We start from the raw sequence: 72,089 nt of genomic DNA on the forward strand, positions 1-72,089 counted from the left end.
TTAAGACGGTTATAACACATGCGTCCAGATTGCTTCAAACCATACAATGATCTTTGTAATCTAATGGAATACATTTCCCGAGGCTTTGAACTATATGTTTTTGGCATGTTAAATCCTTCGAGAATTTTCATGTATATTTCATTATCAAGTGATCCATATAGATAGGCTATTACCACATCCATCAAATACATTTCAAGTCTCTCATGGACAGTGAAACTAATAAGATAATGCAATGTTATTGCGTCCATAACTAGTGAATATGTCTCATCATAATCGACACCAGGCCGTTGTGAAAATCCTTGTACAACAAGGCGTGCTTTATACCTTTGTATTTCATTTTTCCCATTTCTTTTTCGCACAAAGACCCATTTATAGCCAATAGGCTTAACACCATTAGGTGTTTGAGTTATAGGTCCAAAAACTTCATGTTTGGCAAGTGAATTCAATTCAGATTGAATTGCTTCTTGCCATTTTAGCCACTCATTTCTTTGTCGACATTTTGTGATAGATCGAGGTTCAAGATCCTCACTGTATTGCATGATTTTTGTTGCAACATTATATGCAAAGACATAATCCACTACTATTTTAGACCGATTCAAAATAGTTTCAACATCACTTGAATTTATGGATAGTTTCTCATTTTCTTAAGTCTCAGGTTTATTGATTCCTTTAGCGATATCAACATTGCTTAAATATTGAACTTCCACATATGAATCTTTTGTAGTGTCATCTTGACCATTTACTTTTATTTTTTTAGGATTTCGATCCTTAGAACCTAATGGTCTGTCACGCTTCAAGAGTGTTTTAGATTCATTAGTTATGACACTAGTGGATGGTCCTTTAGGGACATCAATTCAAATTGGGACATTCTCTGCAGGAATATGTGATTTAGTGATCCTTTTTAAATCTATAAATGCATCCGGCATTTGATTTACAATTCTCTGCAGATGAATAATATTTTGTACTTATTGCTCACAAATATAAGCACGTAGATCAAGATGAGATAGTGATGGATTTTTCCACAAAATTTCTCTTTTGATATCACTATCTTCTCCCCCTAATTTGGAGAAAAGTATCTCATCAAACCGATAATCTGTAAATCGAGCAGTGAACATATCTCCCGTTAATGGTTTAAGATAGCAAATAATAGAGTGTGATTCAAACCCAACATAAATTCCTAACCTTCTTTGGGGGCCCATCTTGGTGCAGTTTGGTGGTGCTATAGGCACATATACACCACACCCAAAAGTTCTCAAGTGAGATATATCAGGCTCTTGACCAAAAACCAATTGCAACGGAGAAAATTTATGATAATTTATGGTCTAAGACGAACAAGTGTTGCAGCATCCAAAATTGCATGACCCCAAATAGAAGTGGGAAACTTAGTTTTCATTAGTAATGGTCTTGCTATCAACTGCAGACGTTTAATTAATGACTCAGTAAGGCCATTTTGAGTGTGAACATGGGGTACAGGATGTTCCACTCTTATCCCAATCGATAAGTAATAGTCATTAAATGCTTGGGATAAAAATTCTACAGCATTATCAAGGCGAATATACTTAATTTGATAATCTAGAAATTGAGCCCGTAATCGTATTATTTGTGCCAATAATTTTGTAAATGCCAAGTGGCGAGATGACAAAAGGCATACATGAGATCATCTAGAAGAAGCATCTATTAAGACCATGAAGTATCTAAATGACCCACTTGGTGGGTGAATTGGTCCACAAATATCCCCATGTATGCGTTCCAAGAATGCGGGAGACTCAATCCCAACTTTTGTTGGCGATAGTATCACAATCAGCTTTCCTTGATAACAAGCATTACATGAAAATTCACCATTCAAAAGAACCTTCAAGTTCTTTAATGGATACCCATTTGAAATTTCTATTATTAGTCTCATCATTAATGATCCTGGATGTCCCAGACGATCATGCCAAAGTACTAAAGTATTGGAATCAGTAAATTTTTGGTTTACTATAGAATGTGCCTCAATTGCACAAATCTTTTTCCAATACAGGCCAGAAGATAAAGCAGGAAACTTTTCAACAACACATGTCTGCCCAGAGACATTCTTGGTGATACCAAGATATTCAAGATTCATCTCATCAAATGTCTTGATATGATAACCATTTTCACGGATATCTTTAAGAATCATCAAGTTTCTTCGAGACTTGGGAGAGAACATAGCATTATTTATGATGAGTTTAGTTCCCTTGTGCAAGATTATAATGGCTTTTACGAAGCCTTCAATCAAATTAGCACTACCACAAATTGTAGTAACATTAATCTTGTCCATGTTTAGATGAGAGAAATATTTCTTATCTTTGAATATTGTATGTCTAGTGCCAGAATCAATCAAACAAATATCTTCTTGAAAATTATCCATATCTTTCAAATAAAATGACATACACCAAATAAGAAATATATTAAATTTTTGTACAAAGTGAAAACTTATACTATAAAGAATTATTAGTTACCCTTTACTAAGAAATTAAATAAAGTTGGTGACCATATACGCTTTTGTTAAAGTTGGAGGCTATATTATCGGACAACACATTAATTAAGCAAGTTACCTTGGTCACATTAACTAAACAAGTTAACTACATTATCCAAATTGTATAACAACACAAGGACTAAGACTGCACAAGTATTATACGTATTTTGTTTTATAAAGAAGAGTAAAACTGCACCAGTATTATATTTGTTTTATAAAGAATTTAATAATATTATTATGTGATTGCTTTGCATGCAAAAGGTAAAGGATTCAATTCCTGCATCTCCACACATGCACATATCGTTACGTTCTTTTTTTTATTTTAATAAATAATGATTAAATTGAAATTCAATTCAATTCAATAAATAATATAATTGAACTAATCAATACGAATTAAAAGTCAATACTCATGCAAACAACTACTTTTACTTGATTTTTATTCTCTAACTCTTATCAACAATTTAAAAAAATAAATAAAGACATTCATTCTTTTACGAAACCATCACCAATCAAGTGATCAATCTTTCCTTCAGGGTGCTCGTAAAAGTCTGCTACATCCAAGCATGTGATGTCAACATTATTTTCAAAGAGAAAGTTAGCCTCGAGATTTCTCTCTTTCTTCTTTAATGATCCTTGATAAATATCAATCAAGTGCTCGAGAGCACGACAATCACGTGAATAATGTCTTTTTTCGCCACATCGGAAACAAGTAACTGCTTCACGTTTCTCATCTTTTTTATTTTTGTTTGATGAATGACTAACACCAGAAACAGGGTTTCTTTCTTGGTCATTGTGACCAAGACCCCGTCCACGATCAGGGTCGCGACCTTTTCCACGCCTAGCATGGTGAGCGTGTACATCATTCACTTTAGGGAATGGTGCAGATCCATTTGGTCGGTTCTCATTATTTTTCATCAATAAATCATTATTTTGTTCAGCCACAAGAAGATGAGAACTCGGGTCAGTATACTTCTTGAAACCTTTTTCTTAATATTGTTGCTGTAAGAGCACATTCGAGGCATGAAAAGTGGAAAGCATCTTTTTCATCATATCATTATCATTGATCGTCTCTCCACAAAGTTTAAATTGAGAAGAGATTCTGAACATGGCAGAATTGTATTCATGAACAGACTTGTAGTCTTGAAATCTTAGATGCACCTACTCATATCGTGCTTTCGGGAGGATGACTATCTTTAAGTGGTCAAACATTTCTTTTAGGCTATTCCACAATATGAGTGGATCCTTAGTAGTAAGGTACTCAATTTTTAGAACTTCATCAAGATGATGACGCAAGAAAATCATAACTTTAGAACGATTTTGACTAGATGTTGTATTTTTATTCTTTATGGCGTCTCCAAGACCCATAGAATCTAGGTGGATTTCAGCATCCAACACCCATGAAATATAGTTCTTGCCCGAACTTTGAAGGGCAACGAACTCACACTTCGTAAGATTATTAGTCATATGGAAAAAAGGAAGAAAAATAATAATACCTTAGCCTTAGCCTTAAAATTTGAGATGGTAGAGTCTCGTGTTGATAATCTGTTATTGATTTGAAGAACAAGTTAATGACTATTCTTGGAAAAAGAATTTTGCAAACTAATAAATCCTCTACCGTCTACGATTATATTGTATAATATTTTAAAGTTTGTTTCATATATGATTTTTAAAAATATGGTCATATATGAAATTTCCATATATCAAAATTTCTTAAGTATTGATTTAGAACAATATTCTCTAACGTTTTAGAGAGACTAACAATAAATAACATCTATTTGTTACTGATATGTACTTATAGTTTCACACTACAAGTCTGTTCATGAATACAATTCTGTCATGTTCAGAATTTTTTCTCAATTAAAACTTTGTGGAGAGACGATCAATGATAATGATATGATGGAAAAGACACTCTCCACTTTTTATGCCTCGAATATACTATTACAATCGCAATATCGAGAAAAAGTTTTCAAGAAGTATACTGAACTGAGTTCTCGTCTTCTCGTGGATGAACAAAATAATGATTTGTTGATGAAAAATCATGAGAACCGACCAACTAGATCTACACCATTCCCTGAGGTAAATGATGTGCACACCCACCATGCTAGGTGTGAAAAAGGTCACGGCCCTGGTCGTGGATGTGGTCTTGGTCGTAATGACCAAGAAAGAAACCATGTTCTGGGTGTTAATCATTCATCGAATAAAAAGAGAAAAAATGAGAAATGTGAAGCAATTACTTGTTTTCGATGTGGTGGAAAAGGGCATTATTCACGTGATTGTCATGCTCTCAAGCACTTGGTTTATCTTTATCAAGCATCACTAAAGAAGAAAGAGAGAAATCCTGAGGCTAACTTTCTCATGAAGAAAACCCTTCTATTTATAGGGAGAATTTTCCCCTAGTTTCACACTAAAAGACAAATACATCAAATCCTGATAGACATCAAATAGATCTTGATAGACATTCACTATAATTGATATATATCATAACACTCCCCCTTGAATGTCTAACAATACGCATATAGGCTGCCTCATTAAAAATCTTACAAGGAAAACCAAGTGGGACAAAACCTTGTAAGGGAAAAAGAGTACAATGCATATTAATTTCCCTTAATAAGAACATCCTTGAATCTCTGCATTCTGATCTTGTGCACCATGTTCTTGAAAGTTGCAGTTGGAAGAGACTTGGTGAATAAATCAGCCACATTTTCACTTGAACAAATCTGTTGTACGTCAATATCACCATTCTTTTGGAGCTCATGTGTATAGAAGAGCTTTGGCAAAATATGCTTTGTTCTATCTCCTTTTATGAATTCACCTTTTAGTTGTGCTATGCATGCTGCATTATCTTCATATAAAATTGTGGGTACTTTGTCACATTTCAAACCATATTTTTCTCGAATGAGATGTATTATGGACCTCAACCACACACACTCTCGGCTTGCTTCATGAATAGCTATTATCTCAGCATGATTTGATGAAGTGGCTACGATAGACTATTTTATATATCTCCAAGATATGACAGTACCACCACATATGAACACATAGCCTATTTGAGACTGAACTTTATGCGAGACAGATAAGTACCCAACATCAGCATGACCAATAAGATCGGGACTGCAATCTTTAGAATAAAATAAACTCATGTGTTTTATCCCATTTTGATGTCTCATAGTAGGAGCAGAAATATACCTTGCTAACAAATTGACTCAAAAGGCTATAGGCCTTGTAGTATTTGCAAGGTACATGAGTGCATCAATTGCACTAAGATATGGTACTTCGTAACCAATCCAATTCGATATATTTTGAATTTCAACAAATAATCTAATGCTTTGAAAACACTCTAAGAGTTCCAATGATGTTCAAGCAATAATCTTATACAATTAAGGATTACAAATAAGTTTCCCAAAAACTCTTATATGCTTCGGGCATTTTGAATCCTCAAAAGTTTTTCACATAAGTTTTGTCAAGTGATAATATTCATCATTTCATGAGTGACATCTTCAAATATCTGGACTGCAAATCAAATAAGTTTTATACTTACCAAGATGCATCCTTTATCGATAGGGATAAGATTGGAATACATCAACAAGATCGATTTGCATATGGAGATGATCTTTGATATTGCAGTAAGAACTTTTAAGATTCTTTGTTAATGCACCTCTAGTAATAGTCATATACGAATATATTACTATTCATATTAATTAAGCATTTGTATACATTAGATCAATAATTTGAAATGAATTATTTTTTATAAAACAAGAAAAAATAAAGAAGAAGAGTAGAGAGAGTAGAGAGAGTAATTCTTGTTTCTTCTCTTAAGGGGATAAAAGATCATCTTGATTGTGAATACAATGAATAAAAACCCTTTTATTTATAGGGAAAAACACTCCTAATATCTGACTAAAAGTTAGATACTTCAAATCCTGATAGATATTAACTAGATCTTATTAGATCTTAATAGACATTCACTATAATGTAAATACATTTATAACACTCCCCCTTGAATGTCTAGATAGATAATGTGCCTCGTTAAAACCTTACTGTAAAAAATCCAGTAGGAAAAAAAATCTAGTGAATGAAAAAAAGTACACATCTCTAACAATACGCATATCAACTGCCTCATTAAAAACCTTACAAGGAAAACCCAGTGGGACAAAACTTCATAAGGAAAAAAGAGTACAGCGCATATTAACTTCCCCTAATGAGAACATCTTTGAACCTTTCCATCCCGATCTTGTGCACCATCTTCTTGAAAGTTGTAATTGGAGGAGACTTGGTGAATAAATCAGTCACATTGTCACTTGAACAAATTTGTTGCACGTTAATATCACCATTCTTTTGTAGCTCATATGTATTGAAAAACTTTGATAAAGTATACTTCGTTCCATCTTCTTTTATGAATCCTCCTTAAGATGTGTATGCATGCTGCATTGTCTCTGTATAAAATTATGAGTACATTGTCACATTTCAAATGATATTTTTCTCGAATGAGATGTATCATGGACCTCAACCATACACATTCTCGGCTTGCTTCATGAATAACTATTATCTCAATATGATTCGATGAAGTGGCTATGATAGACTATTTTTTATATCTCCAAGATATTGCAGTATCCCATATGTGAACACATTGCATGTTTGAGTCCGAAATTTATGCAGGTTAGATGAGTACCCAACATCAGCATGACCAGTAAGATCGGGACTGCAATCTTTAGGATAAAATCATATGTTTGATCTCATTTCGATGTCTCCTAATCTTTTACTCGGACTAGGAGTAAATTTCTCCTATATTATGCAAAATCCTAATAGTATGTATAAATATTAGAAATTTGAACAATATCTTAATAGATATCAAAGTAGATCTTGATAGATTTTGATAGACATTCACTATAATGTAAATACATTTATAACACTCCGCCTTGAATTTCTAATTGGTAGATAATGTGCATCGTTAAAACCTTACTAGAAAAAATCCAGTGGGAAAAAATCTAGTGAAGAAAAAAGAGTACACATCTCTAACCATACGCATATAGGTTGTCTCATTAAAAACCTTACAAGAAAAACCCAATGGGACAAAACCTCGTAAGGAAAAAAGAGTACAATGCGTAATAACCCCCCCTAATAAGAACATCCTTGAGTCTTTGCATCTCGATCTTGTGCAGTATTTTCTTGAAAGTTACAATTGGAGAAGATTTGGTGAATAAATAAGTCACATTGTCAGTTGAACGAATCTGTTGCATGTTAATATTATCATTCTTTTGTAGCTCATGTATGTAGAAAAGCTTTGGCAAAATGTGCATCATTCTATCTCCATTTATGAATCCTCCCTTAAGATGTGCTATGTATGCTGAATTATCTCTATATTAAATTGTGGGTAGATTGTCATATTTTACATCACATTTTTCTCGAATGAGATGTATCATGGACCTCAACCATACACATTCTCTGCTTGCTTCATGAATAGCTATTATCTTAACATGGTTCGATGAAGTGGCTATGATAGACTTCTTTGTATATCTCTAAGATATGGCAGTACCACCACATATGAACACATAGCCCATTTGAGACCAAACTTTATGCGGGTCAGATAAGTACCCAACATCAGCATGACCAATAAGATCGGGAATGCAATCTTTAGAATAGAACAAGCTCATGTATTTTATCCCATTTTAATGTCCCATTGTAGGAGCAGAAATATACCTTGCTAACAAATTGACTGAAAAGGCTATAGGCCTTATTCTATTTGCAAGGTACATGAGTGCATCAATTGCACTAAGATATGGTACTTCATAACCAATCCAATTTGATATATTTCAAATTTCAGCAAATAATCTATTACTTTGAAAACTCTCCAAGAGTTCTAATGATGTCCAAGCAATAAGCTTATACAAAATAAGAATTATAAATAAGTTTCCCAGAAACTTTTATATGCTTCAAGCATTTTGAATCCTTAAAAGTTTTTCACATAAGTTTTGTAAAGTGACAATATTCAACATTTCATGAGTGACATCTTCAAATATCTGGACTACAAATCAAATAAGTTTTATACTTACCAAGATGCATCCTTTCATATCACTTGATAAATGTTTCTACATCAGCATGCTTAAATTAACATAGAATTAAAATCTTCATAATTTTTCACAATATTGCACCAATATTATGTCTAAGATATTGATGATATATCATTTAGTATCGGTTCACAATGTGACATAACATTTTGAGATCTCATCACTTCATTATTTTCAAGTACATGAACCTCTCATAAGGTTTCATGAAATGTTATGTCATAGCTCTTCAAGAGCTTATTGCCTTCTCATTATGATTATTTGATTCTTATCCTTTTCAAGGATTATTTTATTTGGAACCTATTGTCTATCAAGCTTCACGCATGCATAGACTTTATCCTTTAAGGACACAAAATAGGAGCACTTGCAGCTAAATATGAGATGTTTTCAGCATTTGTCTTGAATTATCTTTTGAATGAAGATCTGATGATAATTTCTAATATATTTCATAGATGCTTATAATCTCCCCCTTTATGTTAGGAAAACTAACATACATCCTCTACTTCTTTGAAGAATCCATCTTTGTGAAACATGGTATATTCATTAATCGTATACCGCACATCAAAACTATTAGATGGAATAGTTGGTTCATGACCTTGAACCAATTGAGGGGGAAGAAATAATCATAATTTATTGGTCTAATACATACAAGTGTTATTGTATGCAACATATCATATTTCAGACCAACACATGAAGCTTTGTTCTCATTAGCGATGGTTTAGCCATTTATCGAAGGCATTCAATGCCAAACCATCATCATCAAGATAACTTTCTTGATTGCACAATCTGAAAATTATATTCTTAACTCAATTTTATTGAGCTAGCAGCATTATGAATGTCAAACTGCAGGTTGACAATGAATGTATATATGATCATCTTATTGATGCATTTTTTCTATATATCATATGATAGGTGAACGGGCCCTTATTCACCTTTTATAATTTTCAGATTTGAAGGGATACAATCCCAATATTAGTTGGTCTAACCAACTTGTCATGAGAACAAATAAGATATTTCTTATTTGTCACTATCTTGAGTTAAATAATTAAATATAGAAGAGTAATTCCAATAAACCTTTATTGAAATTATTTAAACTAATTTATACACACTATTTACCATATGTGTTAAATACACATGTTTTATTCATATGTCATCTCTATTTCTCTTGTTCTAATATAACACATTTTAAAGACGCACTAATTCGCAAAAAGGGATGCAAAGGTCAAGAAATTCATTCTTTGTAAAAGAATAAAGAAGAAGAGTAGAGAGAATAGAGAGAGTGATTATTATTTCTTTCTATTGAGGGATGATCTACAATAAAGAAAACCCTTCTATTTATATGTGGAATTTGCCCCTAGTTTCATACTAAAAGACAAATACATCAAATCCTGATAGACATCAAATAGATCTTGATAGACATTCACTATAATTGATATATATCATAACACTCCCCCTTGAATGTCAAACAATACGTATATAAGTTGCCTCATTAAAAATCTTACAAGGAAAATCCAGTGGGACAAACCTCGTAAAGGAAAAAGAGTACAATGCATATTAACTCCCCTTAATAAGAACATCCTTGAATCTCTGCATTCCGATCTTGTGCACCATCTTCTTGAAAGTTTTAGTTGAAAGAGACTTGGTGAATAAATCAGCAATACTTGAACGAATCTGTTGTACGTGAATATCACCATTCTTTTGGAGCTCATGTGTATAGAAGAGTTTTGGCAAAATGTGCTTCGTTCTATCTCTTTTTATGAATCCACCTTTTAGTTGTGCTATGCATGCTGATTATCTTCATATAAAATTGTGGGTACTTTGACATATTTCAAGCCACATTTTTCTCGAATGAGATGTATTATGGACCTCAACAACACACACTCTTGGCTTGCTTCATGAATAGCTATAATCTCAACATGATTCGATGAAGTGGCTACGATAGACAGCTTTGTTGATCTCTAAGATGTGGCAGTACCCCCATATATGAATACATAGCCTGTTTGAGACTGAGATTTATGTGGGTCGGATAAGTACCCAGCATCAGCATAACCAACAAGATCGGAACTGCAATCTTTAGAATAAAATAAGCCCATATCGGTAGTTTTCTTTAGATACCGTAATATGTGTTTGATCCCATTCTAATGTCTCCTAGTAGAAGCAGAACTATACATTACTAGAAAATTTACTGAAAAGGCAATATCAAGCCTTGTAGTATTTGCAAGATACATTAGTGCACCAATTGCACTAAGATATGGCAATTCAGGACTAAGGAGTTCCTCATTCTTTTCTTGAGGTCAGAATGGATCCTTATTCACATCAAGTGATCGAACAACCATCGGAGTACTTAATGGATGTGCTACATTCATATAGAATCGTTTCAACACCTTTTCTGTGTAGGCAGATTGATGAACAAAGATGTTGTTTGTCAAATGCTCTATATCCAAACCAAGGCATAACTTTGTCTTTCCGAGATCTTTCATCTCAAATTCTTTTTTTAGGTAATCAATTGCCTTTTGAATCTCTATTGGTATTCCAATAAGGTTTATGTCATCGACATAGATAGCAAGTATAATAAATTCCGATGTTTTTTTCTTTATGAAAACACATAGGCAAATTTCATCATTCGTATAACCTTCTTTAGATAAATATTCACTAAGACGGTTATACCACATGCGTTCAGATTGCTTCAAATCATACAATGATCTTTTCAATCTAATGGAATACATTTCTCGAGGCTTTGAACTATATGCTTTCGGCATTTTAAATTCTTCGAGAATTTTCATGTATATCTCATTATCAAGTGATCCATATAGATAGGCTATTACCACATCCATTAAATACATTTCAAGTCTCTTATGGACAGCGAAACTAATAAGATAACGCAATGTTATTGTATCCATAACTGGTGAATATGTCTAATCATAATCGATACCAGGCCATTGTGAAAATCCTTGTGCAACAAAGCGTGCTTTATACCTTTGTATTTCATTTTTCTCATTTATCGCTAACAGGCTTATCACCATTACGTGTTTGAGTTATAGATCCAAAAACTTCACGTTTGGCAAGTAAATTCAATTTAGATTGAATTGTTTCTTGCCATTTTGGCCAGTCATTTCTTTGTCGACATTCTGTGACAGATCGAGGTTTAAGATCCTCACTGTATTGTATGATTTTAGTTGCAACATTATATGCAAAGACATAATCCACTACTATTTCAGATCGATTCAAATTAGTTTCAACATCACTTGAATTTATGGATAGTTCCTCATTTTCTTGAGTCTCAGGCTTATTGATTCCTTTAGGGATATCAACATTGCTCAAATCTTGAACTTTCATATGTGGATCTTTCGTAGTGTCATCTTTACCATTTGATTTTTTTCTAGGATTTCGATTCTTAGAACCTAATGGTCTGCCACGCTTCAAGCGTGCTTTAGATTCATTAGCTATGACACTATTGGATGGTTCTTTAGGGACATCAATTCAAACTGGGACATTCTCTGCAGGAATATGTGATTTAGTGATCCTTTTCAAATCAGTAAATGTGTCCGGCATTTGATTTACAATTCTCTACAGATGAATAATCTTTTGTACTTCTTGCTTACAAATAGAAGCACGTAGATCGAGATGAGATAGTGATGAATTTTTCACAAAATTTCTCTTTTGATATCACTATCTTCTCCCCCTAATTTTGAAAAGCATCTCATCAAACTGATAATCTATAAATCGAGTATTGAACATATCGCCCGTTAATGAAGGAATCTTTTAAAAGAGATGATCCAAATGTTAATAGCCCTTCCGCCGAAGAGTTGGTCAAAACCTTCAGCATTGATCGTTATCCTGTGAGAATACTGTGTGATGGTGCCACAGATTTAACGGGTGATCTCGTGGTTAAGTCAGTCATGGGAAAATCTTTCAACGCCTTCTAAAAAATACTTTGAGAACAAAAATTGGATTCTTATTTCAAGGAAAGCTGCTTTGGGCAATATCTTGATTTGCCGGAGGACAACAATGCTCGTTTCCAGATGAAAATGGTATATGATCTTCTCAAGCGTAGGTTTATGTATGAAAATAAAGATAAGATGGATGAGGTGTGAATAAATTACTATGGCATACCTGTTTATTTTGGTTGGAAAGAGTTTGCCATAGTTACCAGACTAAAATGTTATCCTCCTTCTCCTTCTCAAGTTATACCTACTCTGACCCAAAAAAAAGCACCCCGCACACCCAAAAAAGGAAAAGGCAAGTCGAGTGATCGTGATGACCTGGTGTCCATTGTAGGTCCAAGCTTCAAAAACAAAAATCTGATAGAAGTGTTGAAAAGTAGAGGACTTTCAAAGAAGCACAAATAATCATTGTTCTTGGTTTGTCTTATACATAATGTTCTTTGGGTAAGAGACGTAAACAACGACATAAGCCTCGATTTAATAAATCTTTCCGAGGATCTTGAGGTATTTAACAACTATCCTTGGGGTTATGAAAGCTTCAAAATGGCTGTCAAATATTTGTTGACTCCGTTAACGCCAAAAATAGTCAACTTATATGGCTTTCCATGGGCCTTCATGATAAATATTTCTTTTATCATTATATTATTTATCATTTTTTTATTCAATAATGCTTTTGATTTATTGGTGTTATGTTATAGGAAGTCATTCCCTATTTGAGACAACAAGTGAACTACCAGAAAGAAGTTTCATGTCCAAGAATTTTGAGATGGTTGTCGGCCATCTAACGAATGTTCTTCATGCAAATGTGAAGACTGTAAGGTGAAACACGTTGGAGTGATTAATGCACTAACTGCTTCTGCAAAGGAAATGACATCTAAGAGGGGTGTCATTTCATCAAAGAGGATTTCATATCCAGACACTTCACTAGAGATCAAGGCAGCTAAGAGGAGAAGGAAAACACTTCCAAGGCATTATCAATCATAAAGAAGGCAAGATTGCAATGCATCTGTCTTTGTCTTGCACTGATGTTCAGTATGCAAGGGCCACGGGAGAGCAGCATGAGCTGAAGAAGGTGAATGTACAACATCTATTAAAAAAAAAACAAATAGGCACATATCTGTTTCAACAGATGATACATCTGCTAAAAATTATCAAATAGATATATACATTTATTGCAACTGTTATCTAACTTGTTGCATCAGATTCGTTATCTATTTTAACAGATGAGTCTTATGTTGCAACAGATGGATCATCTGTTCAAAATTATCGTACTGCTCTGATTTACCTATTCGATTTTGTCCCAAAAGATAATCCATCTGATGCAACATAAGACTCATTTGTTGCAACAGATGGAAAATTTGTTGGATATCTCTACTTAACATTGATAATTCTAGCTTTTCAGGTAGATGTCACTGCTACTGCCGAAGAGCATAATATCACAGTTGATAATCCATCAACTGCTTCCAAATATAAAGAAAAAATGGGGCCTCTCAGTTTGGGAGAACGAAATAATTACCCATTTGAAGGGTTCAATATCTCAGACGAGGCTCCAAAAAAACTAACACAATTGATCAACGACTATTCAGAATGGATTACCGATGAGCTGTTAAAGCATTATGCCGGTAGGTACATAAATCAATTTTATAGATATTGGTTTATAAAATTCTTGTTGTAAGAACCTGAAATAAACACATATAAATCATCATGTAGAAAATAAAATGACGAGCGCTACAAAGTGAACGAATCGAGTCTTGATTTTGATATGTTCGACTTTGTTGTTGCATATTTCGAAATAAAAAATTAGTTCTATTTGATGTCACAGCCCCAAACTTGCTGGAATGATGAGGTTTAAATGTCATACATATTAATATTAATTAATACTATATTTAACTACATCTGCGTATTGATTTTTTTGTCTCATAATTCAAAATGTTTGATAACAGGTGCAGCATATCAATGTCATTTTTTACTACCTCCGAAAGAAGGCCAAGTTGCAAATACAAGAATAATACAGATACACAACAGGAAATTATTTGTACAAAGTTTACATCAATAATGCCTACGATAGGTATTGTTAACAGCAGGCGGAAGTTTCCCAAAATGAGGAATTCTTAATCAACATCATCAAAGGTTTTAGCATTTCGGTTGGCTTACCTTGGCATTTGGCTGATGAAGTGTACATCTCAATCAATTATGGTGATGAATTCCATTGGGTGTTGGCTGTCGACATTCTAAACTAGAGGCACATTCGAGTTTATGACTCGATGTCGCGAAGGAGATGTTTCAGGCCGTCATCTGAGATACAAAAGCTGGCCAAAATATTGCCTACTTATCTTGATATGAGTGTCTTTTTGGACTAAAAGGTTCGCACTGATTGATCGATAATTGAAGCATACCGGGATAAAATGGCTAATCCATTTGATGTACAATATGTTGATGGAATGGCTCAATAAGTCATTGGTAGCCTGTAAGTTTAAGTGTCATGATTTATTTTTATTTCACAAATTTCTCAACGCTTGCATGAACTGCAAGATATGGATTATCTATTTTTTTATAATGCATGGATTGTGGTCCTTTTATTGACACCTATGCCGAGTATTTGAGCGATGGATTACAAGTACCAAATGATGGACTTGATGCCGGATTACTCCGCAAAAGATATGCTGATCTTTTATGAAAATACGGAGAAGAGAAAGCTCAGAAGCCGTACACAACCGACGTTAAAATCCACGACGACCAAAGCCGAATTCCGTAGCACCGGATGAAGAACAACTTGTCCATATTGATTATATATTTATAACTTGAGTCCGTCTATGTAATAACTTATCCTCCTTGGTTTAACTTGTTGAGTTATTTGTAGAGTAGATCGTTTGTACCCATAATGATTTTTTTTACATTTCATTTATTTGTTGAGTTATTTCATGTAATTTTCAAAGGCTTCGATTTATTTTGTTCTATCTATGAATATAATTAATCCTTAGTTTTGAACATGTTAATTGAAATGAAGTACTAGATTCAAAGATCGCAACAAATAATACATCCGTTGCAACAGACGACATATCTTATCAGACAGATTTAGACATATATTGCAACATGAGATACAACACATAGGTCATCTGTTGGAAATTATATAACAGGTCTTCCAACTTTTTTGATTTGCTCCAATAGATTACCGATCAATTGCAACAGATAGATTATATGTTGCAATAGATCGTATATCTGTTGCGACAGACAGACTGGGAACATCTGAATAACTCAACAGATGACCAACCTATTCCAATATATAATCAATCTGTCATAATAGGTACTATATTTGTTATGAAAGATATAAAATCTGTTGCATTATAAAAATTTAACTTGGCTAGACATAAAAATTATTGCCACTACATATAAAGTGAATTGGCTTGAAATGAAAATTTGTTATCATGTTTATCTCTGTCTTTGTACATGTTCTTTTTTATACACGGGATCCAACCATTTAGTTAGTACCCCATATGCCCAAACCCATTGCATCATTCCCACAATGGTGTCGTATACACCAGTCATTTGTGTGCCGGCCAGCAAACACTCGATGTATGCAAGCGAGTACGGCCCGCAGCTGCACCGGTTGTATTTCTTGGGAGCTGGATATTCTTATTTAGACCTTCAAAATCCCATGATTCCTTCATCAAGACTTCAGCCGACAAATGATCCTTCATCTTACTCTGCGTCAACAACTTGGGCAACAACTTCAAGAGTGGCTGCATATTTGTTCAAAACTTCTTCTAGCTGAAGAGAGGTAAGTTACAGTCATAACCTTAATATTTCCCTCATATAGTAGTATCTCAATAGTGAGAAAATATGTGAGATCAACGTTCATGACTACAAGGATTCTCTTTGCCTTGGTCCAGCTCTTGCCGTATGGATATGGCCTCTTCTCTCTAACATATTTAATCATTTTTTCATCCCATTGGAACGTAGAACTAATTGATCAAATATAGGACCACCGGAATCATCTATCTTACAGAGTTTAGCGTACCTATTCTTGAAATTATTGTAGAAGTTGAGGTCCATTATCCTATCGGCAGCATCATAAGCATCCGGGTACGCTAAATGCCTGCCCTTCATGAGGCAGAGGATTTCATCAACATACTATGGTATAAGAAGATAATTTTTAAATAGGTTAGTAATTGTAAAGAATAAAAACATAGTGGAAAGAATCTGATGCAGAGTATTCTTTGAATCAGTTCACAGATTACCCAGCCAACGCAACTTATGCAACAGATGTGTATTATATTGCAATAGAATACCAACTTTTTGCAAAAGATTACACATCTGTTGTGCAGATTCTTCTTCATGGAGTAGATTGGAAGGCTAGGTTAGCAAAAGTAAACTTACCTTGTCCTTGTACCACACACATATATTTGTCATATTCGAGAAGTCTTTGGCGGCAAATGAATGCATGGTGTATTCTTTTTGAACCTTCATCTTGATGAATTCTTCCAGTTCTTTCATCTTATCTTTGCCAAGCACCACAATATGTCCACCTTTTTCAGTGCCCCCTGAACTTCAACAACTATTAGAGCGGGGGAAGTTGCAATTTTGCTGATTTCAGAACGCAGAGAATTTATCTAATTTTTCTTCACTTCCTCCTAACCTCTACTGCAGGAGTGCATGTCTCCCTCACCTCGTTGGATGGTATGACACCCCTCCTGGATTTCAAATCTTCAGCATCTTCAGCAATAGCCTCTAGTTTTTTAAGGTGCTTATCCTCTCTATCCTTGCATACTTTGTATTTGCAATGAGAACATGAGGGTAGGGAGGGGTGAGAGGGACCACTGTAAGAGTGGGAGGGACCGGTGTAGGGGTGAGAGGGAGGACTTGTGCAAAGGGTGTTTTCAAACATATTTATTTTTTCCTGAGCACCAACATGCTCATAATCACGACTGGAAGCAGAAGCAACAGTAGGATGGCTGCCACCATCACAAACAACTCCACCAGCAACACCCCTAGAAGAAGCACCCAGATCTGTTGCAGTTTAAGGTTAGTTGTGAAGAGCTTCAACATTAGGCTGACCTTGCCTAACTGCTCTTCTTATGTATGTTGCTCCATCCAATTTCTTATTTATTAAATCCACCGTTTGGTCTTCTTTTGTATCAACAAGACCCAGAGTAAGAAAAGAAGTCATCCCCAACTCATCAATGGTAGGCACGATCCAAGGATGCACAACCTATAAGAAAAGGCATGAGAAATTTAAATCGTATAATAATAATCTGCAGTCAGTTAGAGTACATGGGGATCGGGTTACATGGATGTTAACACTGCCAGCTTATGCAACAGATGATCTAGCTACCACAACAACTGATCTGTATGTTGAAATGGATTGATAATATATTACATCAGATTACCCATCTGTTGCATAATTTATAGTAGATGGGTAATCTGTTGAGTAGAGTTCAGAGAACCAAAGCAACATATGGTTAATCAGTTGTGAAATATGGATCATCTGTCACAACAGATTACCCATCTATTGCACCAGGTGCAGTTGACGAGTAATTTGTTACAACAGATGACCCATCTGTTGCAACAGATAGAATATCTGTTTCAATATCTTTCTTTGAGGCAAATTATTTTAGTTGAAAAAAGACGTACTGCATCATCCATAGGGTTAAAGAGATCAGCCTCATTAATATTTTTTTTGCTGCTCTCTGCTGCAGCCAATCACCTAAGGATCTTTGGATGAGAAACCTTATCCGGGTAATCCTTGAAATGCTTTCGGAGGGGAGGAATGGCTTCACATGCCCAAGCCTAAAAATTATAAATAGGAAGCAAGCAAAAAAAAAGTCATAAGTATATTTAATATAAATTAATTAATGAGTAAAAATAGTGATCAATTTTACCATGAAAGCCCAAGGAAAGCCATATAATGTGGTCGTCTTAGGCTTTAGCTTTTTCAGTAAATATTTGATAGGCAAGTAGTAGCTGTCGTATCCCCAGGTATAATCATTGGATTTCTCAAAATCATCAAGAAACGCCAACAAATCATGTTCTATAACTTTCCTGACATCTCTTGCCAATAAAATGGAATGGACAAACCAAATTAAGCATAATTTCTCCCTGTAGTGCTTTGGTATGTCTTTATTCTTGAAATCCGCCATCAAATCCTCCACTCTGTAGCTAGGTCCAACAATGCCCAACAACCCATCTTTTTTTACCTTGCATTTGTTGGACCCTTTGTGGGGTGTTTTCTTGATGGGAGGTTCTTCTGGATAATCGCATCTCAAGCCCATCACTATGGCAAACTCTTTCAATCCAAAACAAACTGGTATGCCACAGTAGTTGATCCATACTTCATCCATCTTTTTTTCGTCCTCCTTCGAACCTCCATCATCCCCCGTATACTTGATCCTGCGCTTGAGAAGGCCATATACCATGATTATTAGAAAACAGAGAGAGTGGCCCCCAGATATCTCAAGAAAGTATGCAAAGCAGCTCTTCTTGAAAATTCCATCTATGTTTTCCTTCTTCATAATAATCTTAAGTTCATCAAAAGGTTTCCCCAGCTAACATTTAATTACAAGATCACCAAATACTACTTTAGGTCTATTCATCGGCATCGCAACTCGAAACTTGTCAATACTAATGGTTTTGACAGAATCATGCTGGAATTTCGATATTATTTCATGCCCCATTGGTGAGGAGGAGTTATCACTTTCCTCGGCTTCATTTTGCCCTGACTGAGATTGTTCTGGAAGTTTTTTCGAATCTATCTGTACTCTAGCCTTTTTTGTTTGATGATCAAAAGTTGATCCACTTTCTCCACTTTCAGTTTCTTTTCTTTTGGGAGACATACAAAAAATACATTCCATTTGATGTTTGCATAATTTTTTAAAAAAAGGTGAGACAAATTTCAATAAATTATTCTACGCCACATAACCAAAAAAAATAATCCAACAGACAACCCATCAGTTGGAACAGATGGGAAACCCGAATCTGTTTGAAAACCTATTTAATATCTCCCAACAGATATTCCACCTGTTACAACAGATGGATAAATTTCAATAAATTATTCTACGCCACATTACAAGAAAATACTCCAACGGATAACCCATCAGTTGGAACAGATGGGGAATCTGTTTGAAGACCTATTTAATATCTTCCAACAGATCTTCCACCCATTGCAACAGATGGAACACCACCACCACAACCAATGTCACCACCAATGCCACCAAGACACCACCAATACCAACACCACCGCCAAAAAATACAAATAACAACACCACAACAGCCACCAACAACACCACAAATACCATCTAATAATACCACGACATTCAACAAAATACTGAGAGAAAAACTAGGGTTTTCTCAGGTGCTTCCTACTTTTTCAGCATCAAAACTCAAAATTGTTAGCCCATTCTCGAAGATAATACATCCAAAAGTCTTTTTTTTATCATTAACTAAAAAGCCCTATTTTTTAGAATAAAGAACAAATGTAGAACTCTTCTCGAACTCTGTTACCTGCGAAGACAGAGAAAATGACGGATACAAGCGGGAATGAAGTCAAAAAAATAACTATATATAGTCGTAAATAGGAAGAAAATTAACTTGTTTTGAAGGGTTGAGCAATATGTTAAGTAGTTGTTGTTTGTATTGTTGAGAGGGAGAAGAGACCTCGAGAGAGAGAGAGTGAGAGAGAGAGAGAGAGAAGAGCGAGAACTTAAGATTTGAAATAAAAAGTTTTTTGTGCAAATGGATGATTTGTATGGGTTGATTGTAATTTTGAAAAAGAATGACAAGTTTTGAAATTGCTAATTTGGTCTGAATTGTTCTAAATTAATTTTAAAAATTTTAAAAGATATAGTTTTTAAAACATTGCGTTGATGAGAACTCATTTCAACTCAGAGTGATCAATCGACGACTTAGGTCGGGATGAACGTAATACCAACGCCATGCAATTGTAAAGACTCATTGGATTTGTAGTTGACCCTGCGAGTTCATTCATTCATCCCTAGTTCTACCTAAACTAACTTAGGTACTATCACTATCCTAACATTTAGTTGATGAGAAATCATTCCAATTTAGAGTGATCGATCAACGACTCAGGTCGGGAGGAACGTAATACCAATGCCATGCAATTTTAAAGACTCGATTAGATTTGTAATTGACCCTGCGAGCTCATTCATTCATCCCTAGTTCCACCTAAATCAACTTAGGTACTATCAATATCATAACATTGAGTTGATGAGAACTGATTTTAACTCAGAGTGATTGATCAATGACTCAGGTCCAGATAAACGCAATACCAACGCCATGCAATTGCAAAGACTCGATTAGATTTGTAGTTGACCCTGCGAGCTCATTCATTGATCCCTCATTCCACCTAAATCAACTTAGGTACTATCACTATCCTAACATTGATTTGATAAGAACTCATTTCAAATCAGAGTGATCGATCGACGACTTGTGTCAAGATGAACGCAATACCAATGCCATGCAATTACAAAGACTCGATTGGATTTGTAGTTGAACCTGCGAGCTCATTCATTCATCCCTAGTTCCACCTAAATCAACTTAGGTACTATCACTATCCTAACATTGAGTTGATAAGAACTCATTTCAGCTCAGAGTGATCGATCAACCACTCAGGTCAGGATGAACGCAATCCCAATGCCATCTAATTGTAAAGACTCAATTGGATTTGTAGTTTACCCTGCGAGCTCATTCATTGATCCCTAGTTCCACCTAAATCAACTTAGATACTATCAATATCATAACATTGAGTTGATGAGAACTTATTTCAACTCAGAGTGATCGATCGATGACTCGAGTCGAGATGAACACAATACCAATGCCATGCAATTACAAAGACTCGATTAGGTATATAGTTGACCCTACAAGCTCATTCATTCATCCCTAGTTCTACCTAAATTAATTGTAATGAAATCTATTGCAACAAATGACTGAGCTGTTGAAAATTTTCAAACAGATATTTATATTTGTTGCAACAGATGACATATCTGATTTAATTATCAAATAGACATTTGCATATGTTGTGACAGATGACTGAGCTGTTGAAAATTTTCAAACAGATATTTATATCTGTTGTAACAGATGACATATCTAATTTAATTAATCATCAAAGGGACATTTTCATCTGTTGTCACAGATGACTGAGCTGTTGGGATTTTTAAATAGATATTGATATCTGTTGTAATAGATAACTGAGCTATTCGGATTTCTAAACAGATATTTATATATGTTGCAATAGATGACATATCTGTTTGAAAATCTTTTTTTCTCTTTTAATTTTAAAGCAAGCTTCTGGTCCGAGTAGATAATATCAAGTAGTAGTACTTACTACTAAAGGCGGTAAAAAATATTTCTTGGATATCTCAAAAGTGAGTTCATTGAGCAATCTTGTCTTGTCTTTTCAATATCACTAGTCTTAGTCTTCCTCGTGCCCCTCAAATTATTAATGAAATTAATGAATATTAATTAATGAATATTGAAAACCCCCATGTCTACGTACACAATACATCTATAGAAATTATCTCATCTCTTCCTTCAGCTGCAGTTTATTTTATTCAACTCTCATCTTTTTTTTCTCTCCTCTTTAGGGTCACGGCCTTTTTTCTCTTCTCTTCTCATAAAGATCCTTTCGTATCTAAACCGATCCATATCTTTCCTCGACTAAAATTGTTGTTTTGATCCCCTTTTTGATATTAAGATATGATTCATTATTTCTCTTTCATTCTTATCTTCTTCTTTGCAAGTTATTTACATCTGTTTTTTTATTTAATTACTATTTACCCATATTATATTTATTAAAATTTTTTTATAGAAACTCTTAAGTGTTGAATAAACAAACCGAGAATTTTTATTACAATATGCGAAAAAAGTTATCTGTTGGGAGAAATTTAAAAACCTTGTTGGCAGTATTTTTTTTTTTGTATGTATTTTGTTTGTTTCTTTATTGTTGATGAAGTTATTGATGTTGTTGGTGGGGCTGGCATTGTTGGAACTTGTGGTGTGGTGTTCTTGATGGTTCTGGAACAAAGGGTGTTGTTGATGATATTGTTGGAACAAATGTTGATGTTTCTTTGTTGTTGATGTTTATGTTGTTGTTGATGTTGCAATAAATGGAGAAACTGTTGGAATAAATCAAACCACCAGAAAGGCTAGTTTGATGTATTCCATCAGACTCCACATCTGTTGCAACAGACTCCACATCTGATGCAATAGATGGATAATGTTCTTTTTGTGACATCAATTTTTTTCCTCTTCTTTGTAGATATAAGGAACTGACAGTTGATCAAATTTTTTCGGACCATCACAAGAGGCTGCAGTAAAGATGGGTTCGGAGGAATAAGCTGCTTGCAGATAGAACCACTTCATATATGGGAGGTATGTATTACTAATAATGTTATCATGGAAACACACATAGAGTGCACTGATTTTGTGAATGTTGTTTTTACTGATTAGTCATAGATCGTTCAAACAAGATGTCTGCAATTTTATAGTTAAGTTTGGTAGGTCCGAACTGATAAGGCTGAGGGACCATGAATATGGTTCTGATACTCTGTTAAGATTTAGTATTGGTTGTTGCTCATATTTATTTGTCAAGCATTGTGAAGGGATTTAGTTTTGGTTCCATTATAAAGAGATTCAATAGAGATTGGACTAACTTTTAGGGTGCATTGGACCTTTAGAGGGCCTTCGAAGCTTAACACTGTATCTAACAAGAACGGAAAACCAATATAGTTATTGCCCTAGCCTAAATTTATATGGTTGGGTTGCTCGCTCGGGGTGATAATTATACGCTAGAAGGTGCGGTAGGAGAATGACTTCGAGGGAAAATGGGTGGTTGATGGAAGACTATATTATCTGAGAGCTAATTAAAGAAGAGACATAGGGTAGAAAGTAACTTCTAGTGAATCTGGCCGATGGAATTATATTAACAGATGTGAAATCTGAATCAAGTGCAAATTTGAAAGTGTATCCGGTAATGTAATTTCATCTGTTGTCTATCTGAAAGAAAAATAATGTAGATGGACACTTTGCTAGGGAGCTGCGTGATCGGGATTATCACCTAGATAGAAACTGGGAGAAGACCAACAAAGCAGCCTTACGAGCATCGAGGGTTAAAATGATGTATAATAAGTCTAGAAAACTTACGCCAATAGCAACTGCAATTAAAATAAGGAATCTAAGCGAAGGTGGCAAGTTCTGAATTTTAAACTTCATCCCATGCCTTCTTGTTTATGTTTTCGACCAAGTCCACTGACGTTGACCTGATCGGAACCACAAACGAGACTAAAAGGCAAATTGAGTATCATTGCTTCCTTAGCAATATGGTTATAATTGATTGTGTTTTCTTGCCTTAGCATGCTTTCAACATTCCTTGGAGAAGATCAGATACTTGTTGTAGTATGTGAATCCCGATAATTTTCAAGCTTGCCTCCAGCTTGCTGATTCTGTATTCAAGCTGGTCGTTGCCATCTTTGAAGTTGGTAAGGAGTTTCTCATCTCTTGTGAGCTTGATCAGGAATACTACCTTCAAAGTTGTGGCATTCTAGAAGCCCTTCAGAACACTTTCTTTAGAAGCCTTAAAGGATACATGGAGGGTCGTTGTGTTTGTTTTAGGTCAAAATGTATTGATGCACGTTGAAGATGTGGTCCCAATAGTTCAACAACACACTTTTATCGGATATGGTCCCAGATAAAATATCGCCAGATAAAAGTGTATTGCTCAACTGTTGGGACCACATCTTAAACGTGCATCACATATTTTAACCTAAAACAAACACATCGACCCTCCATGTATCCTTTAAGGCTTCTAAAGAAAATGTTCGGAAAGGCTTCTAGAATGCCATAACTTTGAAGGTAGTGTTCCTGATCGAGCTCACAAGAGATGAGAAACTCCTTACCAACTTCAAAGATGGCAACGACCAGCTTGAATACAGAATCAGCAAGCTGGAGGCAAGCTTAAAAATTATCAGGATTCACATACTACAGCAAGCATCTGATCTTCTCCAAGAAATATTGAAAGCATGTTGAGGCAATAAAATACAATCAATTAATCCATATTGCTAAGAAGTTAATGATACTCTATTTGTCTTTCAATCTCGTTTGTGGTTTTGATCAGGTCAACGGCAATGGACCTGATCGAAAACACAAACAAGAAGGCATGGGATGAAATTTAAATTTCAGAAATTGCCGCCTTCGCTTAGTTCCCTTATTTTAACTGTAGTTGTTATTGGCATAAGCTTTCTAGACTTGTTGAACATCATTTCAACCCTCAATGTCCATGAGGCTGCTTTGTTGGTCTTCTCTTATTTTTTACCTAGGTGATAATCCCGATCATGCAGCTCCCTAGCAAAGTGTCCATCTGTATTACTTTTCTTTCAGAGAGACAACAGACGAAATTATATTACCGGATACACTTTCATATTTGTACTTGATTCAGATTTCACATCTGTCAAGATAATTCCATCAGCCAGATTCGTTAGAAGTTACTTTCTATCCTATGTCTCTTCTTCAATTATCTCTCAGCTGATATAGTCTTCCATCAACACCTAATTTCCCTTGAAGACATTCTCCCACCGCACCTTCTGGCATATAATTATTACCCCAAGCGAGCAACCCAACCATATAAATTTTGGCCAAGGGAATTTCTATTGGTTTTCCATTCTTGTTTGATGCAGTGCGAGGCTTCGAGGGCCCTCTAAGGGTCCGATTCACACTTAAATTTAAGTCCAATCGCTATTGGTTCTCTGCAGTGATGACAAATATTGATCCCTTCTGAAAACTTGACACGCATAAACACGAGCAACAACCGTCAGTAATTTGTAACAGGGTATCTGCACCATCTTCATGAGGTTCTCAGCCTTATCAATTTCGAACCCATCAAACTTAACGGTATAATGTAGGATCTTGTTTGAATGATCAACGCCTAATCGGTTAAAAACCGCATTCACAAAAACATTATACTTTGTGTGTGTTATATCGGTGACCTTATCAGTAATACATATTTAATTTCCACACATATGATAGTGGATCCATCTGCACGCACCTTATTCTTCCTAGCCCATCTATGGCGTAAATTGAATAAACAGATGACTAGCTAGTTGCAACAGATGACACATCTATTTATATTGTCAAACAATTGGAGACATCTGTTACGACAGTTGATCAACCTATTGCAGAAATCAAACAGATATATACATCTGTTGCAAAAGATTGTCAGTATGTTGTAAGTTATCTAACAGAAAGAATATATTTTGCAACAGATTATCCATCTGTTAGATTTATTTTAAATCAATTTTCGTTTATTTTCGAGATACAATAATTTATAAATAGGTACCTCCTTACAAATATGGATGATTCAGATTCGTACAAGAATATTCATATCGAGTCCTTGCATGAACTTCAAAGGCAGTTTGATGAACTACAGAGAGATTTGGCTGACTTCGGAGCAAGGCTGCCGGATTAAAAATATCCGATTGACAATAATAATAATAGTAGTAATAATAATTAGGTAATATTTTTTATTTTAGCGCATGTATTTTCCTCCTTTTGTATATCGGATCTACCCAAGGGATGGAAAAATCTATAAACTTTTTATTTCATTTTGTTGTCGACTTTGAATTTTTAATTCTTATTTAGTATTTAATAATCATTCTATTTATTCCTTGTTCTCAACATATCGACGGTTGGTGGTAGGGATTGAGCAATTTGTGTCAACAGAGGTTAATCTTCTATGACAGATCGATCATATGTTGCACCTGACGGTTATTAATAAAAAAAAGATTATTGTTGTTATTGAAAAGGTGAAAAGACATGACTTTTCGATTATTCAATATGAAAAATATTTCATAAATAAATAATAAGAAAATAAATGATAAACACAATTTATAACCATAAAAGAACGATTATTTCAATTTTAATAATTGATCATGACTTTTCATCATTTTTATTTTTGAATTTATTTTTTAAAATTATTTATTATATAATAAAATGGTTATTATTTTATTAAGGAATTTGAAAAGGTGTTTTTTTTATTTATAAAATAAAAAAGTAAGCAAATTTGGATTAATGATATGATGATATTTTTTTTAAAAAAAAGTAGATTATATGTTGCAACAAATATATTATCTGATGCAACAGATGATATATCTGTTGTCGCAGATGATTTATCTGATGCAACCGATATTGAATTTATTGTCACAACTCAATAAAAATGATTCTTGCAAAGAACTAATTAATAATAATAATCTGAAAAGTCATGACTTATCACAATATTTCTTAATTTAATTAAGTCATTACTTTTCATGTTAATCAAAAATGTAATTAATAAATGAAGATGAACAGTTACATTATATGTTGCAACAGATAGGTTATCTGATGCAACATATTTTATATTTGTCACCGATGTGTTATCTGATGCAACAGATATAGAATGTGTTGCCGCAACTCAATAAAAATGGTTCTTCAAAAGAACTAGTTAATAATAATCTGAAAAGTCATGACTTATATCACAATATTTATTTTCTTAATTTAATCAAAAATATAATTAATGAATGGAGGTGAATAGTCACGCCTTTTTGCCTCTCGTTCAAATTCAATCCTCTATAAATAGGTCCCTCTTTACTCAATCGTTCATTCAACTACACTCTATTTATTTATTGCATCTCGTCTTTCATATTACACTCTAGAAGATTATGGCTGACCCAGTGTGGGACGTTGTTTTTCTGCAAAACGTTGTGAATAAACTTCGAAATCAAGTTCGTGACCTGCAATGGGAACTGGGAGGAGTTAGAGAAAGAATGCTCCGCGAGATACGCAGACTGAGGAGGGGCTTGCTACTTTCGGTTAAAGATTGGCCGGCTGGTAGTGATGATGATGATAATAATAATAATAATAATTATTATTATATTTTTTTTTCTTCTAGTCTATTATATGTATTTTTATTTTTTTTTTTGTTTAATAAAAAAATTATGTTTAATCTTTGACATTTTAATCCATATTTAATTTTCATTCTGTCTATTATCTTCTCAACAAACATGTCGACGATTCGACGTAAAAAAGGAATAATTAGAATCCAGTAGCAATAGTAAGATTTATCTGTTGGGTTTGTGGCAGGGGCTGATGTGTTGTTCAAAACAGATTACTCATGTTGCAACAGATAAGAAGTCTGATGCAACAGATAAATAGTTTGTTTCGCAACAGATAAATAGTCTGTTTCAATAGATAACTAGTTTGTTGCTTGGCTCTGACATTTTAATTCGTACTCCCTCTGTCTCAAATTACCCGTCCCAAATTGAGATGCCACATTGATTAAGAAAAATAATTAATAACATGTCTAGTTTATCATAACATATTGATCAGTTAGTGGGATAGTAGACGTGTTTGAAATAACCATTGTTTGCTATTCGATCGAAATTTCATAAGAGAAGAAAGTTTTTAACGTCGGTTGGCGTATAGTCCCCTATTAAATGATGTTTCCATTTTAATTTGAAGAAAAAGTGATTAAAGCAAAGGCTAAAACATGGATTTTTTTTCAAGTTTTTTTTTTGATTAATGAAAAAGACAAGTAAAATGAGAAATCGAATTAGAAAATTTGGGACGGGTAATTGGACGTAAGGAATAATTTTGAATCCAGTAGCTATAGCAAGAGTTGAAATATATTGGTTATCTATTGGGTTTGTGGCAGGGGTTGATTTGTGTTGTTCTAAACATATTAATCATTTGTTGCAACAGATAATTAGTCTGGTGCAACAAATAAACATCCTGATACAACAGATAATACGTCTGATACAACAAATAAATATTCTGATGCAACAGATAAACAGTCTGATGCAACAAATAAATCTTCTGATGCAACACATTACTCATCTAATGCACCAGATGATTGATCTGTTTAAATTATGGGCACTTATGCTGGATTCATGATCGGAGTTCTATCCATTGTTGGAAAAACAAAAGTGTACCCAAGTGACAAATACGAATAAAAGTCATAATTTTACTTACCAAAGTCATCTATGAAGTAATGCCAAAGTGGAAAATAATGTAGTAAACAAAATTTGACCTAAGAAATTGGTCAGATCGTAGCAGTAGCATTGTACCAACAATAACAACAACAACAAATGATCGACAAGAAGAAGATGAAGATGATAATGAAGTAGAAGATGATGATAATGAAGAAGATGATGATGAATAAAGCAGCAGAAATAATGAACAACAAAAATTGCTAAGAGAGAGAAAACAACAATGGATGAGAAGAGAGAGAAAAATGCTTTTTTCCCTCTGTTTCCCGTTATTTTAGGTAAACATTGGGATCAAAGTGTAAATTTAAAAACTTGTGAGTTATTTTCAAACTTTTCCAACTTTCTTCATCCATGATAAAGTAATTGTCACCTCCAACTAATAATTAAAACTTGTGTCACCTACACCTCATTTTAAAACTCTTTTGTCACCTGTGGCCCAAACCCCCTACTTTCTCTAACAAAAAGCTTAAAACAAAAGAAGAGGCAATTTTACTTTATTATTTTGGCACTCATTTTTGAAGCATTAATCTCAATATTTCGATGACAATTCGCTTCCAAATTCCATACTTCTTGATTTTCTTTATTATTATTGGTTATCGTCAACTGGTAAGTCACTAATCGATGCATTTTTTTCGTATTTGTGATAGCAAAACATAGAAATCATGTCTATAGGAACTAATTTGAAATAATGCTTGCTTAAATATGCCTTTTTTTTCTTTGTTCCCTTATTTGAGATGGTGTGTTGTTCAAGATTATGTGCTCTTTTGTGCTTGCCTTGCTCTTTTGGTTCGTATCTAACAGGTATCCTTAAGTGGTGTTTTGGGGATCCCGAGAGTCTTCGAGGTGTTTACAATGGATTATATTAGTTCTTCCTATTTTAGCTTTATCTTTTTCTTCATCTTTGTCATTTGATTTGTAAGATTATTGTAGAAACATTATTATTGTAATAATAAAATTTTGGGGGACTGCTTCGGGGTTGGGGGTTTACGTGCTCTATGACTAATATAGGTAGGCACAACTTAGGTTTATGTGTGGTATATGTTATGTGGATCATCTAGGCACACAAATTTAGGATCTATTAACACATGAATCATTTAGACACTTTTAATTCGCTTAGAAATCTTTCTTTAATATTTAATTAGTACCCGGAGCATTAATTTAAGTCCAAACATGTTAATGCCTTTTTAACGTATTCATTGATTTAAGCATGTAATATTTTAGTGGGTTAGCCTATTACATTAATTTTCTGCATGTTAAAATATCATTGCATGTTTTGATGTGTTCACGCAACTTAGGCATATGTAAACAATATTTAAGCATGTTAATATCTTGAGCATGTCAATAATTAATTTTAGCATATTAATATTTTTTTTTATCATGTTAAACACTTGAATTAACCATGTCAATATTTTCGAGTCTGTTAACACAATTCCTGCTCATACAATTTTTAGCATATTAAGATTTGGTAAATATTTTAACCTGTTGAACAGTAGACCATTGAATACCTGAGCATGTTAAATTTTTTGAACACATTAACATCAGATTTTTGTATATTATTATACTTTTTTGCGTGTTAATATAAAATCCCTGCACTATTGACCTAATATCCAGCATGTTTTAAAATACTAATTCTCTTATTTTCAGCATATTAAAATATTAGACTTTAGATATTCTGGGCATGTTTCAGCATATTAACATGAAATTACTATGCATCAACATTATTTTCAGTATGCTTAATGAAAATTCCTGCATGTTTTTGGCATGTTTAATATAGTTTTCAGCATGTTTAATAATATTATCAGCATGTTTAAATATAATTTTCAGCATGTTAAAGTGTTAGATTTTAGGCATCTTTAGCATGCTATTGCATTTTCCAACATATTAATATGAATTTCTGCGCTAATAACATAATTTTTAGCATGATTAAAATACCAAATTGCAAGCATTTCAGCATGTTAATTTGTAGATCAAGAATGTCATTTTTTTAACATATTAAGGCAATTTCAGCTTGTTAGCATGAAATTTCTGCACTGTTTGCATAATTTGCAGCACGTTAACATAAAATTTTTACATGTCAATTCATTCTCCCGCATTTAAATGCATCCTTGGCATGTTAATGTATTTTTAATATTTTTGTTAATTCCTTATATTCTCATTAGTTTATTACACTTAATTCGTGAGCACAATTCCTTGACATATTTACCACATTTTTGACACCCTCTTGTAAACACTTGACAACACATTGTTACACACACGAGTCACAATTGTCTTTTGTCACCAATTGTTGAATACCTAGATACCATGCCTATAGGTCAATGACACAAAATAAATAATTATTTGTCTTTGCATGTTAATCACATTAAACAACTCTTTAATAACCAAGAGGTTAACGTGAGACATTACTTGCTATTTGACGTTCTTCGTGTTTTACGCGCTTCGAGTCCTAGGCAACATAGCTTTATTTCGTCTAAACTACCAAATCAAAATAGCAAAGTCTGATGCCTCTTGGACGATAGGTGGGACGATAAGTATTACTAAAGACGGTAGTTTTATCCTTATCGTAGAACACCTTTAGACTTAACAACCAGCCTAGGTAGGGTGGGACGGGGTAGTCATCCGGAAGTGATGATCCCAACAGATATTGACGTTAAGACTAATGACATTGTCACTTGTCTAAAAGTTCGGCCAGTGGGTCGGATGATGATTAAACAAGTTGAGGTTTTGATCCAAATGATACCAAAAATATTTCTTTGTATTCTTTTTATTCTTTATTTACTTTACATGCTTATTTGGGGTAGTTAAGTTTATTATATAAGCAGTCCTCTTTGTTATATATTATTTCATTTCTTTCTCCTCACTTGTCTTGTTTACATGTTTTTACTGATTTTTATCACTTAGATAATCAACAATTAGAAATAACAAAATAACATGTATTTGCTTATTAATTACTTTATCACTTAGTTAACATTTAAGTTAATAAAACATGAGACCTTTATTTGATCACATAGAATCCCCATGTAAAATACGAATTCGATCGAAAACCACCTTTGTGGACCTCGAAAGGTGCCTAACACCTTCCTTTCGAGATAATTTGAATCCTTACCCGAATTTCTGGTGAACTAAGACTAAACAACATAATAGGTTCATAATAGTCTAGACCGGTGATCTAACGCGCCTTAATTCGTTAGGTGGCGACTCTTCACACCCTTCCTTCAAACAATTTCAAAAAGAGTAGTCACGTTGGATCCCGCTTTCCGCGAGGAAAATGGGGCGCGGCAATTATTATTCTTATTCTTATTCTTATTATTATTATTATTATTATTATTATTATTATTATACAAAATACTACTACTACCGCAACATTTTTTTTTTCTAAATTAAAGAATTACTACTATGTGTCTTCTACTATTATTATTACAATTATAATTGTTTATTATTATTATTATTATTATCTTTTGTTTAATATTTTTTTTTTGTTAAATATATCATCCTAAACGTAATATTATGAGCTACTATTTTTTTTTTATTAATATTATTAAATAGTTAGAGTTTATTTAGGACTCTTCAACTATAGTTGCTAGGTTTAAGCTAATAAAAATCTTTTGCTATTTTTTAAGTATTATTATTTTTAAATTCAAATATATAATAAAGATTTTATTATATTTTCAAATTCAACTAATTATAAAGATTTTATTACAATACTTTTATACTTGTCCTAAAATCTGTCACGTGACTTTTCAGCATTTTCCCACGTGGCTTCTTCTGATGCTTCGTCCTCTGCTTTATAATATATATAGATGTCTATTTATGAAAATTTACAAACCCAAGTTAGTTTTCTCCGATAAATAAAGAGGTTTTCATTCGTAATTCATCACTCAAGAAAAATAAGAATTACTCTTTATTCTCTCTATTCTTTTCTTTATTCTTTATTAGTTTATAACAAAATCGAATATTTTAGATGTATTTTTAACCATTAGATCTTTCAATCAACAAGCAACAACAATTGACACACAGTATATACTCCGAAGATTCAGTTTGCTTTATTTTGCTTTCTTTTTTTAAGTCCATTATTACTCGGTAAGTTCACGACTCAACAATAATTTAATATATTTAGTAAAATTTCATGATAGAGCATATGAAGACATTATCACTATCTCTATGAAATAAAATAATTGTCTTCGAAAGGTCCTGGGATCGATAATTTCAAGACTCAAAAGTAAAAAAGCACATAGAAGAACCGCAAAATTAATTTGGTGACTTTAGTGTATCAATGTGGTTGAAATTATTTGTCCATCGCCATTAACTAACAAATCTTGCTTTTTTGCCGTTCATCTTTACTCTCCCAACCAATACACCTCCTCAACACCACACGAAAAATCTCCTCAAAAATACCAATCTTATGAGCAATATTAATACAAACATGTACTAAAACTCACTCATACAATAATGATCTCCCATTCCACACCCAATCGTCAAAGAGGGAATCGGCTGTTAGATGTTTGAGTTTCATACTTTAATTTTCAGATTAAAAAAGTGGATAATTAATAATAGTTGAATTGTGTTTTAATAAATACTAGTAGGATAATAATTTAAATAGAAAAGTCACACGTATACTTTTAGGCGTGTTTTTGGCCGTCAGCTCTTTAAACCAACAAATAATAATTGACACACAATATATATTCTTGCACTTTTAATTTATTTGTCATACTTTTTATTTTAATCTCGATAAGTTCAACTCAATAACAACATATTCAATGAAACACTAAGTTACTCAACAGCTGCATACCCAATTGAAATCTCGAAAGAATAAAGTATACGCGTATCTTATCATGTCCTTCGGTAGGACTCAAATAGTTTGGATGGTGGTTATCCACAGGAACAACCCCAATTTGATCCCCTTCAATACCTTCTGAATCAGTGCACACAAAGTACTCACTTGAAGAGCAGAAATTGTGACAGAGATTATAGTAGTTGCAGGTTTTCGAAACACGTGTTGGTAATTTCAAGACTCAAAAGCACATGGAAGAACCACAAAATTTGGCGAAATAGTGTGTCAATGTTGTTGAAATTATTTGTCCATCGCCATTACACCACCTCTGCAACTTTCCTCACAAAAGACTCACAAATCATCCATCTTTGCCGTACATCTTTACTCTCCCAAGCTATAAATCTCCTCAACACCACACAAAAAATCTCAAAAAAACCAATCATATACGCCACATTGATACAAACTAGTACTAGAACTCACTCATTCAATAATGGCCTCCAATTCCATGCCCATGTCATCAAGACCGGGCTCGAAACGGACCGTTTTGTCGGTAACAGTTTACTTGCTTTGTATTTCAAATTGGGTTCGAATTTTCTTGATACTCGGAGGTTCTTTGATGAGATGATTTACAAGGATGTTGTTGCTTGGACTTCGATGATAACGGGTTATGTACGTGTTGGGGATGCGGAGATGTCTTTGAGAATGTACTTAGACATGGTTGAGTTGGGTTTTGAGCCAAATGGTTATACTTTGTCTGCGGTGATTAAAGCGTGTTCGGAAATTGGGAAGTTGAAATTGGGTTGTGGGTTTCATGGTGTTGTGGTTACGCGTGGATATGAAGGGAATAATGTGATTGTTAGTGCGTTGGTTGATATGTATGGTAAGAATTGTGATTTAGGTAGTGCAGTTAAGGTGTTTGATGAATTGCCTGAACCGGATGCTGTTTGTTGGACTTCTGTTATTTCTGCATTGACGAGGAATGAATTGCATGACGAGGCGTTGGGGTTGTTTTATACGATGCATAGGAGGTATGGGTTGGCCCCGGATTTGTTTACGTTTGGAAGTGTGGTGAATGCGTTGGGTAATTCGGGTAGGTTGAGGCAAGGTAGAGAGGTTCATGCGAAGATTGTGACGTCTGGTCTATGTGGGAATGTGGTTGTTGACAGTAGTTTAGTGGATATGTATGCGAAATGTGGGGTGGTTGATGAGTCTCGGAGTGTTTTTGATCGAATGGATAAGAGAAATTCTGTTTCGTGGTGTGCATTAATGGGTGGTTATTGTCAAACGGGTGAGTTTCATACTGTTATTGAGTTGTTTAGGATGATGGGGGAGGTTGATCTTTATAGCTTTGGGACTGTTCTTCGTGCCTGTGCAGGGTTGGCAGCGTTGCAGTCGGGGAAGGAAGTTCATTGTCAGTATTTGAGGAAAGGTGGCTGGAGCGATGTTATAGTGGACTCAGCTCTGGTTGATCTCTATGCAAAATGTGGTTTTGATAATTACGCATACGTGGTTTTTTGCCAAATGAAGGTTAGGAACTCGGTTACGTGGAACTCAATGATATCTGGATTTGCTCAGAATGGGAAAGGTGCAGAAGCTATTGTAGTATTCGAGGAGATGATTAGTGAAGGGGTTAAGCCTGACTATATCAGCTTTATCGCGGTTCTTTTTGCTTGTAGTCATTGCGGTATGGTTGATGAAGGGCGAAAGTATTTTCTCTCAATGATTAATCAGTATAGTATAAAAGCTCATATCGAGCATTATAGCTGCATGGTTGATCTTCTAGGTCGGGTTGGAGAGGTAGAAGAAGCTGAGAGCTTGATTCTAGGTGCGGAATTCAGAAACGATGCTTCCCTTTGGGCTGCCCTACTTGGTGCTTGTACTAGCAGTACAAATCCCAGTGTTGCAGAGCGTATTGCAAAGAAAATGATGGAACTAAATCCTGATTATCATTTGAGTTATGTTCTTCTAGCAAATGTGTACAGAGCAGTAGGCAGGTGGGCTGATGCTCTTGAAATTCGGCGACAGATGCAAGAAAAAAGAGTGAACAAGATAACTGGGAAGAGCTGGATTTAAACGAATACTAACAGCAGCTTATATCCGTTTCATTGAAGAACTCTATTGAGATGCCCCTACAAGGAAGCATTATTGAAATCGTTCAAGATGATAATACTGATACACAACAAATTTATCAGTTTTGTTACTGTCAGGGTGACCCTCATTTCAAGACACAACTCGTATTCCCTGTTTATATGTATCCTTTCACTGGGTAAGCTTGCATTGTGATAACATATTACGGAGTATCCAGCATTATAAACGCCTACAGAGGGTAGAGTTACTAGTGACTCAAGCCTTTCAACAACATGAGTGACTCAAATCACGAGTATGTTTTCTTAGAAGTAGAATTAACGTAGTGTTTGAGATTATTCTTAGCTCCAGTCTTAAGAGTCCCTTGCGCATATGTAGCCATAATGGCAGCATATGTTAACGATGTGGATTGCCTTCATTTATGTGCATTAACACAATAACTGGAATTAGATGATGTTCATCTATATACTTGCCCCAAGATTTCAATTTCACAATCTTATCTTCATTCTTCTGAAGTCTGAACTGTATATTTGCTTGTCAATACAGAAATCATGGGGTTAATCCACTTTCCTCCATATTGTTAAAGCAAAGCTTTGGGCCTCTTCCAAAATAACCGTATGATTTCCAGAAATTTGGAGTATGATGTTGAAGATGAACTAGCTATGTAGGTACTTATCATTTATGCAGATGATTCAATTCCTATTTACAATAATATGGTGCCAGAAAATATGATCCGAAAGAACGTCATCAAATAAGAGAGTAAAACTGCATGAATGTTTATCAAATTTTAAGATGTATGTTTTCATATATAAGAAGGTTTGCAACTTACAGTATTTTCTGTACAGTTTTTGCAAAATTTAAAATGTTGAATTAATCTAACTTAATATAGCTCCAAAAATTAGTCAAACTGACTCTCATGAAGCGAAACGTGACAAGTGAATATCAGTAGGTAGTATTGATTATTGAAAAATGAGAATGGAGAATAGACATTTGAATCAACAGTCACACTGCTTATGAACAAACTAACTTTGCAGAATCAACTTACCTAAAAAAGCTTGCCATATTCTATGCTATGGCCAAATGATTTACATTTTCGTCCTGAACTTATAATCCATCTTGTTTCCTGCTTTTCCCTACCTATCTTGTTAAGCCACCTATCTTGCCATGACATTTGAACTTGATTAGGTGGGGTGCTTCAAGCCTTGGCTGTAGTGGCGAAGGCCCAACTAGCAAGTTACTCTAATGGATCTCCCCCTTAAAAAGTTGAGCTAATATCGTGTGAGCCGATGACCCACATATCAGATATTAAACTGATAAGAACAGATATTACACTTAATCTAAGCCAAAGGCCGAGAAAGGTATGCTTTACTTTGGTCACAGACAATCTTCATTCTTCGCAATTTGGTCTCTTATCGTGATTAAGAAGCTCATTATGCCTAGGTATTTTGCTGGTATAAGTAGAAAGGTATAGTAGATACATTAAAAGAGAATCCTATAGGAAAAAGATAGTATTTTTAATTCGCAATGTTATGAATACAATTAAATTGTTGGGATACATGTCCGATCCCTAACACGGATAAAAGAGGAGACAAAAAGGGTTGTACGTGGCAGAGGACAAGTTGAAAACAATCAGCCCAAATGAATCCCTTGAACATTAGATTCACGTTAGATTCAGATATGTATAGAGGTGAGTTGATATAGAGGATTCATATAGCTGAGTCATTTCCTTGCTCTTCTTCGAGAAGAAGCATAAAAAAAGGGCGTAAGCCCACAAAACATGGTTTTATCTCTAGTTCATTTGTATCGACTTACCAGGGTCAATGAGCTTTTACCGTGTGGGGAGAAGGAGACTCTGAGGCTTAGGCAGGATTTGAAGTTTGTGGGTTCGGAATTCTTGTCCTTCTAAGTTTTTGGGTTTTAAATTTATAATTTGTACTTCTCCAATGAATATTTTAAGACTGATGTAAGATTTGGATCAAAGCTATTGGGGGTTTGTTCGAACCCGTAACCAAAACTCTAGTTCCGCCCCTCAAAGGAGTTTCCATTAGTACTTATATCCCAGAAGAGCTCAAATATTTTGTGGACATTTTGGACATAAAAATGTGAAATTTGGAAAAAAGTTGAGAAGTGGTAATTGGAACTGGAGTTGTGTTTGGATATGAATACAACATGGAAAAATGTTGAATATCTGTGAGTGATTTGGAGTGAATATGTGAAACATGTACATTGTAACGATTATATGTCCAAACATGATTCCAAAGTAGAATTCATGAAAAAAGTAAATATTATTCATGATCATAAAGGCCCTTAAAGATTTGAATGGGTCAATGTTTGAAAGAATAGTTAAAGGGGAAGCTACAAGTTACAACCTCTTAATTATGTTAAAAACTACAGAGATAATGGAAAAGGATGAACTGAAGGAAGAGAAAATTTTATTCTCATTACTGAAAAATTGTCTACTCAATGCTAAGAGCTAAGATATATACACATGTGGAAAATGTGTAACTAACTACCCTATTGTGCCAACTGCACTATTATTACTTTAAGTTAGTTACGACTAACTATTAGTTTGTTGGCAGCTGCTAGCTCACCTAGCTAATTCCTTTCTCTCAACACTCCCCCTCAAGTTGAGGTTTGAAAAACATCTAACAACCTCAACTTGCTCATCAGATAACTGTGTTGTTGTCCTCCCAATGCCTTGGTCAGTATATCAACTTCTTGTTCAGTTCCTGCAATATGCACTGCATTGATCAATCCCTTCTGTATTTTCTCCCTCACAAAGTGGCAATCTATTTCTATGTGTTTGGTTCTCTCATGAAATATGGGATTCTAAATAAGTCCACTGGCATCTTCACTTTCACATTCATTTCTTCCAAAAGTCCTACCAGCCATACAATCTCTGCCACAACAGAAGCCATACTCCTGTATTCTGCTTCTGCTGTGATTCTGGTTTCATGTTTTTTCGATTCCCATGAAATCAAGGATTGTCCCAGCTTTATGCAATATCCTGTTACTGACTTCTTACAAGATGCCGAATCAGAGTCACAAAATGCCTTCAATGTGTCATCCATATTGCTGCTTAATAGAATACCTAAACCAGGACTTCCTTTGAGATATCTTACTACATGAAGTGCAGCATACAAGTGAGACTGTTTAGGATCATGCATGAACTGGCTTAAAGTCTGCACAACATAAGAAATGTCTGGCCTAGTCATTGCTAAGTAGAGTAACTTCCCTACCTGCGTTTGATAAGCACCTTTGTCCACTCTCTTCTTTCCTTAAATGTTTATCAAACTCCACAGTTGTGAATTTCATATGCTGTTCTAGAGGTGTTATTGCAGGTTTAGCACCTGCTAACCCCCATTTTGAGATCAGTTCCAGAGTATATTTCCTTTGTGTCATAAGAATGCCTATATCAGATTTTAGAAATTCTATTCCAAGAAAATATCTCAACTCTCCTAGGTCCTTGATCTTAAAGTTTTGTTGCAAATGAAGTTGTGATTCCTTGATAAAAATCAGATCATTCCCAGTGATAAAAAAATCATCCACATAAATGTGTATCATAACTATTTTCTTGCCATCCTTCTTTGTAAAGAGGGAATAGTCATGTTTACTTTGTTGGAAACCATATGTAAGTAAAACATTTGTAAGTTTTATGTTCCACTGCCTAGAAGCTTGTTTGAGACCATATAGGGATTTCATCAACTTACACACTTTGGTAGTATTTTGTAATGACCCCCCTTGCTGCAAAAACCAGGAGGCAGCTCCATGTACACTTCCTCATGCAAATCACCTTGAAGAAAGGCATTAAAAACATCCATTTGAAACACAGGCCAAGAGTGCATAGCAACAATAGCAAGAGTACACCTAACAGTGACCATCTTTGCAATCGGAGAAAAGGTGTCATGGAAATCCACACCTTTCTGTTGTGTGTAACCCTTAGCCACAAGCCTAGCTTTGTATCTTTCAATAGTAACATCAGCATTATACTTAATTTTGTATACCCATTTGCAGCCTATAGGTACTTTTCCAACTGGTAGATCAACTATCTCCCAGGTTTTGTTGTCTACAAGAGCATAAATTTCTTAGTTCATGGCATGTATCCACTTGTCATCTTGAATGGCTTGATTGTAAGTTTGAGGTTCAGTGGTAGAAGAAAAATTAGATAGGAAAACTTGATAACTCGAGCTAAGATAAGAGTATTGGATCACATTTGCAAGAGAATGTGGGGAAGCCCGAGATGGAGGCTTGGAATGTACATAGTCAGTCAACCAGATAGGTGGTTTGGTAGCCCTGGTAAGTCTTCTAGGGGGTGAACAATGATGAGAAGGAGTGGGTTCTAGAGATGGAGAAGATAAAGAAGGAGAAGCATGAGAAGGAAAGAAACTTGTAGGTTCATGAAAAGGAAAAGAACTTGCAGGTTCTGATGGTGCAGTGTCATGCAACTGTTGATCATGGGCTCGATTTACATCATGAGAGGGTGTAGTAGTATGATGAATTGGAATAGAACAGATTACGTCATCTATCTCCGTAAAATAAGTATGAGGAAAGGAAGTGGAAGTAGAATGACTAGGATGATGTTTAACGGGAAAACTATGTTCTCTGAAGTGAACATCTCTACTAATGAAGAAAGTGTGATATTGCAGATTGTACAGCCTGTAACCTTTCTGGGTTAGAGAGTATCCCATGGAAACTGCAGGAATAGCTCTAAAAGAGAACTTATCGTGTGGTGTGAGAGCAGTAGCATAACATAAGCATCCTAAGGTTCTCATGTGACTTAAAGGAGGGGGTGCATTATGAACCTTCTCATAAGGAGAAAGCCCATTTAGGACTGTAGTGGGGAGCCTATTGATGATGTAAGTGGCTGCAAGTATGCATTCCCCCCAAAATTTGATAGGGATGTGACCTTGAAATCTCAATGCTCTAGCCACATCTAGAAGATGTCTGTGTTTTCTCTTAGCCACCCCATTTTGTTGTGGGGTGTAGACACAGGTTCTCTGATGTATGATGCCAAGGGATTGAAACAAAAATGTACACTATGAATTGAGAAATTCAAGCCCATTATCTGATCTAACAGTTTTGATTGTAATATTTAATTGATTATGAATGAGTTGAATAAAGGTTCTTAAATGCAACAAACATTTATTTTTGAATTTGAGAAAAAAAATCCATGTCATTCTACTAAAATCATCCACAAGAGTAAGAAAGTATCTATTGCCATTATAAGTGTTGTGCTTATAGGGGGCCCACACATCCATGTGCACTAATTAAAAAGCATGAGTAGACATAGTCTTATGAACAGGAAATGGTATTCTGGTTTGTTTAGCAACAGGGCAAATAGGACAATTACAAATCAAGGAACTATCTAGAGTATGCTTGATGGGAGGAATCTGATTGAGAACATGAACTGGTGCATGTCCCAGTCTTTGATGCCACACAGAACTCTTGGAGTTGAGTTGGGAAGATAAGCAAATAGTTGACGATTGTGATCCAGTAGGTGATGGTGATTTGGTATAGAGAAGATAGAGGCTATCATTTTCCTTACCAATCCCCTTCACCTTGCCAGTGAAAAAGAAGAAAATCAGGATAAAATGAGACAAAACAATGCAAGTCTTTTGTGAGTGTGGAGATAGATAGTATATTGAATTTGAAGAATGGGATGTAGAGAACATCTTGAAGGAGTTGATCTTTGCCAAGAAGTCAGGTTCCTTTATAAGTGATTCTAGCTGAATCACCATTCGGTAAATGAACTTGATGTTTATCAGAAGGTGAGAGTTGGAACTTAGATGACAACAGATCCATGGATGAAACCATGTGATTTGATGCTCCTGTATCAACAACCTAGAGATTAGTCTTAAAACCAACTGAAACAGTTAATTGTACCTACCATATTAGCAACATTCTCAGGAGATTTCTCTTTATCAATCAGATTAAGAATCTTCTGAAATTGGTCTGCTGTGAATGACGGATGGCTAGACTGATTTGCAGGAGCTTGGTACCCATATTCATCATTATAATTCGCATTAGCACTATGAGCACTATAGCCACCATTTCTTTGATTTGGTGCACTTCTAAAACCTGAACTATTATAGTTACTTCCCCTGATGAATCCATGTTGTTCTCTCTCCCTATTCCTGGTGAATTTGAAGTCAAATGGATATCTAATGAGCTTGTAACACTGATCCTTAGTTTGTCCTCTGAGATGACAAAAATCACATTGAACACTGGAATTTCTCTTCATTCGCAAGTTGTGAGTAGCGTTGCCTTTTGTAAAGTTTGCTACAACAGCCGGTGTGCCTAATGAGTCCCCCTCCTCAAAGTGAGAGGGCAGTGTGTTTTTCTATTTCAAGCTAGCCATGCCTCGTGAACTGGTAGACACATTCAAGGCTGAGGATTCACCTTCTTCATAGTGTGAAACTGATGAGTTTGTGTTTAAGTGTGCACGTTGACCTTCTTTATGAATAATCAGAGAATAAGCTTGATTTATAGAAGGAGTGGGTGTCATCATTAAGATTTGGCCTCTAGACTGATTATAATGTTCATTCAACCCTCCTAAAAATTGCATAAGTTTCTGCTGCTCCAAATTACTATTGAATTCACGAGATGTATCACATGTACACGTGGGGGAGGTACCAGGGATTCATATTCTTCCCAAAGCTCACTCAATTTCGAGAAATAGGCAGAAACTATAGATGTACCTTGAACAAGTGTAGCAATTCCTCTGTGCACATGATAGATTTTGGTAGCATTCACCTTATCAAAACGCTCCTTGAGGTCCATCCACACGTTATGAGCATTGGAAGAATACACAATTCCATTCACTAAATCCTTCGAAACAGAGCTCATAATCCAGGAAAGCACAATCGCATTCACACGCTCCCACTGGTATGCCATTTGACCTTCATACATCTCCTTTTTGCATGTACCATCCACAAAACCAATTTTGTTCTTTCCAAGCAAAGCAATGCACATCAATTTGCTCCAGAGGATATAGTTCTCCATACTAGTGAGAATACAATGAGCTAGATTAACAACAGGAACATCGGATGATTGTAAAAACAGAGGATCAAACGAATCGAAAACTGCAGGTGATCGAGAATTTGTTGCTTGCAGTGATCCACTAGCATTAACACCATCAACAGACGAGGAATTTTCATCAATTGCCATGAATAAACACCAATTAGATCGAGAAAAATAAATGAACACCAAGTTGATTGAGAAAAAACTGGAGAAACAACGAATATAACCAAAAAAATGGAGAACTTGAGAACAACTTGGGCAAGCAGAGAAACGGAGGCTGGAGAAAGAGGAATTTAATCGAAAGAGATGAAATCAACTTGAATCGCCATTGTTGGCTCTGATACCATGTTAAACACTATAGAGATAATGGAAAAGGATGAACTGAAGGAAGAGAAAATTTTATTCTCATTACTGAAAAACTGTCTACAGCTAAGAGCTAAGATATATACAAATGTGGAAAATGTATAACTAACTACCCTATTGTGCCAACTACACTATCATTACTTTAAGTTAGTTACAACTAACTATTAGTTAGCTAGCAGCCGCCAGCTCACCTAGCTAATTCCTTTCTCTCAACAAATTAGTTTAGAGGCCAACATTGCCTTTACTTTTTTGACGAATATCTCTCTTCCTGCCACTGCTTCTACCATAAGGGTGTGTTTGGTATGATGTAAAATGTTTTCCATTGAAGTATTAAATTATATAAATCTCTTCCTGATAAAAAGAATTGAGTGCAATAAAGGGTGGGATTGTGGAATACCAAAATGCCCACGGGACTGTGTAATACAAAAACCCAAAGCTCAACCTTTTGCTTTTTCTCCCTTTCTCCTCCTTCTTTTCTTGTTCTTTTACTCTTTACTCTTTCCATTTCCCTAACCATCACCACTTGTAGAACAAACAACTCAGCATTCTCTGGCTTTTTTCTCAACTGCTTTCTACTTTGTTTCTCCATAAAGCCACAAACTTTTTCTATTTTAAGGGTGAGTTACTAGTTCCGTGCTTAGCTTGTTTTTCTTGAATTCTAGGTTCTTTTTTGGTTGCTTGTTTCCTTTTCCAACCTAAGCTATTTATTATAAGTGTGATCACTTCATGTCTGCATCTGCTCAATGCTGGTTCAATGTTGTATGTTTTTGTTCTTGTTCGTGGCTAATCTTTGAAAATCAGGAAACCCCATTTCGTTTTTCACATTGATTTGGGTTTCATTGTTACTTTTCATTCTGATTTTGGTCCTTGGTTGCTAATCTTGGGAAAAAAGAATCTATTCTTTGTAGCTGAGTTGTAGTGAGAGTATTCTTGCATCAAGGTTAGTTTATGTTTGGATTAAGCAAAATTCTTTCTGTGTTTCATTTGGGCTTGTGGTTTGATGCTGTTTTTTCATTGTTTATATGGTCATTATGAGCTAATAGTTAGAAAAATTTGTTCTTTGCGTCTGAAGTTTCTAGTTACAATTGTTTCTGTTTATTTGACCGGGTCATATGTTTGTAACAGAACTCAGGAGGATTAGTTTGCTCAAGACTCTTGCTGTCCGTTCATATTAGTATTTGTACTATTGCCATTGTAGTTTCTTGTCCTTTGATTTCTTACTATTTGTTGTTCCTTGTGCTTCGCTTATTCTGTTATTCTATTACTATCTGTTGTTTCTTGTATTTCCGTTACTTCTTGTTCGGGAATGCTTTGGATTGTTTTTCCAAAATGATTGTTTATGTTTCTTGATGGGGGTGTTAAGAACTAGGTAGTTTTCAATTAATCCGAACTGTTTCTCTATGACATCAGGATGGATACAGATAATCATGTATTTGTATCGTGGGACGAACATGCTGTTCGCAAGGGATGGCCCGTCGTGTTGTGCACTACTACTTTAAGGATTCATTAGGGGATCCAAATAATCCTTTGTGACAACATATATCGTGTGCATATACTATGTGCCTTTGCACATGGTATATGTTGTCACAGAGGATTATTTGGATGCCTTTGGGCGTACAACTGCTATAAATTCTGAAACTAAGTGGCGTTCAAGACGAGATGTAGTGGAATGACTCACATTTTTTATTTCAAGGCATCACCGATCACCTATTTCAAGTATGTATAATCATGTAGCTGTCTAAGATTTCAGTTACATGAGATTTGCAGTATTTATTGGTGTACATGTACATCAAATGCATTCATTTCTAGAATTTACCATTTCCTGAAGAAGTTGATCATAGATAATTGGCTGCTGGTTACGCACGATCATTTCATTTGTTAGTCTTTTTCAGGCTATACTTATTATCCAACTAAGACAGGCGGATTGCAATTCAATCTTTGTTTTTCGAAAATCGTGTTGTCTGGGCTAAACTTTCGTGCACCTCGACTAATTTCAAGGGATACCTGTCACCTCCGACCAATGTGTATCAGGTACTACAACTAAACTTTTAAATTTGTATCTATTCCTTATTACATAAAAGGAGCTCTCGTCTATTGGTTTGCTCGATTTTGCTATCAAGAATAAATAAATGCATCACCTTTTGTCAAGCGAAAACGGAATCTTCTTTGATTCTAAACCTCATCATCCTCTCGGCCAAGTTGAAGATTACTTTTTATAGTATGCATCTCTAGTTTATCAGTTAAGAGTGTGTTTGGTATGACGGAAAACATTTTTTGAAAAATATTTTTTTATTTTCTCATGTTTGGTTGGCTTAAATGTTTTGGAAAATATTTTCTAAATTAACTTATTTTCCTCAAATTTAAAGAAAATGACTTCCTTTTTAAAAAAAATAAGAAAAGCATTTTTCAAAACTCTCTTTCAACCTCATTCTCAAGTTGAAATGTTCATACAACTCTCAAAATCACTCACCCCTACCCCGACACCCATTCCCTACCACTCCCACCCCCCACCCCATCTAAAATACATATTTATTTTTTTAAAAAAATATTTCAATCTTTTTTCTTACCCCGACCACCCACCCCTTACTAGGCCCCCTAAAAAAATCAAACTTTTTTCTTACCTCCCCCACCCCTCCTTACCCGACCCCCTATCCCCCCCCCCCCCCCTTAACAAGATTAATTTATTTTTTTTTAAAAAAATCATTTTTCTTAACCCACCCTTACACCCTACCTTGACCCCCACCCCCTACTAGCCGTGCCCCCTCCAAAAAAATATTATTATTTTAATTTTTTAAAAAAAGATAACTCAAACTTTTTTAATACTTTTTCATTCAACAACGAAACACTAGAAAATATTTTTTATTCTCCAACCAAACATAAGAAAATAAGTAAGAAACTAACTTCTTTTCCATAAAAACATTTTCTTTTCCTTCATACCAAACACACCCAAAATCAAACTCTTGGTTGATTTCAAAAAAATATGCATCTCTAAGTTAGCCCAACAGTTAAGAGCAATCTTTTGGCACCCTGGTTTGATCTACTAGCATAACTCTTGGATTTTCATCTTCATGCAATTTCTTCTTTGAGCTTGTTTAACCACTTGAAAATTTATATGCAGATGTGGTAATGTGGATAATCTGATTATGTACTACTCTCTTATAAGCCTTAACATCCAGGCCTCATTGAAGATCACTAGGTACTATTTCCATCTTGAAGTTGGCCTTACTGGTGTCTAGGAGGCATCATTTTTTTTTATAACCGTGGTGTCTAGACAAGCTTGTGCGTACCTCGACCAATTCCACGGGATACCTGTCACCTCCTACCAGCAATAGGTACCAGGCATGGACGGATCTACATGTAATCCAGGGGGTCATCTGAATCCCCTTCGTTAAAAAATTACAGTGTATATATAGGATCAAAATTTGGATTTACGATATATATGTTAAGTACTAAACCCCCTTGACATAAGGCTAAAGCTTGGTTAAGTGGTGAAAGGGGGCAAAATTTCTCAATCCGTGTGGTTTCAAGTTTGAATAACATCGTTTTTTTCAATCTTTTAAATTAGCTTTTGGATTAAATCCCAATTTACTTTCTTGCTCTCTTACGTTCTGCCCCTTTGTTTCTCTTCTCTCTCACTTGTTCTATCTCCATTTGTTTTCTCTTCTGTCACTTTCATGGTTACTAATTTGAGGATTGACTTCTTTTTCTATTTTTTCACAAAATTATACTACTTACTTTTGTTCGTTGTTTGTCTATTTTGACTTACATAAAATAGTTTACATCTTTTCTCCTTAAAAGTAAGGAAAAATTAGTATTAGTTTTAACATGTTAATGTATAAACAATTTAAACGTGAAGTACAATTCTGATAACTTATGGTACTTTTTATGTAGTTTCTAGGGGCTTTGAGCTGTAGGTAACAAAAAAGTTTTAAAATGAGGTGTAGGTGACATAAGTCTTAATTATTGAGTGGAGGTGACAATTATTTTATTATGGATTAAAAGAGTTGAGGAAGTTTGAAAATAACCCATAATTTTTTTAATTTACACTTTGATCTAAATGTTAGTTAATATAACAGGAAATGGAGGGAAAAAAAGGTGTGTTTCTCTTTGTTCTCATCCATTGTTCTCTCTTCACGATTATTGTTGTTCATTGTTGCTGCTGCGTTATTCATTATCTTCTGCTTCATTATCATCATCTTCTACTTCATTATCATTATCTTCTTCTTGTCGACCATTGTTGTTGTTGTTGCTGTTGTTACTGCTACTGCTGCTATCTGACCAATTTCTTAGGTCAAATTTTGTTTTCTACATCACTTTCTACTTTGGCATTACTTCATAGGTGATTTTGGTAAGTAAAATTATGATGTTTATTCGAATTGGTCATTTGGGTACACAATTACTGCTATTTTTCAACAATGGATAGAACTCGATCATGAATTCAACATAAGTGCCCACAATTTAAACAGATCACTCATCTAGTGCATCAGATGAGCAATCTGTTGCAACTGAAGATTTATCTGTTGCAGCAGACTAGTTATCTGTTGCATCAGACTGATTATTTGTTACAATAGATGATTAATCTGTTTGGAACAATACAAATCAGCCCCTGCCACAAATCCAATAGATAACCAATATGTTTCAACTTTTCCTATGCAAACTGGCTTCAAAATTATTCCTTACGTCCAATCAACATGTTTGTTGAGAATATAATAGACAGAATGAAAATTAAATACTCCTTCCGTCTCAAATTACCCGTTCCAAATTTTTTAATTTGATTTCTCATTTTACTTGTCTTTTTTCATTAATTAAGAAGAGATAAACAAAATTCCACGTTTTACCTTTTGCATTAATCATTTTTCTTCAAATTAAAATGCAAACATCATTTAATACGGGTATTATGGTAAACTAGGCATGTTATTAATTACTTTTCTTAATCAATGTGTCATCTTAATTTGGGACGGGTAATTTAAGACGGAGGGAGTACGAATTAAAACGTCAAAGCCGTGCAACAGGCTAGTTATCTGTTGAAACATACTAGCTATCTGTTGCATCAGACTACTTATCTGTTGCAACAGATGATTAATCTATTTGGAACAACACAAATCAGTCCCTACTACAAATCCAACAGATAAATTTTGCTATTGCTACTGGATTCAAAATTATTCCTTGTGTTTAATTGTCGACATGTTTGTTGAGAAGATAATAGACATAATGAAAATTAAATATGAATTAAAACATCAAAGTTGATCAAACATAGTTTTTTTATTAAACTTAAACAAATAAAAATACATATACATAGACGAAACTAAAAGAAAAAAAATAATCTAATTATTATTGTTGTTGTTGTTGTTGTTGCCAGTCAACCAATCTTCCACAGGTAGCAGCACGGCCCTCCTCAGCCGTCGGATCTCACGGAGCATCCTTGTTCTAACTGCTCCCAGTTCCCATTGCAGGTCATGAATCTGTATTCGAAGTTCTTTCACGGTGTCTTGTAGAATAGCCATGTCCCACATTGGATCAGTCATATCTAGAACACATGTAAAAGGGCAGTCCGGTGCACTAAAGCTACCGCTATGCACAGTGTACGGGGAAGGGTCCCACCGCAAGGGTGTCTCGTATGCAGCCTTACCTTGCATTTCTGCCAAAGGCTGTTTCCAAGGCTTGAACTCGTGACCTCCTGGTCACATGGCAGCAACTTTACCAGTTACTCCAAGGCTCCCCTTCATCTAGAACATATATGAATTGGCAAAAAACGTAAAATTAAAAGTAAAGAAAAAAATATTCGAATGTAATACAAAGTATACTACAAATTGACAAGAAAAAAAGCTTACCTGAGTCAGGGAAGAGAAAGTGATGGAAGGTGTAATGTGAAAGACAAGATGCAATAAATAAATAGAGTGTAGTTGAATGAACGAATGAGTAAGGAGGGATCTATTTATACAGGATTGAATTTAAATGAGTGGCAAAAAGGCGCGACTGTGCACCTCCATTTATTAGTTACATTTTTTATTACTGCGAAAAGTTATGACTTTAATTAAATTAAAAAAATATTGTGATAAGTCATGACTTTTCAGATTATTATTATTAATTAGTTCTTTTCAAGAACCGTTTTTATTGAGTTGTGACAACAGATTCTATATCGGTTGCATCAGATAATTCATCTGTGACAACATATATACCATCTGTTGCAACAAATAGAGAACCTGTTGCATCAGATAATCTATCTGTTGCAACATTTAATCTAATTGTTCACCTCCATTTATTAATTATATTTTTTATTACTGTAAAATGTTATGACTTTAATTAAATTAAGAAATATTGTGATAAGTCATGACTTTTCAGATTATTATTATTAATTAGTTCTTTACAAGAACCATTTTTATTGAGTTGTGACAACAAATTCTATATCTGTTGCATCAGATAACTCATCTGTGACAACAGATATACCATCTATTGCAACAAATGGAGAACCTATTGCATTAGATAATCTATCTGTTACAACATATAATCTATCTTTTAAAAAAAATTATCATCATATCATTAATTCAAATTTGTTGACTTTTTATTATATAAATTAAAAAAACATATTTCAATAACTGTTACTTTAATAAATTAATAATCATTTTTATTGAGTTCTAGCAACAAATTGTATATCTATTGAATCAGATAAACCATCAGCTGCAACAGATATACCATCTGTTGCAACAAATGGACGATTTGTTTTAATAGTTTTTTTTATTTCTTCTAACAGCTGATTCATTAGTCGCAACAGATGGGGAATTTGATGCATCAACAACATTGTTGAATGTGTTTTAGACAAAAAGTCACTTTGATTTTAATAATTGATCGTGATTTTTCACCATTTTTGTTTTTAAATTTATTTTTTAAAATTATTTATTTATTATATAATAAAAAATTAAAATATTGAATTAATTAATTAACTTATATGATGATTGTTAAGAAAAGGTGAACAGTCGTGACTTTTTTCTTAACAATCATACAATCATCATATAAGTTAATTAATTAATCCAATATTGTGGTCTTTTTTTTTTATTATTATATAATAAATAAATAATTTTAGAAAACAAATTTAAAAACAAAAATGGTAAAAAGTCACTATCAGTTATTAAAATCAAATAACCATTCTTTTACGATTATAAATTGTGTTTATCATTTATTTCCTTATTATTTATTTACAAACCATTCTTTATATTAAATAATCGGAAAGTTATGTCTTTTCACTTCATCCCCCTCTCAATAACAATAACCTCTTTTTATTAATAACCGCCTGTTGCAACATATGATCAATCAGTCGAATCAGATTAACTCTGTTGCCACAAATGCTCAATTCCTACCACCAACCGTTGACATGTTGAGGTAAGGAACAAAAAGAATGATAATTAAATACTAAATAAGAAATAAAAATTCAAAGTCAACCACCAAAACATAGATTTTTGAATTCCATAGGTAGATCCGATATACAAAAGGAGAAAAATAATACATATGCTAAAAGAAAAAATATAACCTAATTATTATTACTACTATTATTATTATCATTACTATTATTATTGTCAACCGGATAATTTTATCTGGCAACAACAGGTCCCTCATCAGCAGCTTTGCTCCGAAGTCGGTCAAATCCCTTTGGAGTTCATCAAATTGCCTTTGAAGTTCCCGCAAGGGCTCGATATGAATCTTCTTGTATGAATTTGGATCAACCATATTTGTATTGTAAGTGTAGTAGAATGAACGAGTGAGAGTGGGTAAGGAGGCCGGAGGGACCTATTTAGAAATGATTAAATTAGAAGGGGTTAGTCAAACAAAAAGCCACGACTGTTCATATCCCTTAATTAAATAAAACTGGTGACTTTTCGAATACGTAAATTAAAAAACGGATCTAAATACAACATTTTATCTTTTATTGTATTTCGAAAAGAAAAAAAATTTCTTTAAAATAAATCTAACTGTTGTAAAATATATTCCATCTGTCAGATAACTTACAGCATATTGAAAATCTGTTGCAACAGATGGATATATCTGTTTGCTTTTCCAACAGATATGTCATATGTTGCAACAGATTGATCATCTGTCATAATAGATATCTGCAACTGTTTCACAACTTAAACAGATGTAGCATCTGTTGCAACTTGCTAGCCATATGTTTATTCAATTTATGCCATAGATGGGCTAGGAAGAATAAGGTGCGTGCAGATGGATGGATCCACTGTCATGTGTTAGAGTTAAGTATTACTGATAAGGTCATCGGGATAACACACACAAAGTACAATATTTTTGTGAATGCAGTTTTTAATCGATTAGGCACTGATCATTCAAACAAGATCCTGCATTGTACAATTAAGTTTGATGGGTTCGAATTGATAAGGTTGAGGGCCCCATGAAGATGGTGCAGATACCTTGTTACGAATTACTGATAGTTGTTGCTTATGTTTATGCATGTCAAGTTTTGAGAAAGGATCGATATTAGGTGTCGTTGCAGAGATCCAATAGCGAATGGACTTAACTTTAAGTGTGCATTAGACTCTGAGAAGGCCTTTGAAGTCTCGCACCACATCAAACAAGAACGAAAAAACAATAGAAATTTCCTTGGACCAAATTTATATAGAAGGGTTGATCGAGAAGATGATTATACACCAGAAGAAGCCAAATAAGAATGCCTGTAAGGGAAAGGGGATTTGATGAAAGACTATATCATTTGAGATCTAATTGAAGAAGAGACATAGGGTAGAAAGTAAATTCTAGCGAATCTGGCTGATGAAATTATCTTAAAACATAAGAAATATGAATCAAGGGCAAATATGAAAGTGTATCCGTTAATGTAAATCTGTCTGTTGTCTCTCTGAAAGAAAAATAATGCAGATGGACACTTTGCTAGGAAGCTGCGACTAGGTAGCGTGGTCGGGATTATCACCTAGATAGAAAATAGCAGAAGACCAAGAAAGCAGCCTTATGAGAATCGAGGGTTGAAACGATGTACAGTAAGTCTAGAAAACTTGCGCCAACAACAACTGCAGTTAAAGTGAGGAATCTAAGCGAAGGCAACAATTTCTAAATTTTAAATTGCATCTAATGCCTGTTTGTTTATGGTTCCGATTTGGTCCACTATTGTTGACTTGATCGGAACCACAAACGAGATTGAAAGACAGATTGATTGTCATTACTTCCTTAGCAATATGGATTAATTGATTGTGTTTTCTTTCCTTAGCATGCTTTCGACATTCCTTGGAGAAGATCAGAGGCTTGCTTAGTATGTGAATCTTGATAATTTTTAAGCTTGCCTCTAGCTTGTCGATTCAGTATTCAAGTTTGTCGTTACCGTATTTGAAGTTGGTAAAGAGTTCCTGGTCTCTTGTGAGCTCGATCAAGAACAGTTTCTCCCTCAAAATTGTGGCATTGAAGAAGGCCTTCTGAACACTTTCTTCAGAAACCTTAAAGGATACAGTCGCTGTGTTTGTTTTAGGTCAAAATGTATTGATGCACACTCAAGATGTGGTCCCAACTGTTGAATATCTCACTTTTATCGAGCGTTGCTCAATGCAGCTTGCTAAACCAACATTCAAAGGACTTGATAAATTAATAAGCAAGGAGTTACATAACGTTTGATCTAACTCGACTCTACCAAGCCTATCAAATGTTACATAACTCCAGGCTCATTACCCTATCAAAAAACTTTGCTCGAGTTAGTGGACAAATCAAACGAGCTCAATCTCTTTGTCTTTCTGCTGATCGCTCTTCTCCAATATAGATGACAAGATATCTGTCATGCAAAAGTCTACATTGTCACCATAAATGCTTGCCAGGGCACAAGTCTTCAAAAGGCATCAACAATAATCTCTTAAAATCAAGTGATATTAAGAGATTCCTAGTCATGCCTTCCCAAGACTTTCGCTACGGCATAAATTTCTGCTGATGACAAGATATCTGCCATACAAAAGTTTACACCGTCAGCAGAAATCTTGATAGAGCGAAAGTCTTCAGAAGGCATTATTAGTAATCTCTCAATATCAAGGAAGTCTTATACGAAAGTCTTCAGAAGACATTCAAAAATAAGAAAGTTTTCAGCCATGACTACACATAATTACCATCAACAACCTCACTAGATTCACTCCTCGTTCAAAAGAAAAGGCAGAAATATTTTCATTTGCATTCACACTTGATTTGTTTAACAACCAAACAAAGTTAAACTAAATCTAGCATTCAAAGATGAACTAATGCTAGATTTAGTTCATCTTTGTTTGGTTTGTTAAATAAATAACATACGAATGCAAATAAAAATATTTTTGCCTTTTTTTTTAACGAGGAGAGAATCTAGTGAGGTTGTTTATGGTATTTATGTGTAGTCATTGCTGAAAACTTCCTTATTTTCGAATGTATTCTGAATACTTTTGTATAAGACTTCCTTGATATTGAGATATTATTAATAATGGCTTTTGAAGTCTTTTGCTCTACCAAGAATTTCTGCTGACGGTGTAGACTTTTGCATGGCAGATATCTTGTCATCAATAGAAATTCTTGCCGTAGCGAAAGTCTTGGGAAGGCATCACTAGGAATCTCTCAATATCACTTGATACTGAGAGATTACTATTGATGCCTTTTGAAAACTTTTGTTCTCACAAAAATTTTTGGCGATGATATAGACTTTTGCCTGATGGATATCTTGTCCTCTATATGGGAGAAAAGAATGATCAACAGAAAGGTTGAGAGATTGAGCTCATTTGAATTGTGCACTAAATCGAGCAAAGTTTTTTGATAGGGTAATGAGCCTGAAGTTATGTAACTTTTGATAGGCTTGGTAGAGTCGGTTTAGACCAAATGTTATATAACTCTTTGCTTATTAATTTATCGAATTCCTTGAAGGTTGGTTGAGAAAGATGCATTGAGCAACGCTCGATAAAAGTGATCTATTCAACGATTGGGACCACATCTTGAGTGTGCATCAACATATTTTGACCTAAAAACATACTCAGTGACCCTACATGCATCCTTTAAGTCTTCTGAAGAAAATGTTTTAAAGGTCTTCTAGAATGCCACAACTTTGAAGATGGTGTTCCTGATCGAGCTCACAAAAGATCAGGAACTCTATACCAAATTCAAAGACGAAAACGACAAGTTTGAATACCAAATCAGCAAGCTGGAGGAAAACTTAAAAATTATTGAAATTCACTTACTACAGCAAGCCTCTGATCTTCTCCAAGATATGTTGAAAGCATGCTAAGGCTAAAAAATATAATCAATTATAACCATATTGCTAAGGAAGTAATGACACTCAAACTGTCTTTTAATCTCGTTTGTGGTTCCGATCAGGTCAACAGTAGTGGACCTAATCAAAACCACAAACAAGAAGGCATGTGATGCAATTTAAAATTCAGAAATTTCCGCCTTCGCTTAGATTCCTTACTTTAACTGCAGTTGCTGTTGGCGCAAGTTTTCTACACTTACTGTACATCATTTTAACCCTCGATGCCCATAAGGCTGCTTTCTTGGTCTTCTACTATTTTCTATCTAGGTGTAATCCCGACCATGCTACCTAGTCGCAGCTCTCTAGCAAAGTGACATCTGCACTATTTTTCTCTTAAGAGAAACAACAGATGGATTTTTAATTACCGGATACAATTTCATATTTGCACTTGTTACAAATTTCTCATGTTTTAAGATAATTTCATCGACCAGATTCGCTAGAAGTTACTTTCTATCCTACGTATACTCTTTAATTAACTCTCAGATGATATAGTCTTTCATCAACCACCCATTTTCCCTCGAAGGCATTCTCCTACTGCACCTTCTGGCATATAATCAACACCCCGAGCAACCCAACCATATAAATTTGGGCAAGGGCAGTAACTATATTGATTTTCCATTCTTGTTAGATGCAGTGCTAGGCTTCGAAGTCCTTCTCAGAGTCCAATACACCCTAAAAGTTAGTCCAATCACTATTGAATCTCTTTACAATGACACCAAAATTATATCCCTTCACAATGCTTGACACATAAACATGAGCAACAACCGACATTAAATCTTAACAAGGTATCAGAACCATATTCATGGTCCCTCAGCCTTATCATTTCGGACCTACCAAACTTAACTGTAAAATTGTAGATATCTTGTTTGAATGATCAATGACTAATCTGTTAAAACAACATTCACAAAATCAATGTACTCTATATGTGTTTTCATGATAACATTATCAGTAATACATACCTCCACATATGAAGTGGTTCCATCTGCATGTAGCTTATTCCTCCGGACCCATCTTCACTGCAGTCTCTTGTGATGGTCGGGCAAAAGTTTATCAACTTTTAGTTCCTTATATCTACAAAGAAGAGGAAAAAAAATTGATGTCACAGAAAGAATATTATCCATCTGTTGCAATAGATGTAGAGTCTGTTGCATCAGATGTTGAGTCTGTTGCATCAGATATGGAGTCTATTGCAACAGATATAGAGTCTGATGTAACAGATGTAGAGTCTGTTGTAATAGATGTGGAGTTTGTTAGAATACATCAAATCAACCTTGCTGGTGGTTTGATTTGTTCCAATAATTGCTCTTGTTGTTGCAACATCAACAACAACAACATAAAGTACAAAGAAACAACAAATAAAAAATATCAACAACAAAGAAACAACAATATTTGTTGCAACATCATCAACAACAAAGAAGCAACATCCTTTGTTCCAATACTATCAACAACACCACACCACAAGTTCCAACAACTCCAACCCCACCAACAACATCAATAACAACATCAACAACAAAGAAACAAATAAAATACATATAAAAAATGATACTGCCAATAAGGCTTTTAAACTTCTTCCAACAGATGACTTTTTTAGCATATTATAATAAAAATTCTCAGTTTATTTATTCAACACTTAAAAGTTCCTTCAAATTTTTTAAATAAATATGATATGGGTAAATGATAATTAAATAAAAAAAATAGATGTAAATAACTTGCAAAGAAGAAGACGAGAATGAAAGAGCAATAGTGAACCACACCTTAATGTTAAAAGGGGATCAAAACAGCAATTTTAGTCAAGGAAAGATATTGATTGGTTTAGATATGAAAGGATCTTTATGAGAAAGAGAAGATAAAAGAGAGAAAAGAAGTTGTGATAACCCTAAAGATGAGAGATAGAAAAAGATGAGAGATGAATAAAAGAAATTTAAGGCTGAAACTGAAGGAGAGATAAGATAATTCTAGATGTACTACATAGACGTAAGTTTCAATATTCATTAATTAATATAATTAATAACTTGAGGTGCATAAGGAAGACTAATGACATTGAAAAGACAAGATAAGACTACTCAATGAACTCATTTTTGAGTTATCCAAGAAATATTTGTTACCGTATTTTATAGTACTACTTTATCTACTTGGACAGAATCTTGCTTTAAAATTAAAAGACAAAAAGATTTTCAAATAGATATGTCATCTGTTGCAACAGATAGCAATATCTGTTTAAAAATGCCAACAAAACAGTCATCTGTTACAACAGATACAAATATCTATTTAAAAATCCCAACAACCCATAAATGTAAATGTCCATTTGATAATTAAATCAGATATGTCATATGTTACAACAGATATCAATATTTGTTTAAATATCCCAACAGCTCAGTCATCTGTAACGGTAGATACAAATGCCCATTTGATAATTAAATCGGATATGTCATCTGTTACAACAGATATCAATATCTGTTTGAAAATTTCCAATAGCTAAGTCATCTGTCACAACAGATGCAAATGTCTATGTGATAATTAAATTAGATATGTCATCTGTTACAACAGATATGAATATCTGTTAGAAATTTCCAACAGCTTAGTCGTTTGTTCCAACAGATTTCATTGTAATTGATTTAGGTGGAACTAGGGATGAATGAATAAGTTCATAGGGCCAACTACAACTTTAATTGAGTCTTTACAATTGCATGGTGTTGGTACTGTGTTCATCCCGACCCGAGTTGTCGATCGATCACTCTGAGTTGAAAAGATTCTCATTAACTTAATGTTAAGCTAGTACCTAATTGATTTAGGTGGAACTAGGGATGAATGAGTTCTCATTAACTTAGTGTTAAGATATAACCTTAATTGATTTAGGTAGAACTAGGGATGAATGAGTTCATAGGGTCAACAATAACTTAAATTGAGTCTTTGCAATTGCATGGTGTTGGTATTGCGTTTATCCCGACCTGAGTCATCGATCGATCACTCTCAGTTAAAATGAGTTCTCATTAACTTAATGTTAAGATAGTACCTAAATTGATTTAGGTGGAACTAGGGATGAATGAGCTCATAGGGTCAACAACAACTTCAATTGAGTCGTTGCAATTGTATGGTGTTGGTATTGAGTTTATCCCAACCCGAGTCATCGATCGATCACTCTGAGTTGAAATGAATTCTCATTAGCTTAATGTTAAGATAGTACCTAAATTGATTTAGGTGGAAATAGGGATCAATGAGCTCATAGGGTCAACTACAACTTCAATTAAGTCATTGCAATTGCATAGTATTGGTATTGCGTTCATCCCGACCCAAGTCGTTGATCGATCACTCTGAGTTGAAATGTGTTCTCATTAAATTAATGTTAAGATAGAACCTTAACTGATTTAGGTAGAACTAGGGATGAATGAGTTCATAGGGTCAACAACAACTTCAATTAAGTCATTTTAATTGTATGGTATTGGTATTACGTTCATCCCGACCTGAGTCATCGATCGATCACTCTGAGTGGAAATGAGTTCTCATTAACTTAATGTTAAGATAATACCTAAATTAATTTACGTGGAACTAGGGATGAATGAGTTCATAGGGCTAATAATAACTTCAATTGAGTTGTTGCAATTGTGTGGTATTGGTATTGCATTCATCCCGACCCAAGTCGTCGATTGATCACTCTGAGTTGAAATGAGGTCTCATTAACTTAATGTTAAGATTAATAGTACCTAAGTTGATTTAGTTGGAACTTGGGATGAATGATTTCATAGGGTCAACAACAACTTCAATTGAGTCATTGCAGTTGTATGGTGTTGGTATTGCGTTCATCCCGACCCAAGTTGTCGATCGAGCACTCTGAGTTTAAATGAGTTCTCATTAACTTTATTTAATATTAATTGTACCTAAATTGATTTAGGTGGAACTAGGGATGAATGAGTTCATAGGGTTAACAACTTTAATTGAGTCGTTGCAATTACATGGTGTTGGTATTGCGTTCATCTCGACCCAAATCGTCAATCGATCACTCTGAGTTGAAATGAGTTCTCGTTAACTTAATGTTAAGATTAATAGTACCAAAAGTGATTTAGGTGGAACTAGGGATAAATGAGCTCATAGAGTCAACTACAACTTCAATTGAGTCGTTGCAAATACATGGTATTGGTATTGCCTTCATTCCGACCTGAGTCATCGATCAGCCACTCTGAGTTGAAATGAGTTCTCATTAACTTATTATTTTAAAAACTATATCTTTTGAAATTTTAAAAATTAAATAAGATCAATTCGGATCAAATTAACAATTTCAAAACTTGTCATTCTTTTTCAAAATTACAAATCAATCCATACAAATCATCCATTTATGGGAAAAACTTTTTCTCATTTCAAATCTCAAGTTCTCGCTCTTCTCTCTCTCTCTTTCTCTCAACAATACAGAAAATAACTACTCAACATATTACTCAACCCTCAAAATAGATAAATTTTCTTCCCATTTTTGACCATATAGTTGTTATTTTCGACTTTATTCTCGCTTGTATCCATTATTTTCTCTATCTTCACAGGTATCAGAGTTTGAGAAGAGTTTTACATTTGTTATTTATTCTAAAAATTAGAGATTTTTAGTTAATGATGAAAAAGAAGACTTTTAGTTGTATTATCTTAGAGAATGGGTTAACAATTTTGTGTTTTGATGCTAAAAAGGTAGGAAACACCCGAGAAAACTCTAGTTTTTGTCTCAGTATTTTATTGACTATTGTGGTATTGTTGGATGGTGTTTGTGGTGTTGTTGGTGGATGTTGTTGGTGATGTCGGTATTTATGTTTTTGGTGGTGGTATAGGTGGTCTTGGTGTGGTATTGGTGGCATTAATGGTAGTCTTGGTGGCATTGGTTGTGGTGTTGGTGGTCCATCTGTTGCAACTGCTGGAACATCTGTTGGGAGATATTAAATAGGTCTTCAAACAGATTCCCCATTTGTTCCAACTGATGGGTTATCCGTTGGAGAATTTTTTTGTAATGTGGCGTAGAATAATTTATTGAAATTTGTCTTACCTTTTTTAAAAAAATTATGCAGACATCAAATGTAACGTATTTTTTATTTTTCTATTATTTGTAATTAAAAGATGTCTCTCAAAAGAAAAGAAACTGAAAATGGATCAATTTCTGACCACCCAACAAAAAGGTTAGAGTATAGATAGATTCGGAGAAACTTCCTGAACAATCTCAGTCAGAAAAAAATTAAGCTGAGGAAAGTGATAACTCCTTCTCACCAATAGGGCATGAAGTAATATCGAAATCCCAGCATTATCCTGTCAAAATCATTAGTATCGACAAGTTTTGAGTTGTGATGCCGATGGATAACCCTAACAAAGTAACTAGTAATCTTGTACTTAAATGTCAGTTGGGGAAACATTTTGATGAATTTAGGAGTATTATGAAGAATAAAAACCTAGACGGATTTTTTAATAAGAGTTGTTTTCATACTTTCTTGAGCTGCCTGTGGACCACACTCTCCATTTCCTAATGATCATGGTATATGGTCTTCTCAAGCACAGGATCAAGTATGCGGGGGATGATAAAGTTTTGAAGAAGGGCAAAAAAAAGATGGATAAAATCTGGATCAACTATCATGGCATCCCGGTTTGTTTTGGATTGAAAGAGTTTGCCATAGTGACGGGCTTGAGATGCGATCGTCCAGAAAAACCTCTCATCAAGGAAAGACCCCACAAAAGGTCCAAGAAATTTAAGGAAAAAAGATATGGGTTGTTGGCCATTGTTGGACATAGTAACTACAAAGCAGATGATTTGATGGCAGATCTCGAGGATAAAAGCATACCAAAGCACTACAGGGAGAAATTATGCTTAGTTTGGTTTGTCCACTCCGCTTTATTGGCAAGAGACGTCAGGAAAGTCATAGAAGATGATTTGTTGGTTCTTGATAATGATTTTGACAAATTTAATGATCATCCCTAGGGATATGACAACTACTACTTAACCGTCGAATATTTACTGACAAAGCTATCCCTAAAGATGACCACATTATACAGCTTTCCTTGGGCTTTCATGGTAAAATTGATCACTATTTTTACTCATCCATTAATTTATATTGAATATAGTTATTATGACTTTTTTTGCTTGCTTTCTGTTTACATTTTTTAGGCTTGGGTATGTGAAGCCATTCCTCCCCTCCGAAAGTAGTTCAAGGTTTACCTGGATGAGGTTTCTCATCCAAGGATCCTTAGGTGGTTGGATGCAAATGACAGTAAAAATATTAAAGAGGCTGTTGATCTCTTTAACCCTTCAAATGATGCGGTACATCTTCTTTCAACTAAAATAATTTACATCAAAGAAAGATATTGAAATAAATGTGCCATCTGTTGCAAAAGATGGGTCATTCGTTGCAACAGATTACCCGTCAACTACAACTGATGCAACTGATAGGTAATCTATTACGACAGACGATCCATATTTTGCAGTAGATTAACCATCTTTTTCTCTGTATGTCTAAACCCAACTCAACAGATTACCCATCTACTGCAAATTATTCAATAGATGGGTAATCGGATGCAGCATATTGTCAATCGATTGTGACATACAGATCAACTATTGCGGAAGCTAGATTGTCTGTTGCATAAGTTGGTTGTGTTAGCATGTAACCCAACTGAATGTAAATTATTATTATATGATTTAAATGCCTCTCGTCTTTTTTATAGGTTGTGCATTCTTGGATCGTGCCTACTGTTATGAGTTAGGGATGACTTCTTTTCTTACTCTAGGTCTTGTTGATACAAAAGAAAACCCAACGGTGGAGTTAATAAAGAAGGAATTGACTGGAGCAACATCCATAAGAAGAGCAGTTAGGCAAGGTCAGCCTAATGTTGAAGCTCTTCACGGCCAACCTACTGCAGCAGATCTGGGTGCTTCTTCTGGGGGTGTTGGTGGTGGAGTTGTTGATGATGGTGGTAGCCATCTTGACGCTTCTACTGTAAGTCATGATTATTTGCATGTTGGTGCTCAAAAAAAATAAATATGTTTGAAAACACTCTTTGTACAGTTCTCTCTCACCCCTACACCGGTCCCTTCCACCCTTACAGTGGTCCCTCTCACCCCTCTTCACCCTCGTGTTCTCATTGCAAATACAAAGTATGCAAGGACAGGGAGGATAAACTCCTTGAAAAACTAGAGGCTATTGTTGAAGCTACCGAGAAGTTGAAATTCAAGAGGGGTTTCATGTCATCCAATAAGGTGAGGGAGCCATACACTCCTTCAGTGGTGGTTAGGAGAAAAACAAGAAACATTAGACAAATACTCTCCGTTTTAAAAAAAAAACAAAAATTGCAACTCCTTCTGATCCAAGAGTTGTTGAAGTTCAGGGGCTACTGAAGAAGGTGGACATATACACGACACTTGGTGATGAGGAGAAGAAGGAACTGGAAGAGATCATAAACGTTGAGACGAAACCTCCAGAATAATACACCATGCATTTATTTGACACCAAAGACTTTAGGAGAATGAAAAATATGCGTGTGTGGTACGTGGACAATGTAAGTTTACTTTTTCTAACCTATCCTTCCAATATACTCCATGAAGAAAAAGCTACGCAGCAGATGTGTAATCTGTTACAACAGATGGATATTTTGTTGCAACATAATACACATGTGTTGCATATGTTACGTTAGCTGGGTAATCTCTGAACTAATTCAGAGAACCCTCTACAACAGAATTTTTTCACTGTGTTTTTATTTTTTACAATTACTAAACTATTTAAAAATTATCTTCTTATACCACAGTATGTTGATGAAATTCTCTGCCTCATGAGAGGCAGGCAATTAGCATACCCGAATGCTTATGATGTTGCCGATAGGAAATGAACCTCAACTTCTACAATAATTTCAAGGATAGGTACGATGATCTCTGTAGGCAGGCTGGTCCCAATGTCCGAAGATTTGAAAAGTTAGTTTCTACGTTCGAATGGAATGAAGACGTGATTAAATATATTAAAGGGAAGAGGCCATATCCATATGGGAAGAGCTGGACCAAGACAAAAAGAATCTTTGAAGTCATGAATGTGGAAGTCAAACATTTTCTTGTTGTTGAGATACTACTTTATGAGGAAAAGATTAAGGTTTATGACTACAACTTACCTGTCTTCAACGAGGACACATTTGTAACTCATGTGAAGCCACTCTTGAAGTTGTTCCCCAAGTTGTTGACGCAGAGTAAGCTGATGGATCATTTGCCGAAAAAAGTCTTGACGAAGGAATCATGAATTTTTGAAGGTCGAAATAAAAATATCCATCTAAAAAAAAATAGAACCGGAGCAGCGTGTGGGCCGTACTCGCTGCATACATTGAGTGTTCGATGACCGGCACAGAAATGATCGATATGTGCGACACCGTTGTGGGAAAGTTGTAAGAAGTCTGACTTTGTGGGGTACTAACTAAATTGCTGGAGCTCGTGTTTAAAGAAGAATATATACAAAGACAAAAACGAACACGATAACAATTTTTTATTTCAAGACACTTCACTTTAAATGTAGTGGCAATAATTTTTATGTATGGCGAAAGTTAAATTTTTATAATGCAATAGATTTTATATATGTTGTAATAGATATAATACCTGTTGTGATAGATTGATTATATGTTGGAATAGGTTGGTCATCTGTTGCATTATGCAGATGTTTTCCAATCTGTTTGTCGTAACAGATATACAATCTGTTGCAATATATAATCTATCTGTTGCAACTGATAGATAATCTATTAGACCAAGTCAAAAAAGTAGGAATACCTATTATATAATTTCCAGCAGATGACTTAACTAAATGGTTGGAGTCTGTGTATAAAGAATAATATGTACAAAGACAGAGACGAACACGATAATAATTTTTTATTTCAAGCCACTTCACTTTACATGTAGTGGCAATAACCTTTATGTCTAGCAAAAGTTAAATTTTTATAATGCAACAGATTGTATATCTATTGTAACAGATATAGTACCTATTGTGATAGATTGATTATCTGTTAGAATAGGTTGGTCATCTGTTGCATTATGCAGATGTTCCCAGTCTGTCTGTTGCAACAGATATACAATCTGTTGCAACATATAATTTATATGTTGCAACTGATAGGTAATCTGTTGGAGCAAATTAAAAAAGTAGGAAGACCTGTTATATAATTTCCAGCAGATGACTACCATGTTGCAACATATGTCTAAATCTACATGATAAGATATGTCTTCTGTTGCAACGGATATATTAGCTGTTGCGATATTTGAATCTAGTATTCTATTTCAATTAATATGTCTAAAACTAAGGATTAAATTATATTCATAGACAGGATAAAATAAATTGAAGCCTTCAAAAATTACATGAAATAACTCAACAAATAAATGAAATTTAAAAAAATCATCATGGGTACAAATGATCTACTCTACAAATAAATCAACAATTTAAACCAAGGAAGATAGGTTATTACATTGACGGACTCAATCTATAGAGATCTACTCAATATGGACAAGTTGTTCTTCATTCAATGCTACAGAATTCAGCTTTGGTCGTCGTGGATCTTTATTATCGCTTGCGTATGGCTTCTGAGTTTTTGCTTCTCTGTATTTTCATAAAAGAGCAGCATATCTTTTGCGGAGTAATCCGGCATCAAGTCCATCATTTGGTACTTGTAATCCATCGTTTAAATACTCGGCGTAGGCGGCAACAAAAAGACCACAATCCTTGCATTTTAAAAAAGCAGATAATCCATATCTTATAGTTCATGCAAGCGTTATGAAATTTGTGAAATTAAACTAAGTCATGAAACTTAAACTTATAGGCTACCAATGATTTGTTGAGCAATTCCTTCAACATATTGTACATCAAATGGATTATCCATTTTATCCCGATATGCTTCAATCGTCGACCAATCAATACGAACCTTTTGATCCAAAAAACCACTCATATCAAGGTAAGTAGGCAATATTTTGGTCAGCTTTTATATCTCAGACGACGGCCCAAAACTTCTTCTTCACGATATCGAGTCATAAACTCAGATGCGGCTCTCTTTTAGAACGACGACAGCCAACACCCAATGGAATTCATTAATTGATTGGGATGTACACTTCATCGACCAAATGCCAAGGTAAGCCAGCTGGAATGCTAAAACATTTGATGATGTTGATTAAGCATTCCTCATTTCAGGATACTTCCAGCTGTTGTTGACAATACCTATTGTACGTATTATTAATGTAAACTTTGTACAAATAATTTCCTGTCGTGTATCTGTATTGTTCTTGTGTTTGCAACTTGACCTTCTTTCGGAGATAGTAAAAAATGACATCGATGTGCTACACATATTATCAAACATTTTAGATTACGTGATGAAAAAATAAATATGCAGATGCAATTAAATAAAGTATTAATTAATAGTAATATGTATGGCATTTAAACCTCATCATTTCAGTAAGTTTGGGGCTGTCACATCAAATAAAACCAATTCATCATTTTGAAATGTGCAACAACAAAGTCGAACATATCAAAACCAAGATTCGATTCATTCACTTTGTAGCGTTCATCATTTTATTTTCTACATGATGATTTATATGTGTTAATGTCATGTTCTTACAACAAGAATTATAAAAACCAATATCTTTAAAGTTGATTTATGTACCTGCCGGCATGATGCTTTGACAACCCATCAGCAATCCATTCTGAATAGTTATTGATCAACTGTGTTAGTTTTTTTGGAGCCTCGCCCGAGATGTTGAACCCTTCAAACAGGTAATTCTTCCGTTCTTCCGAACTGATAGTCTCTACTTTTTCTTCTTCTTTGGAAGCATTTAATGGATTATCAACTGTGATATTATGCTCTTCAGTAGTAGCTTCTACTGTGACATCCACCTAAAAAGCCAGATTTGTCAATTCTAATTATAGATATATAACAATTTATCCATCTATTGCAACAGATGAATCATCTGTTACAACAGATGAATCATTTGTTGGGATAAATTTGAACAGGTAAATCAGAGTAGTATGATAATTTTGAACAGATAATCCATCTGTTGCAACAGATAATGTATCTGATGTAACAGGTTAAATAACAATTGCAATAGATGTATATATCTGTTTGATAATTTTCAGCAGATGTATCATCTGTTGAAATGGATATGTGCCTATTTATTGGAACAGATGATGTACATTCACCTTCTTTAGCTCATGTTGCTCTCTTGTGGCCCTTGCGCACTAAACAACGGTGCAAGACAAAGACAGAGGCATTGCAATTTTTCTTTTATTGATGCTTAATGATGCCTTGGAAATATCTTTCCTTCTTCTCTTAGCCACCTTGATCTCTAGTGGAGTGTATGGATATGAAATCCTCTTTGACGGAATGACACCCCTCTTAAATGTTATTTTCTTTACAGAAGCAGTTAGTTCATTAATAACATTAATCACTCCATCATGTTTTACCTTGCAGTCTTGACATTTGCATGAAGAACATTCGCTAAATGTGGCAAACTCTGGAGAAAAATTTGTATAACCAGTATGATCATAATCATAATGGCTTGTTGTTTCAAAAATTGTAAGAGGAGCATCATTAGCCCTAACAGCAGCACCACTACCACTACCATCATCATCAACAACAAGCCCACCCTCCAAAATTATTTTTCTTGTGATGGTTGTTGCTCCAAATAATTCTATTTTTATTCCATCAATGATTGTAGGGTCCGATAAAGTTTGCACAAATCGTAAAGTAAGAAAAAATGACATCTTCAACTCTTGATTGGTCGGAACAAGCCACGGATGGACAATCTAAAATAAATCAGTACATATATTAGAATGATGATGAAATGATTTAAAATAATCATTAATTAAAAAAAATTGATTAGAATTGGACTTACTGCTTCCTTCGGAGGATTGAACAGATCAAGAAATTTTGCATTTTTATCAGTTTTGGCTGACAACCATCTCAGGATTCTTGGGCAAGAAACTACTTTCTGGTAGTTCACTTGTTGTCTCAAATAAGGAATGGCTTTAAATGCCCAATCCTATAACATAATGCTAATAAATTAAAAGAATTATTAAATAAAAAAATGAATCATATCATGATAAAAGAAATATTTACCATGAAGGCCCATGGAAAGCCATATAAGTTGACTGTCTTTGGCGTTAACGATGTCAACAAATATTTGACAGTCATTTTGAAGCTCTCATGACCCCAAGGATAGTTGTTAAATGCCTCAAGATCCTCCGAGAGATTTATTAAACTGAGGCTTATATTGTTGTTAACGTCTCTCGCCCAAAGAATATTATGTACAACCCAAATCAAGCACAATGATTGATTGTGCTTCTTTAAAAGTCCTTTACCTTTCAACGCTTCTATCAAATTTTAATTTTTGAAGCTTGGACTAACAATGGACACCAGGTCATCACGATCAATCGACTTGCCTTTGTCTTTTTTGGGTGTGTGGGGTGCTTTTTTTGGGTCAATGTAGGTATAACTTGAGATGAAGAAGGAGGATAACATTTTAGTCCAGTAACTATGCAAACTCCTTCCAACCAAAACAAACAGGCATGCCACAGTAATTTATCCATATCTCATCCATCTTATCTTTGTTTTCATACATAAACCTACGCTTGAGAAGATCGTATACCATTTTCATCTAGAAACGAGCATTGTTGTCCTCCGACAAATCAAGATATTGCGCAAAGTAGCTTTACTTGAAATAAGCATCCAATTTTTATTCTTGAAGTATTTTTCTGAAGGCGTCGAAAGATTTTTTCATGACTGACTTAACCACAAAATCACCCGTTAAATCTTTGGCACCATCGCACTGCATTCTCACAGGATAACAATCAATGCTGAAGGTTTTGACCAACTCTTCGGAAGAAGGGCTATTAGCATTTGAATCATCTCTTTTGAAACATTCCTCCTCCCCTTGTTCATTATCTTCTGCTCCTAATTGAGATAACATTTGTAAAGCAAGCTCATAGAGTGATGGGTGTAGCCGAGCTGCTGCACTTGTTCCTTTGCTTGAACTTGATTTGGTTTCTTTTCTTTTGGGAGCCATATTATCTTAAATTAAAAGGAACATAGAATAGATTATAATTGTTTATTGCATCGTTAAAAAAGGATAACAGTAAATCTAACATGCACAATGATAAAATAATAATTTTAACAGACCACGCATCTGTTGCACCAGGTATATTATCTGTTGCAACATATAACCGACCTATTGCAATGAATGAGTAAATTGTTGGAAACAATAAAAACATATTACTAATCCGTTGCACCGAGTATTTTATCTGATGCAACATATAACCAACCGTTGCAACGGATGAGTAAACCGTTGGAAATCATAAAAATAGATCACCAATCTGTTGCACTAGGTAGTTTATCTGTTGCAACATATAATCAATTGCAATGAATGAGTAATTCATTGGAAATAGTAAAAACAGATCACTCATCTGTTACATCAGGAAGGTTATCTATTGCAACATATAACCAACCTGTTGCAAGGATGAGTAATTCATTGGAAACAGTAAAAACAGATCACTAATCTGTTGCACCAGGTAGTTTATTTATTGCAACATATAACCAACCTATTGTAACGGGTGAGTAATCCATTGGAAATCATAAAACAGATCACAAATCTAGTGCACTAGGTAGTTTACCTATTGCAACATATAACCAACATATAGCAACAGATGAGTAATCCGATGAAAACCATAAAAATAGATCACTAATCTGTTGCACCAGGTATTTTATTTGATGCAATATATAACCAACCGTTGCAATAGATGAGTAAACCGTTGAAATCATAAAAATAGATCACTAATCTATTGCACCAGGTATTTTATCTGTTGTAATATATAACCAATCTGTTGCAACGGATGAGTAATTCGTTGGAAACAGTAAAAATAGATCACTCATCTGTTGCACCGGGAAGGTTATCTGTTGCAATATATAACCAACCTGTTGCAATGGATGACTAATCCATTGGAAATCATAAAACCGATCACTCATCTGTTGTAAAATGAGTTATCTATTGGATCAATATTGTTTAAATTTCTTTCAAACAGAAGAATCGTCTTTCGCAACAGATGAATGATCTGTTAGATTGTTCATCTATTGCATCAGATCAGATGTTTTCATCTATCGCATCAGATGTTTTATCTATTGCATCAGATGTTTTATCTGTTGTAACACCATTTTAACAAGACAAACAACAAATCAACCCAGCAATACCAACACATCTCACACACACACACACACTAAGAATATCAACTGTGACAAAAAATTACCAACAAATTCGAATCAACAGTTCGACTACAAGAAGAAGAAATGCCAGAAATTAGGGTTTTATTTAGTCCATATTTCAAATTTAATCTAGAAATATTGAAATTGTTAACCAGTACTAGAAGAATAGTTTCCTCAAGTTCCTCTGTTCCTTTATAATTTTTTAGCTGTGAAAAAAATGAGACGATGAAGAACTTGAAGTTATTGTCACCGGAGAAGTCTTCACATCGATTGACAGTTGAAAGTCGAAAGGGAACTTGCCTGACTATTTGTCGCCAGAAGTTGAAGTCGCCGGGGATTGAAGGGAGAATTTTGCAGAACTGTTGGTTAGAAGAGAGTTGAGAGAAACTGTCAAGAGAGAGAGGAGAGAGACGGTTAATTTGGATTGAAGGGGAGTGTGGGTTGAATTGTATTTTTAAAAAGATTAGAAATTTTTAAAAATATTAATCAAGTCCATAATTAACTTAATCAAGTTTCGTAATGATGTTTAACCCTTTAAGTTGGTCAATGTCATCAATCCTTCATTCAAGACTTAAAAGATACTTTTCCTTCAATTTTCTCTAGTTTCTAAATATGTAAATTATTTTTAAAAAGTTTGAAGATTGTATGTCTGAACGCACGGTCAAAATAAAGAAGTTTAACCTCCCCAATTTATTGTTCATGTTAAGGTAGAGTTGAACTTTGTCTAGCTCACTCAAATCAATTCTGGCCTGCTTATATCTAATCTAACCCGCTTATTTTTTAGGTCTTGTTAATATGCTTAGTTGTTTTTTTAATCCCTTAATAGAAATTCTGGCTCCACCACTGATATCAGGTAACTTTGGCCACCAAGTACAGAAGAGAGGATGCCGTTATTTACATAATGGTGAAATGCTTTTGGCACTGTTTGTAAATTTTGACTTGTATCTAACTCTCAATGATACTTGATTTGCCTTTGTAAATGCATGTGTCTTTGACAATAAAAGATGTAAAAGGCATCTTATAAAACTATAGGCAAGTGCTCTTTTGCTTGGCATTTTTGCTTGGCATATGTATGTGTTTTATAAATTGGCATGCTTTTGTATTGCATGTTCTCGCTTATTAGATATGTATAAAAGTTGTAGCTTTATGAAGTTTTTTCTAAGTATGCGTTGCTATGTTACTCTGATTTTCCAAAAATGTTATCCGTCCGTTTTTCAGACTCCTTTTTTCGTGAAAAATCTATTCCTACATTTTTTAAAATTATTTTGGAAGATGAACAAATATCCTTATAATTTAACCCGATTTGTTTTTCTTTTGAGAATTGTAGATAAGAATTTTATGTTTTAATCAATTACTATAAACAAACACCAAACTGGATATTTTACACTTTCAATATTGGTCAACTGTTGTTACATTTTTACCACTACCTCGATTGTATTATTTGTAAATTAGTTGGTTCATCTTAGGGCTGAAATTTTATTTGAATCTTTTGATCGTAAGCTACATCCTCCGTCACAATCTCGGATGAAACTATTCATGGAATCGTGTGCCATGTAAAATATATAACATTTGACCATTCTTAATTGAGACTCATGTTTAGTTTCGTCTCGGAACCTTGTGTTATTTTGAGTAAATCATCTTGAGGTTGGCATCTCATTGAGTGTGGAGAAGCATTGACCACCCTAATTCTTTTCGTCGAAGTTGTTTCTTTTCCGAACTACGTTCCTACATAGTGATTCACTTCCCTCCCGTTCTTCGGAAGAATCAACTTACGTTTCTCTTCTTTGATTTGAGTGATTATTGACATTTGTATGGAAACGAGAGGAAGATTGCTTAAATCGAATATACATTTTGAAATTGCAACATGTAGTAATAATCAGTTGGAACAGAAGCAATTGCTCATGCACGCAATACCAAAAATAATTTTATGTTAGAGGGCCAATAAATATTACTACCTATCACTTTTGAAACATTAGGAACGCTTACACAACATCGTGACGTAAAACAAGATACAACATAAGATGCAGTACGATGATTACGACATAAAAAGAAAGAGAGTAACGATTTAGACGAAAGAAAGGAAATCTAGCAATTGAAAGATAATTAATTACTAGAATAAATTCAAGAAAAAAAGAGATATTGAACTCATACAAGAAAATGCTTATCCAAATAATCAAGAGGATTCAACTAAAGAGATAAGAAGGTTTTTCCAAAACTTACAAAGGAGCCTAAGCACAAATGTTCATTCAAAAGTTAACTAACTTTAATGTGTGAGACATAAAGGCTAGTTATAATACTCTTGTAAAAATAGCTAATTAAAAATATGATCAAATTGTTAAAATAACTACTTAAGCATTTTGATGGACTTGAAGTCTTCCTCCCATACATTCTTTAAGTTCTCATAGAAGTTCCCCCATCAAGTGATAGTCATGAATTTTGCACATGTGATGTTAAAAAATATAAACATATCATTTAATAAATTAAAATGCATTTCAGACTAAATTGCTTTCATTCTTCACTTTCAATGTCACACCCATTTGACTGTGAGATTTATAACAAATTTAAACAAATAATTTTAGATACTTTGACCAAAATTGATACGGGAATAATCACGGATATGGACTTAGGAGAGTGCGTGTTGGACCCAAGCCTTGGTACGTGCAATTGAAGTGTAAAAGAGGCCCAAAATGCACCCAAATCCGCCCATAAATTACACTAGATGGATGCCCACTCTTTGAAGGGCCTTTTGGTCATTTTAACTTATATTTTGTTATAGCTATAAAAGGAACATTGCAGAGGTTTTAGTTTAGTTTATGAATGAAATTGTAAGTCTTACAATACAAATAAACACAAGTCCTCTTTCCATGAGGCATCCAAAATCGAAACTAGGATACAACAATAGGGTGGATTTTCTTTTGTTGTTGCATTTTCTTGAAAACATTGATGCTTGGGAGGTGGATTCCAATCTTATGTCTTTGTAAGAGATAGGTTTATTGTTGTGTGTAGTGTTAAGGGTCCAAGAGTTACCATTCTTTGGTTCTTAACATTATACCTTCATGTGGTCTATCTATCTATCCTTTTTCTTTTGTAATCTTGTATCCGTTTTGTATCTTGTATTGTGAAGCCATTTTTGTTGTTGTTGTTGTTGCTCTCATTGTTGTTTCATCTTGTCTTGTTAACTTAGTTTGTTATTGGCTGCAAAAGGTCTCAAACACCTAGTTATATTGTCCTTCTTGTATTTCATTCTTAAATCCGACAGTGGTCTTCAAAAGGGTCCTCGATTCTTTGAATTAGTGGACTATTTTTGGAGTGTGTTTGGACTGTTTTGAGCCAATTTCGTGTGTTCCTTGGTTTTCTTGTATCATTTGGTATCAGATCCATCTTTGGTTTTGTTCTTACAATACCAATCTTGGGCTTTCTTGCTAAGAAAATTTTTAAAAAAAAAAAGACGTGTTCTTGAGCTTGAGATTTTGGCCGAGAAGTTGAACTTCTTGTTGTTGTATCTTAGCCGAATGTTGTGCGTCTAGGTATAGGATTTATTTTTCTTGTGTTGTTTTTTCAAGTATTAGTATTCTTGTCCATTAACACTTTGAGTCGATCTAGATTTGAGCTTTAAAAGAATTGATATTGTTGTTGTGAACAAGACCATGGCCGTGTGTTGAAGTTGTTGTTCTTGGACGTGTGGACTTGTTGTTATAGTCTTGGTTGGATGTTGTTGGTGTTTTTGTTGCTCTTGATAAAGTTGTTGTTGAGTTCTTGACATTCATCACAACCTTCACCCTTGCTAAAACCAAAATACAACACCAAAAAGAACCTTGGTTGTATGTTGACACTAAAATTGGCCGTGATGTGTGTTG

General features: G+C 34.5%; 1 protein-coding gene and 1 pseudogene across 13 annotated transcripts; one reads left to right on the forward strand and one right to left on the reverse strand.

The window, feature by feature from the left end:
- The first annotated feature begins 33,210 nt into the window (after positions 1–33,210).
- Positions 33,211–46,325, forward strand: LOC107845568 (pentatricopeptide repeat-containing protein At1g03540). 13 transcript variants are annotated; one of them, XM_047398498.1, is made up of 6 exons: positions 33,211–35,562; positions 35,928–36,045; positions 36,567–36,739; positions 44,175–44,480; positions 44,647–44,795; positions 45,883–46,325. In XM_047398498.1, exon 1 carries the CDS (start codon positions 33,585–33,587, stop codon positions 35,367–35,369), a length of 1,785 nt encoding a protein of 594 aa, XP_047254454.1. In that variant the 5' UTR covers positions 33,211–33,584; the 3' UTR covers positions 35,370–35,562; positions 35,928–36,045; positions 36,567–36,739; positions 44,175–44,480; positions 44,647–44,795; positions 45,883–46,325. The 13 variants fall into 13 exon arrangements, with proteins under 13 accessions (XP_047254454.1, XP_047254456.1, XP_016545463.1 ...); XM_047398500.1 differs by having other exon boundaries at positions 33,211–35,676; positions 35,928–36,049; positions 44,175–44,795; XM_016689977.2 differs by lacking the exon at positions 36,567–36,739 and having other exon boundaries at positions 33,211–35,676; positions 35,928–36,049; positions 44,657–44,795.
- On the reverse strand, positions 36,567–36,743 carry LOC124888184 (annotated as a pseudogene).
- Positions 46,326–72,089: the final 25,764 nt, after the last annotated feature.

Source organism: Capsicum annuum, chromosome 10 (genome assembly GCF_002878395.1).
Source record: "Capsicum annuum cultivar UCD-10X-F1 chromosome 10, UCD10Xv1.1, whole genome shotgun sequence".
Lineage (NCBI taxonomy): Eukaryota > Viridiplantae > Streptophyta > Magnoliopsida > Solanales > Solanaceae > Capsicum > Capsicum annuum.

Coding starts and splice junctions, on each gene's coding strand:
- LOC107845568 (XM_047398500.1), top strand. CDS start 33,585: ATGTTGTTGAAATTATTTGTCCATCGCCATTACACCACCTCTGCAACT.